The following is a 72,089-nucleotide window of genomic DNA, read 5'->3' on the forward strand; positions in this document are numbered from 1 at the left end:
TACTCCTGGATCGGTCAGCCGACCGATCCAGTACAACACAGTAGCGAGTCCCCGATTTCCAGGTTCCTGGATCGGTCAGCCGACCGATCCAGACATACCTGGATCGGTCGTGCCGACCGATCAGGACACTCCTGGATCGGTCGGTAGACCGATCCAGCTGGGGACAGAAGCGATGTAGCTTCGGGATCGGACAGCCGACCGATCCAGGGCCTTGTGACCGCACTAGTGTCAGCAGATCGGTCTGTGGATCGGTCCGGAGGGTGTTACCAGTTGTAAATACCTCCCCTAGCATGTGTACATAAGCAAAGAAGGTCTTTAGACCTTTCTTATCAGTTGTATCCGTCATTAGTAGACTAAAATTTTAATTAGCACAGCTTTCCGCACAGTATGGTTTAGAACGAATGTAGCAATTCGCCTTACAGCCTAGTAGTAGAAGGCGGGTCGTTACAGCCATACATCTGATTCCCAACTCTTCAACATGCTCATCAAAAGCTCTTGCCTTAAAGGCCTTAGTGAAAAGATCTATAGGTCATCATCTAATGTAATCTAGGCAGCAACAACTTCTCCTCGTTTATACGATTTCTCGTATTGGGTGGTACTTGCGCTCTATTGTGTTTACCTGCCTTATAGACTTATGGTTTCTTTGAGTTTGTTACTGCACCAATATCATTATAATAAATTGCAATAATCTTTGGACAAACCAGAAATCATATCTAAGTCTATCTTGAGGTTATTGAGTCATTCAGCTTTTATGGCTACCTCAGAGGCTTGCCATATACTAAACTTCTATGGTAGAGTCCAGAAAAACACCTATGCTTATCACTCTTCCATAGTTATGACTTTACCTCCTAAATTAAACACAAAACCCTTAGGTTGACTTACTATTGTCCCTTTCCGATTGGATGTTAAAATCCATGCAACCCACAGGGAATAAATTATCTGTCTTATAAGCTAGCATATAATCTCTAGTGCCTCTAAGGTACTTCAATATATACTTTACCGCAGATCAATGTACTTGTCCAGAGTTGCTTTGATATCTACTAACTATGCCCACGGCAAAATAGATATCCAGTCTCGTACACAGCATTGCATACATTAGGCTTCCCACAGCCGAAGCATAAAGAATTGCCTTCATGTCCTTTATCTCCTTTGATGTCTACGGAGACATTTCTTTAAATAAAGTTACTCCATGCTAAAAAGGTAAGAAACCTTTCATGGAGTTTTGCATGCTTAAAACGAGCAAGGATTTTTTTCGATATATGAAGCTTGGGATAATTAAAATATTCTTGTCTTGCGATCCCTTATATATTACTTTGATCCCAGGAATATATTCATTCTCCCAAGTCCTTCATATCGAATTGTTTGGACAACCATACCCTTACTTCTGACAACATTTTGATATTGTTTCCAACTACAAAAAATGTTATCTACGTATAGTACAAGAAATATCACCACGTTTCCATCACACCTTTTGTATACACAAGACTTATCCGGTTACTAAATAAATCTATAGGTCTGGATTCCTTTGATAAACCGGATGTTCCAAGACCTTGAAGCTTTGCCTCAGTCCATAGACTGATTGAGCTTGCACACAAAATGTTCTTTGCCCTTTGCAATGAACCCTTCTGGTTACTTTGTATGGATGCTTTTTTTCAAGACTTCCATTAAGGAATGTTGTCTTGACATCCACTTGCTAAATAGATAAAAGAATCCGGCTAGACTTAAGCATGACTACCAGTGAAAAAGTTTCCTTTTTCATCAAGCCTTGCTTTGAAAGTTTTCACCTTCCTGTCTATCCATCTTTTCCTATTGTAGACATATTTTCACCCAATGGCTTTTACACCATCTGGTGGTTCTACAAGCTTCCAGATTTGATTAGAATACATATATTCTAATTCTGTATTCATTGCTCTTTGCCAAGATGCTGCATCTTTATTTTGGAGTGTTTCATCATATTTCTGGGATCAGACTCATGTTCATTTGGGATCAAGTCCAAAAACTCTCCCAAAACATGAATCCTTTTGGTTTTTTTGACAACCCTCCCACTACGATGATGTACTGTCTATAATTGTGTATCAATTGTGATACGTGTTGCAGTTTCTTGTGATATTTAATCTTGTATAGTTGGTACCAGATTAGACATTTCTTTAAGAACAAATTTACTTATGGGCTTGTGGTTTATTACATAGTCCTTTTCTAAAAATCGATCATTGATGCTAACAATGACCTTCTGATTTTTAAGACTATAAACCTACTTTCATTTCTCTAGGATAACTTACAAACAAGTGAATTCCTGTCCAACTTATCATTGTCTCTCTTCAGCATATGTGCTGGACTATCTGAATCCGAATATGCTTCAAAATAGGCTTATGCCTATTTAGCAATTCTATATGAGTAGAGAGTTCTGACTTTGGAAGGTACTATGTTCACTTCTGTTTCCAGAGTATATCCTTAAAATGAATTTGGTAATTTTCCAAATAACTCATCATCAATCTACTTATTTCCATAAGAGTCCTATACCTTCCTTTTTTCTACACCATTCTGTAGGGGTGTACCAGGTGCAGTTAGTTGGGATTGAATCCCTACTTTTGATAAGTGACTCCTAAATTCTCCCAAGAGGTACTTCCCACTACGATCTCACCGTAGTATCTTGATACTTTTACTTTGACGTTTCTCTACATCAGCCTTGTACTCTTTGAATTAATCAAAGCACTTAGTCTTGCGGCACATTAAGTAAATGTATTTGTATCTTGAATAGTTGTCTATAAAATAGATGAAATATTCGATACTACCTCTTGTCTGGATAGTCATAGGATCACACAAATCAGAATGAAATAATTCCAACATATCTTTGGCTCCATACCCCTTAGACTTAAAAGCTTCTTGGTTATTTTTCTTTCCAAGTAAGACTCGCAGGTTGGAAAGATTTCCACTACCAATGAACCCAAAAGTTCATCAGCTACCAATGAATCCTACTCAAGTTAATATAACCTAGCCTTAGAGGCCAAAGATATAATTGGCTCATTTCCGAAGGTTGCTTTCTCTTAAAGTTAGAAGATGTGTTATAATTTTCACTTATTGCATCGTGGGAGTTATTGGATTATAAATTGTCAACCAACTTACCAGAATAGATAACTTCTCTATTTTTCTTGATAACAGCTTTGTTATCAAAATAGACACAATATCTATTCTATAATAGTTTATAAACTGAAATCAGGTTCTTTCTAAACTTAGTACGTAAAGATAATTTCGATTAATCCATATTTTATTCCTATTAAAGGATAAACATCTCCCACTACAACAGCTGCCACTTTTACAGCAGTGCCCATGTGGACGGTGTTTTTATTTTCATTTAGTTGTCGGGTTTCCTGGAACCCTGCAATGAATTGCAGACATGATTAATGACATCTGTATCTAAACTCCAGGTTCTGGTAGATAACACCACTAAACATGTTTCAACTAATGAATTAAATACACCTATATTGTTCTTTAGTTCTAAAAAGACAGACTACCTTAATGTCCAAGTCCTATTTCTAATTTTTACAATCGGGACTACTAAGTCTTTTCTATAGTATAACAACTAGGGAATTGACAAACATTTTAAATCCTAAGAATCACAAAAATATTTGGTCAAGATCAATTCCTTAAAATCCCCATGAATTTTGTATGCCACGATAGTGTGGACGTATACAAAATCAAAGAAGAGATTTTATCCATTAATTTTATTATCTCGTCAACTTTACTTTATGACGAATAAAATTAATAGTTGATCTTTCTTTGATAAAATATTTGGTCAAAACTTTTGAATTTAAAATAACATTGATTCCTCAAATAATATTATTTAAATTCACCAACACCTCAAACACCGTGAATTTTGCATGCCACGATAGTGTGGACGTATACAAAATTAAACATTTGTAAGAGGAGGGGTTTACCCATTAATTATCTTGTCAATAAATCTTTATGACAAATAAAATTACCTCAAACACCGTGAATTTTGTATGCCACGATAGTGTGGACGTATACAAAATCAAACATTTGTAAGAGGGGTTTTTAATTTTATTATCTTGTCAACTTATTTATTTGACAAATCAATAGTTGGTTTTCTTCGGTCACACAAATAATAGCAGTGACTCCGATGGGGAGGATACTATTAGACGTGCCTAAGTGTATACAATTACTTGACACTAAGTCCGTTAATAAGATTGTGTCCCTTCCGATGGGGAAGATCACACACTCTTAATTAACTTCCTATAGTCATCCAAAATGAAAGTTTAAGCTAGTGATCCGCAAACAAGCTCATCCGATATGGAGGAAGGCACTCAGAGCCAACGCGCAAGCTCGTTGCATCACTTATAAACTAGTAATGGAGACCGTGGAATTTATTTAAAAATAAATCCCTCTCCCACTTAGTTATTTAAAGTGAGGAATTTTGACTATGCTAGCCTACTTAGCATGCATACTGATCCTGTCCGAACCAGAAGTCAACGGACACTGGGCACGTGGCGCTCCCTGCTGGATCCTCGAGCGCTCCGGCGAACCTGCAGTAAAACCGAGCCGGGAGTGGTGTCCCGGCGACGGCCCTCCGACGCTCAAGTCAGGCGAGGAATAACGAATAGGTGGCCTCAAGATGAAGATTTGCATACCTCCGGTGAAGAAATGGAGGCCTTATATAGACCTCTCGAAGAAGCCTGGGCGCGCCAGTCAAAGCAACCACCCGCCTTTGACCATGCCTAGGTATGGGTCTGTTAGAAGGGCCATGCCCAGATATGGATCTGTCAGGAAGACGTCCATGAGGTCATACTGCTACTGCATCAACCTTCCCATGATGTGACGGCAAGATCCACCATCGTGTGATCTTGTGTACGGCCTAATCATCAGACATGCTTCTGCTGATATCCCATAACCCGAGCCGAGCGCATAGGCCGCTCGGCCCCCTTTGTACCTGGACCACCCGATCGGCCCTTCGGTCCCAGCCGAGCGGACTTCCGCTCGGCCCTTCGATCTTCCTGCCTTGGCGTCGGAAACCCAAGCCCATGGATGGGTTATCTCTAGCTCCGCTCGGACCATTACCCGCTTGGCCAGCCCTCCATCCGTCCTTAGGTTGGGACCCTTCAGAAGGTGGGCCCCCCATTCTTACCGTCGGATCACTTGCCTTCCCTTCAAGTCTAGTCGAAGGAGGAAGTGAGTCCAACTGACTGGACCATATGTGTCCGAGCGGGCGGTCGCCGTCTTTCTGTAGCTTATAATATCCATGGGGTCGTTCGGCCCTTCTGCCAAATTCAGCCGCTCGGCTCTTTATTTTGGTTGTCTTGTCGCTTAATGTTGATATTTGCTTGTCTAGATCTCCTCGAGAATCATGCAAATCCTCTCCATTAAGTCGGAGCATGCGCGGTATGGGCGCATTAATTACACTCGGTGACAGGGCGCCACGTGTCGACCCTTGTGTGGCGGCGGCGTCACTTACGATGGGACGCCCCAGTTTGAAATGGACGGCCCGATGGCGTCCTTCTTTCTCGTGACCTGGATCGGATGGCGGAGGCTGACCGGCCTCGGCCGTATAAAGCCTCCGTCCCTTTTTTGGCCGCATATTCGCTCGCGCGTTGCCTTCTGCTTCGTTCTGTTGCTGCGGCCTCCAGCGATCTAGTGTCTGGTTTTAGGCGGCGATCACCTCATCGGTGACTCTTTCCACCCGTTTCCTTCCCAGTGAGTCTCCTTCCTTCACTTACTAAGTCTTCCCTGCTCATTTCTCCCTTTTCGTTTCCCTTCCTTCGATTTCTTGCTATTCTTTCGCCTCTCCGAGATGGCAAGCTCCTCCGAACCCGCTGTTGGCGTTCAGGGCCCTTGGTACCTGACCATGGAGAGCCGATTTGATGAGGAGGGTGCTCGGCGCCTGGTTCGGACGTATGGGATTCCTGATGACCATGAAATAATTATAGCCGACCCGACCGACCGGCCACATGACCCGCCGATCGGCACAATTTGTTTCTTTTTAGATCAATTCCAGGGCGGCCTCAGATTTCCTACCCATCCCTTTATTTTGGAGGTTTGTAACTATTTTCGCATCCCGCTCGGCCAACTTGTGCCGAACTCCTTTAGGCTGCTGAGCGGGGTGGTCGTCCTCTTTAAGCTGCACAGTATCCCTCTTGACCCCAAAATATTCCACTTCTTCTTCTACCCCAAACAATCCGAGCCGGGCACTTTTATTTTCCAAAGTAGAATAGGCTTTAAATTTTTTGATAATATGCCGACCTCCAACAAACACTGGAAGGAGTTTTTCTTTTATATCCGACTTCCCGAGCGGCCAGCATTCCGAACCAGATGGCAGACCGCTGTGCCGACTCAGCCGGAGCTTGGCAAGTTCAGAAGCAACCCAGCCTATCTTCATGCGACGAACTGGTTGTCCGGTCAGCGATACAAGATCGACCAGTTGCTGCTCAAGGGGGTGTTGTATATTTTCGGATTGTCTCCCGTTCGGGCAAATCTCCCCTTCCGCATGAGTAAGGACCCTTTACTCCCTTGGTCTTTTTTTTGTCTAATTGATTTTAGTTTCTTTTATTGCAGCTGAAGTCATGTGGCGTTCCAAGGCTACCGCTAATATGAAATTGAAGTCCGTGGAGATTGAAGCGGCTACGAAAAAAGAGCTCGCCGAGCGGGGACTCATCCCCAGACGCCCGGCGGATGCAGGAGAGGGGGGGGGGGCGCAGTCCGCCCCTGAAACAGAAACTGCCCCATCCGCTTCAACGGAGGTTGAGGCGGATCCTGTTTCCTCGGCCCCCGCCGAGTTGGGCGTTCCCCAGGTTGGAGATCCACCATTGGAGGTTCGGCGGAAACGTCGAAGAGACCCCAGCCTTGCGCCGACCCAAGAGGGGGAACCACAGGCGCCAATCAGCGTAACTTCGCCTGACCGCACGCCCCCGTAGATCGGGACCCCTGTGGCCTCGCCTATCGCACAGCCCTCCGGCTCTCCTCCCCGAACTCGCCGCCGCTTACGTCGGTTGGGCGAAACTTCCACCATAGGGGAGTCCTCGTATCAGGCGGCCGCGACTGAAGAAGCGCCGTCCGGCCACCCTACCATCAAGACTACCCTCCGATTCCCGTCAGAGGAATATTTACTGTCTGCCGATCGACCATCGAGCCCCGTTCACGAAATAACCCTGACTGGTCCGCTCGCCAAGCTCTTCGAGGATGCCCAAATTCAGGTGGCCCTTATGACGCCCAAGCAGCTCGGCGATAACAATATGCAGCAGGCCACTCAGGTAAACCCATCTTCATTCCCGTGCCATGCTGTTGTTTGATTCCTGATATTATTATTTCCCTTACAGCGCTGGGCTGAGCAAATCGCCACGAGCCATCGGCTAGCCGAGTTGGAGGATCTCCTAGAAAAACTCCAAGTGTCGGGAGGTCCCACGGCCGAGCGGGAGAAACAAGCTCTTGAGGCCAAACAGAAGAAGGCTGCCGATCTGGCTGCAGAGGTGGCCCGACTCGAAGACTTGGTGAAGAAGCGGGACGGGGACATGAAGCGCGCCAATGGTCGGAAGAGGCGGGCGATTGCTGATCTAGATAAAATGAAAGTCGAAGTCCGGGCCCTAGATCAGTAGTCTAAGAAGCTAGGGGCCGAGCTGGATGCCGAGCGGGAGATCCGTTCGGCCGAACGCACCAAAGCTGAGATGGACTTGAAGGCAGTCCAAGATACCTTAACCGCTTCCCGAGCGGTACTCAAAAAATATAAGGAGGGCGAGCCAAGTCGGCTAGCAGCAGCACGCCAGGAATACATCCGCTCGGAGCGGTTTGGCGAAAAGTTTGGTGGCAACGTCTCCTCAACCTTCCTCGAGGCGGTCAAGGTCACCACGGCGTACTTCAAGAAGGGGGGGTATCTTCCTGCTGACCTGAGCATTCCCCCTCCCGAACTGGCGGCCATGATTGACGACATCCCGGACACCTGTTTTAATTTTGAGGATCCGGAGTGATGCGGGTTATTTCAAGCACCATTTGTACTTCATCCGCTTGGCGGATGTAAAATTTTTGTACGTGCCGTTCGGCAAAATTTTTCTTCTAATGAAACGATGCCCCTTTTCCTGTCTTCCTACTCATTGTCCATAATATTCTTCTGTTTGCTTAACATTGATGCTTGTAAAATCTCTGCCAGTCATGCTCTTAAGCTTTCTCCCTCATGCGTCTGATCGGCTTGGCTCATTGCATAAAGACTGAGCGAGAAGACCTACTCGCTCTGCACGTATCCTGCTTGCGTGAAGTCAACAAACGCCGAGTATCGAAGGACCAACCCCCAATCGGGCCTGAATGTTTTAATATTTGTAGTTTCCGCGGTTTCTTACTCTGATATTCGTTCTTCCGCTTGGTATATTTATAGCCGATCGGCGCGGCTCTCGATTTTTAACGACGGTGCTCGTCGGCGCGGCTCTCGATTTTTAACGACGGTGCTCGTCGGCGCGGATGTTTATAGCCGATCGGCGCGGCTCTCGATTTTTAACGACGGTGCTCGTCGGCGCGGATGTTTATAGCCGATCGGCGCGGCTCTCGATTTTTAACGACGGTGCTCGTCGGCACGGATGTTTATAGCCGATCGGCGCGGCTCTCGATTTTTAACGACGGTGCTCGTCGGTGCGGATGTTTATAGCCGATCGGCGCGGCTCTCGATTTTTAACGACGGTGCTCGTCGGCGCGGATGTTTATAGCCGATCGGCGCGGCTCTCGATTTTAACGACGGTGCTCGTCGGCGCGGATGTTTATAGCCGATCGGCGCGGCTCTCGATTTTTAACGACGGTGCTCGTCGGCGCGGATGTTTATAGCCGATCGGCGCGACTCTCGATTTTTAACGACGGTGCTCGTCGGCGCGGATGTTTATAGCCGATCGGCGCGGCTCTCGATCTTTAACGACGGTGCTCGTCGGCGCGGATGTTTATAGCCGATCGGCGCGGCTCTCGATTTTTAACGACGGTGCTCGTCGGCGCGGATGTTTATAGCCGATCGGCGCGGCTCTCGATTTTTAACGACGGTGCTCGTCGGCGCGGATGTTTATAGCCGATCGACGCGGCTCTCGATTTTTAACGACGGTGCTCGTCGGCGCGGATGTTTATAGCCGATCGGCGCGGCTCTCGATTTTTAACGACGGTGCTCGTCGGCGCGGATGTTTAAAGCCGATCGGCACGGCTCTCGATTTTTAACGACGGTGCTCGTCGGCGCGGATGTTTATAGCCGATCGGCGCAGCTCTCGATTTTTAACGACGGTGCTCGTCGGCTTTCCGCTCGGTTTTCATAGCCGGTCGGTGCGGCTCTACGATTTAACGTCTGGGCTAGACGACTCTAGCTAATTTTGACGCTTCCGTTCGGCGAAGCTTTTTGCCCTCCTTTTCATCACTTTTGGTTCCTTTCACCCAGCTCGGATAACGTACTCTTGGCCGAATGGCTCAGGGTCTGCTTCGTCGAGCATCTGGGCTAGGATAATATACCTCCGTCCGAATGGTACGGGGCCTTCAATTTTAGAGCGCTTGGCCCGATCCATTTACCTCCGGCCGAGCGGCTCGGGGCCTTCGTTTTTTTGCTCAACAAGTTTGGCGGCCCTCATCTCAACCAGAGCGTCGAGCTCTTCTGTTGAAAGCGCCACCGTGTGTTGTCGTCCAGCCTCATCCATTGTTCTTGTTCGAATGCAGGAGCGTTCCCACAGACGGCGCCAATTTGATCCTGTCCGAACCAGAAGTCAACGGACACTGGGCACGTGGCGCTCCCTGCTGGATCCTCGAGCGCTCCGGCGAACCTGCAGTATAACCAAGCCGGGAGGGGTGTCCCGGCGACGGCCCTCCGACGCTCAAGTCAGGCGAGGAATAACGAATAGGTGGCCTCAAGATGAAGATTTGCATACCTCCGGTGAAGAAATGGAGGCCTTATATAGACCTCTCGAAGAAGCCTGGGCGCGCCAGTCAAAGCAACCACCCGCCTTTGACCATGCCCAGGTATGGGTCTGTCAGAAGGGCCATGCCCAGATATGGATCTGTCAGGAAGACGTCTATGAGGCCATACTGCTACTGCATCAACCTTCCCATGATGTGACGGCAAGATCCTCCATCGTGTGATCTTGTGTACGGCCTAATCATCAGACATGCTTCTGCTGATATCCCATAACCCGAGCCGAGCGCATAGGCCGCTCGGCCACCTTTGTACCCTCGCCCCTATCCTGGCCGAATGGACCACCCGATCGGCCCTTCGGTCCCAGCCGAGCGGACTTCCGCTCGGCCCTTCGATCTTCCTGCCTTGGCGTCGGAAACCCAAGCCCATGGATGGGTTATCTCTAGCTCCGCTCGGACCATTACCCGCTTGGCCAGCCCTCCATCCGTCCTTAGGTTGGGACCCTTCAGAAGGTGGGCCCCCCATTCTTTCCGCCAGATCACATACTAACAAACACACACAACACAGCATAAAAAGCAATAAATAGAAAAACTAATTTTCAACTATTATGGCTTTTATCTATTGTTGTCCTCCGTGTGTCGCCAACCCTAGCTGCTGCCATCTTTGGCCACCGCCACCGGGTCTAGTTGTCGCATCCATCTTGCTCCTTGTTCCGCTACGCCTCTGATCCTCAAAAGGTTCCACGCCTTGCAAGATTCGATCCGCGACATAAATAAAATTTTACATTTTCCGATCCTATATTCCTCGAAGGAATGTACATGTAAACTAGATCAAACATAAAATAAAATTTACATCCATCGATCCTATATTCCATAAAAGAAATGTACATGTAACTAGATCAAAAAATAAAATCCTAATAAAAATAAATACAGATCTTGCTGTATTTTATAATACAATCATGCACACACAATAAAATGCCCTTGACATGTCCAAGGGTCCAATCACACACATAATAACTATAAGCCATAATAGTTGGATCCTGCATCCACAAAGTTAGCACATCCTACTATTAACCTGCCTAAATTATGTATGACATGTGCATAAGTAAACTAATACCAAATACACAGAGCTAAAACCCTAGCTCTGATACCAATTGTTGGTTGCTACTCGGAAAACCTAATGGTTCCACTGTACAAAAATTTTGTACAAAGGTCTGAACCTTTTTCCTAGCTACCATGTGTTCTTTTAAATTAAACTTGGATCGCCTGCGGAACTTAACACATTTGATCCAAAGTTTAATTTATTTGTTCTTTTAGGTTTAGACTTGGATCTCCTGCGGAACTTAACACTTTCGATCCAAATCACCTAGGTTATTAATTCTATTAAATATTAATTTCCAAAATTGGCTTCCAGTACTGACGTGGCGAGGCACATGGCCTTCTTAGATATGGGAGCAACCACCACCGACTAGACAAAGCCTTTTAAGAAAAACTAATATTTAATTTCCTTAAATAACTTTAGGTCAACCGCAAAGAACAATCAAATCACAAAGAAAAAGAAAAACAAAAGAATACAACATCGAAAATAAATTCGAAATACTAGAATCGCATGCCTCTTGTATTTGGTATTATTTCCAAAAATAACTAGTATGATGCGGAAAGGAAAAATTCTAGTTATACCTTTTAGAAAGACCTCTTGATCTTCTACCGTATTCCTCTTCTAACCTCGGACGTTGTGTGGGCAATGATCTTCCGAGATGAGAACCACCTTTCCACCTTCCTTCTTTCTTCTATATTTTGGCCACAATAAATTTCTTCAAGGATGAAGAATTTCGGCCACCACCAATGCTCCAAGGGATGCTAGAGACGAGGCTTGCTTTCTCTTCTTCTTCTCCTTCCTTGATCCGGCCACAAACAAGAGCTCCACCAAGAAGATAGGTTTCAGCCAACAAGAGGAGAGGAGAGAAATAGGGCTGGCCACCAAAACCAAGGAAGAAAGGGAGGAAAAGAATAGAGGTTGTTCACCCATGAAGGCTCCTCTACCTCCTCTTTTATAATCCTTGGTCATGGCAAATAAGGAAATTTTAATAAAAACTTCCCTAATTCCTTTACCATGAAAAGGAAAAATTTATTTAATTAAAAATAATTTTTCTTCTCATTATTATAATAACCGGCCACACCAAATCTCCAAGCAAATAAAAATTTTAAACACAAATTAAAACTTCCTTATTTCGTTCAGGAAATTTTATAAAAAAAATTTCTCCAATAATTTTTATCCCTTCATGATTGGTTAAAAAGAAATTTTATAAATTAAATCTTTCTTTAAACATGTGGATAATTTCCAGAAAGTTATCAAAAATTAAAATCTCCTTTCAATCTACAAATAAGGAAAGATATCAAATCTTTTCTTAATCTTTTGTAGAAACTAATAAAAGAGAATTATTAATTTTAAACTTTCTTTTAAATCATGAACATGGTTAAAAGGAAAATTTTTACCAAAATTAAAATCAACCTTTTAATCTACAAATAAGGAAAGAGATTTTGCTATTCTCTTAATCTTTTGTAGAATCTCAAAAAATGAAAGATTTAAATTTTTAAACTCTCTTTTAAATCATGTTATCCACGTAAGGAAAATTTAAAAAAATAAAAATCCTTTTATTTTAATTTGGGCCGGCCACACCAAGCTTGAACCCAAGCTAGGGTCGACCACCTTGAAGCACCCATGAACCAAACTTTGGCCGGCCCTAGCTTGGTCTCCAAGCTAGCATGGCCGCCCCCTATAGGATGGGTAAGAAGGTGGGTATAGGTGGGTATAGTCCTCTATAATTAAGAGGCTACGATAGTGACCGAGAGAAGGAATTGGTTTTGGTCTCCCGATAAAATTAAGCATCCCGTGTTCGCCCCGAACACACAACTTAATTTTATGAATAATAATTCGTTCCACTAGAGAACTATTATTGAACTACCGCACCAATCCCAAATTATATTTTGGGCTCCTTCTTATTATGAGTGTGTTAGTCTCTCTGTATTTAAGATAACAAATGTCCACTAATTAAGTAAGTTACTGACAACTCACTTAATTAATATCTAGCTCCAAGAGTAGTATCACTCAACTTCATCGTCATGTCGGACTAAGTCCACCTGCAGGGTTTAACATGACAATCCTTATGAGCTCCTCTTGGGGACATTCTCAACCTAGATCACTAGGACAAAGTTTCCTTCTATAATCAACAACACACACTATAAGTGATATCATTTCCAACTTATCGGGCTTATTGATTTATTGAACTAAATCTCACCCATTGATAAATTAAAGAAATAAATATCAAATATATGTGCTTGTTATTATATTAGGATTAAGAGCACACACTTCCATAATAACTGAGGTCTTTGTTCCTTTTTAAAGTCAGTATAAAAGAAATGACCTCAAATGGTCTTACTCAATACACTCTAAGTGTACTAGTGTAATTATATAGTTAAGATAAACTAAAACCTAATTACACTATGACCTTCCAATGGTTTGTTCCTTTCCATCTTGGTCATGAGCTACTGTTTATAATTTATAAGGAACCGATAACATGATCTTCTATGTGTGACACCACACACCATGTTATCTACAATATAAATTAATTGAACAATTACATTTATCATAAATGTAGACATTTGAACAATGTGATTCTTATTTCTAGATAAATGTTTATACCAAAAGCTAGGCTTTTAGTATACATCCTAACAGGCGCAACCTTATTAAGGTAAGCTAGAGATCAGTTTGTAGTTTGTTGATGAGGAAATTGGAATTTAAATGTAATGTGTTGAGTTAGGGAACATTCTATGTGGAGGGCAGCACCCTTTTACCTTGCTTCGGTCGGCACTATGCGTGGACAATCCATAGCTCCAACCACAGATTTTCCAGTAGCAAGATCTCTGGTAAATTAAGGTAAGTTGGCCTTGGATATCAAATTTACATAGCGTGGGTTCCATGTCTACGTTGGATGAATTGGGTGGATCCAATTTGGAAATTCTTAATTGGATTAGGATTTAGTTTAGCTAATTGATGCATGATAGAGTTAGCTAAATTGGACATTTTGATACAGGATTCGGATTCGGGACGAGCACATCGATATAGAGGTTGATTAGCTCGATCTACATTGGAGGAGTTTACCATGACCTATCTATTTTGATACGTCTTGTTGATATGTTTAGTAGATTTTAACAAGTAGTAATAATTATGATTATATCTGCATCGGCATCTCACTATTTATTTCTGATCATGTATTGTTTGTTACCTGTTTATTATTTATGTTATAGAGGTAGTGACATGCCATGCTCTATGATATACTGGACTGGTTAGATATCTTACTTGACATGTGTACCTAGATCATATTATTTGATCCACATATCTTGGTACACGTTATATGGAGAGGGATAGGATCAGGATATTTCTATACTTAGTGGCATGCACCATCTCGCATGATTACATGTTGTGGGATAGTCGGCTCCATTATTGTTGAGCGCACCGCCAGTTACATGGGTATGCACACTCAACCACTCATGGGTTAGTGGTTTTTATTCAGGCAGGGTGTGTTGCAGTAGGTTACTCTATTTGGCTCCGTTAGTCCGCTCATGGGTAGTGTGATGCAGCGTGGTAGCCGGTAGGGATCCCTCCCCATCATCGCGTACCGGGAGATGAGAGCATTGCGCTCCCTCACTATATTTGAGGTAGGAGAATAGGTGTACTCCGACAGCATCCCGTCTACTCGGTCGTTCAGGAGTAGTGATGACAGAGTGCACGATTGTCATAGCCCTACCCACTCGGTCTCACCATTCTGTGTGAGATGGTTGACTGGTGTCAGGGGTGAGAAGGACATGTTATTGGCATCATATTCATTATTTGTATTTATTGCTTGTGTTTGTTGCACTTTATATGCTGCATATTGGATGGATGCATTGTTTGACATGCATACATGATTTATGATAGTTTGGGTCTGACGACCTTGATATCCCTATACCCAGGTTCTGGTTAGTACAGTTACTCCTTATCTTACAGTTTTGCACTTTCTATATGTTATATCAGGAGACTGTACGCATAGTTATTGCTATTTGTTATAGTTTACTATGCATGTCGACTAGGTATTCGCTGAGTGTTGGACTCACACCCCGTTAATACCATTTTCAGGTTGAGGCTGTTCAGGAGATTCCAGTCGCTAGTCCCCCACCATTGCGGGTCGCAATGAGTTCGCACAGTTTGGGTTTTACTTATTGTGTTAGACTATGTTTTTTTTCCAGACTTATAGCTTGACATTTGGATCTTTCACGTTTTGTTATTTGATGATGGGTTTTCATTCGGATGTATGATGAAGTTTTATGTTTTATGGGTGTAGTTGAATAGGATATCGGATTTGTGTTTTATGAGTGTAGTTGAGTAGGATATCAGATTTGAATTTTATGGGTGTAGTTGAGTAGATTTTGTGATGATTTCCTTATCTCTACTTATGTTTAGTTGGTACTATTAAATTCCGTGGATGTTTGCTATATTTGTACTGTTATATATTATTATTGTTCCGGCCGTGTTGGCCGAGGTATATTTGGCCTTGAGGGCATTGTAGAAAATTTCATATTATCACCCGTACAAGGGGAGATGTTGCCGAAATTTTCTCTGGCAGGAACTACTTATGGCGTGACAATTTATTTAGTACAGGGGAGATGAGAGCCACTCACTTGGCTACCAGGATTCATAAACTCTAGTACTTAGTTTGGAGGTATAGAGTTTGAATCCTGGGGAAGGCAAAAATCCACTGCCCAGGAGTTGGAAGAGCTAGTGAGTAATGTCATAGCCGAGGGTCATCGGTCGACGACATAAGGGGTCGGTAAACGTATGCATTCCATTCTTAATTCGTAACACGAACTTTCTTGGTTGTAAACTTTTAGCTTTATTTGTTTTACAACAACATCAAATTGGTAAAAGGGAAAAAAGAAAATCCCAATATTCATACAAATTCATGCTTAACTAGCTAGATCAACCTTTTACTGGTATGGGGCAATATGTTATTGTCTATTATTCAACTTCAGTAGCAGCTCATAGGGATCTGAAGCTAGGAGATTAATGCCTAGTCAGTCTATCCACTGCTTAATGCCAACATCCATTGAGAGAAAAATATCCTGTAATTATTTCTAGAACTGTTGTTAAGGATAGGATTGCAAGTGCCTGAGACACTTGCTAAAGTTACATCTAGGAGCAGTAGATTCTATGCACGATGATGCATTAAAATTGAAAGGATTATACACAACAAAACAACAAATTTAGAAAAGATTCTCGAAGCCTATGTTGTTTTTTCTTTGCTTATCTTTCTTTTATTCATGACATTGTTTAATATACCTACACTGACTTTTCTACTTTTGCAGTATCTGGTTCCATTGGCTTGTAAACTGATGATTGGTTGTTCTTCGTTGTGAGTTATTGTTAAAATAAGTAAACAATGTTTTTTGTTAATGTGTAGCTCTTTTTCAATACAAATTGAGTGCCATCTGCCAATGGAGGACGTGGGTTTGTCAGTGGTCATATATTTAACTAGAAGCGGGAGGTAATTCTGTTTTAAGAAAAAGGAAAGTCACATTGTAAATTTTGTTATCATTCAGAAAACTAGTTCTAGGTGTTGACAAGCACTTCTTGTTTGATGTTGTTTTTGGCGGAGGAGAGTTGTTATAAACTTTTGGGGATTGAAGAAGGTTGTATAGTAATATTTTGGAATCAAATATGAATATTTTGTGTAAAATTGGTAATGTAATAAATTAATTTTATGAAGTGAAATGTGAATTGATTTGATATTGTATTTGGTTTTAAAAATTAGATAAATGTTCTGGTATAATATGAAATAGAATCATTGTTAAATCGGTTCAAATTCGATAATAAAGTAGTTTTAACTGATTCTAAAACTAATGATAAATTTATTTACAACCAGGTTTCTCAATTGGTTTTTAACTGCTCCTAAAACTAATGTTAAATTTGAAGAATCGGTTTCAAACATTTTTACAACCAAGCTTCTCAATCAATTAACAACTGCTGCAACAAACAACCATCAGAAGTGATGCTTCACTACTCTAAAAGCCTAACTTTCTGCATGGGTTATCGACTGCTTCTATCAATAAACACATTCATGAACAAACAATTACCTCTTCTGCAAGTTGGCTTTCTGAATCAGTTCAGGACAACTTCTAAAACTTATCTTTCTGAATCGGTAATTAACCATTGCTAAAGGTATATATCAAAATTGGTTAATGGTTTAAACCACCAATTAGTTTTACTGCTTTGGTTGCCAATAACACCACCAACATCTATAGTCGTTTTAACACCGGCGTAATAGGTTTAGCAATGATTGTTAAACATTGTTATAGGCCTTTTAAAAACTCTTCTAAAAACTTATTTTTTGTTGTATTTACTATATTCTTAAATTAACTAATAAAAATTTTCATAATTTTTTAAATGATAAATTTATTTTTAATTTCTATATTTTTCTAAAAATTATATTCATTCTTTTTGGCTCAACTTTTATAATATAAAATGTGAAGTATTATTATCTCAAATCATTTGAATATGACTCATGCACTTACCTCAATTATATAAGTTTAATAGTAGTTTATTTATGATATATTTATTTCTTATAGATATTACTAATCCCACCACCGACTGGGGGGATCAAAACAATACTTACAAGATATATTACGATTTCCAATTAATTGATTCTTTGGGAAAAATATACCTTGACTTTTTTCTGTAATTTCAGCAAGTTGGTTAACTTCATAATAATAAAAATAAATAAGTGTTCTTAGTATTTATAATTTGATAATTATACATACAAAAATAAATATGTTGTATAGAAAAAAGCTTTGAGATTTATGTTTAGGAACAATATGGATAAGTTGATTATCTAAATATACAATGTCACTCTAGTATCATAACTTCATTAATTCAAATGCCTTGAGAATTATGAATACAAATATTGTGTATGAATATAATAATAACTTACATAGTAATTCAAAAAAATCAATTCCAGTAGGAGCTGATGCTAGAGCAAGCTCTCTAGATGTCGTTGGAATAATAAAAATGGATAACATGAGGAAAGTCAAGCTAATTTTTCTTGTGTCCATCATTATATATTTAATATTAAGATGGATGTGAAACACAAAATTGATTAGCTTTTAAAGTGAATTGAATAATTCGTCCATTTGTATCTACTATTTATATGGACTCAAAATAGGTTACTTTTATAAGTTAAGGATAACTTATGCTATTATACTCTCAACGTAATAAGTTATTTAAAGTATGTAAAGTAATAAGTTATTTAAAGTATGTAAAGAAAATTTTATTTTGCAGAATAGATTGATAATTTCATTTTTTTTTAAGTTACAAAATTATTTAGGCCAACAAAAAAATATATATGCAAGACATATTTTAGTTTGTCATTTAATTTATTAAAAATTATCCTAACCATATTAATGATCCATTTTTTGAACCCAATAGAGTAAAATGGTTGAGCCAATCTAATATATGACCATAAGCACATGGTTGTTGTCAAATAATAAAATTTATAAGTCGATCTAACAAGGACTGAGGATTAAACGCTAATTGGTTTTGCACTTCAAATTTAGATGGACAACAATCGATAAATGTTATTTTGGATTTTTAACTAAGATGCGAAAATAAAAGTAAAGAAAGATAACTAAGGAAGTCCTTAGTTAAAAAAATATTCCAAGTTGAGAGTTTCATTGTAATGGTGGATGTTGTGCTATAAATTCACCCTTTTCTAGTCCTCCATTTGTATGTTTGTAGGATAGTCTAAACTACTACTAAATTACATCCAATGACGATGTATCGGAGTACTTCTCCTGCTAGTAACCAAGTATGTCATCAAGTAGAGAAGTAATTTAGAGAGCCTGGATTTTCAGTAGGGTAGCCTGTCAGAAGGTCTCTCCCGGGTGTATGTCTCTAGATTACATAGATCACTTACGTAGAATATGATTAGGGGAAGTGATAGTTGGTTTATTGTATATATTATTTTATTGGTTTTGGATGATTTTTTTAGAGTTATTGTATTGATGAATCGATTTGTGATGTGGTTTACAAAGCAATGATTGATTTAAGATAACCATATTTATTTTCTTTAATTCATAAATTTTTATCTAATAAATGAAATTTGGTTGTGTAGGTAGCTCATGGGGTTAGTGAGCAATGAATTAAAGATCATTTGAGTGGGAGTTGGGTTCATGCAACCAAGAAGAATGGCTAAAGCTATGAGAACCAACTAAACCCTATTAGAGTGTATACTAAAAGCCTAGATTTTTGTAAACATTTGTTTTGAAATAAAGAATCACATTGGTCAAATGTCTACATTAATATGCTAAGTGTAGTTGTTCAATTAATGTATATTGTAAATAACATGGTGTGTAATGTCACACACAGAAGATCATGTTATCAGTTTCTTATAAATTATAAATAGTAACTCACGACTAAGATGGATAGTACCAAATCATTGGAATAGTCGTAGTGTAATTTGGTATTAGTTTATCTTGACTATAAAATTACACTAATACACTTTGAGTGTATTAAGTAGGACCATTTGAGGTAGTCTCTTTTTATACTGACTATATAAAAGAACAATACCACTGTTATTATGGAAATGTGCACTCTTAATCATGATATAATAACAAGCACATATACTTAATAATTATTTATTTAATTTATCAAAGGGTGCGGTTTAGTTCATTAAATCAATAGGCCCGATAAATTGAGAAATGATATTATTTATATGATGTGTTGTTGATTATAGAATGAAACTGTGTCCTAGTAATCTAGGTTGATGATGTCCCCTTAAGGAGCTCATAAGGATTGTCATGTAAACCCTGCAAGTGGACTTAGTCCGACATGACGATAAGGTTAAATGGTACTACTCTTGGAGCTAAATATTAATTAAGTGAGTTGTCAGTAACTCATTTAATTAGTGGACATTCTATATCATAAACACAGGGAGATGAACACACTCATAATACGAAAGAACCCATATAGTAATATGGGATTGGTGCGGTAGTTCAATAATAACTCTTTAGTGGTATGAGTTATTATTGATAAACTCGAGTTGGGTGTTCGGGGCGAACACGGGATGTAACGACCACCCTTCTTACTACTACTACTCTCTAAGGATGACCGTTACTTAACTACTAACTCTACTTAACCGGTATGATTAAAAATCACATGGAAACCCTACCGAAAAACTTCGACAAAGTCTCCCCTATACCGATGACCTTAAACTGACATACATAACATAATATACACAGCCACAGGCGGCTGGAACACATATTAAACACACAAAAGGAATAACATCACCACGCAGTTTAATGAAATCAAATCATGCAAGTAATGAATAGCGGAAACAAAATAAACATACAATTAACTAACAGCGGAAGACTAAATGACTCATCTAATACATTCTTAATAAATGGCAATCTTAATAAATTCTTAAACTAAGTCCCAAGGCTTCCATAGTCCTGACATCACACACCATCCGCACCACCTTGTCGCCTTCCTTTCTATATCTTTTCCTTTCCTGTATCTGCAGTAAGAGGAAGTGTAGTGTATAAGCAAAATTTGCTTAGTAAGCGCTATCTAACTCACAAAATCACGAATGTGCATGTATACGAAAGGAACTAAAAACTATATGCTCTAAAAAGAAATAAAGCATAACATAACTGCTCATGTCAAACTAATAGCAAAGAAAAGCTAAGAAATCTACTCATGTAATTCTACTCGCTAATCATGCTACTCATCTAATAGGTAAACATGAAAACTACTCATCCACTAGATAAACATGGTAGAATAAAGAACTAAACTTACTGAATTCTAAACACCTTCTAAATCTTATTCCACTTGTTTAAAGACTTATTCTTTAATACTTTATACTTATGTAAAACTTTCAAAAACTTATACTTATAATACTTCAAAATAATAATCAACTTCTTCTTGGGCCCGACAACTGTGCTTTTACTTTTGTAACGACCCGACCCATTCGGCGGCCCATTTGGATGCCCATTTGGCGACCCTATGGTCGTCGACCGTCGACCGTCGGTAGAGCCGTTACTAATAGGTTATCTAAACCTAGGGACGACTATGGGAGCCCAGCCCAAGGACAGAGAGTCCAGTACAGTGCCACTGATAAAAGTAAAATACTTGTTATCTCTTAATCTTCTATATAATGCCTCGGCATTTTCTTAAGCACCTTGTGTGCCAAAATCCCTAAAGTCTTGACTTTGGGATCTACTTAAGGCCTCGGCCTTTTTCTTTCTTTTCTTTATCTTTCTTATACTTGTTAATACTTCTAAAAGAATGCTTCTTTAAAAAGAAACTGAAATGTTTAAACAAATTCTAACACTGCAATGCTTAAACAAAATCTGCATACAAGTTTAAACAGAAATCTGCATATTGAGCTTAATTAAAATCTGTATATTAAGCTTATCTAAAATCTGCATACTGAGCTTATCTAAAATCTATATACTAAGCTTAACAAAATCTGCATACTAACTCAATCGAAATTCTGCATACAAGCTTAATCAAAATCTGCATAGTAAGCTTATCTAAGATCTGCATACTATGCTACTAAAATTCTGCTTATTAATACTTTATAGAATCTACATTGATCAATATGTAAACCTCATAGTCTTCTTTTGTCTCCTGGATCCCCTCTGGAAATAACAATTTCTCTAAGTTATCTTTAGCTGGCCTAATGGGAAACCCTGTCTGTAACCAATAACATGATAGAAATTTGGGCTTCTTATAAAAATTGTACCTCCATCTGTGAGACTCACCTCTGTCCTGATCAACCACAATTTCTTCACTGAATCTTATCTATTTTGCTTTATCTAATATATGAAAAGTCCCTTTACTTAAATCAGTACCTTTACGTAACATGAATCACTTCCAACATAACCAAGCATAAGGAAAGAATTTGCTACTGCTAACTTTGATTTATTAAGAAATCTGTAACTAAAACACTATACTACGAGATCAATGAATCTAAAACCATATAACACTTATTTTCATTGTCTAGCAGTGAAAATCCGAAACCTTTAAACTCCATATGAACTGATCATGTCCTTTAAGATCACCATAGAAAAACCTAACTTAAAATCGGAATTACCAATTATAAGGCCTGAAGGAAGAAAACAACCCTATGCCTAACCTAAACAACTCATCTCCTTACTTTGAAGTTCACGGCAGCAAACGCACGAGCATCTTCACAGCACACTTCAAAAATCGGAAGGAACAAGGAAACATCAATCGAATTCCTCCAAAATCTGTCCCAATACATGCATAACGAATTTAAGAACATAACTCAAGAATACATCAAAACTCTCGGCAACAAACAGATCCAAAAGCTGAAACGCAAGAAAATTCAAGCAAAGCTTCGGAAACCAGGAGAGGAATACAAAATATGCTTCGGAGCTATCTTACTGCAGGTGAGTAGCGACTTACCTTGTTCTTGAGCTTACTACCGAAGGAGAAAGGCAACTCTAGGGTTTCAGAGGAGCTCACGATCTCGGCCTCTTCCCTTTGTGTCCGCGCGTCCTCCTTGACAAGGCGCTCACGGGCTTCTTCTTCACTGTCGCTCGAGAGGAGAAGGCGCACGGGAGGAGGAGATAGAGGTGAAGCCCTAGCCCTCTTCTTCGTTTCTGCCCGAGAGAAGCCGACGCCGTCGCCGCGTGCGAGAGGAGAAGAGGGATCGAGCAAAACTCCCCCTTCCTCTGTTCACTTAACCTCCTTTTTATAACCTAGGGTTATTTTTATTACCAACCATTGCTTAAGAATATTTCGCACCTAATCTTTTCACGAAATATTTGCGGAAGAGTTGGTTTTCCGTATTTTGACCAAGTTAAAGGTTGCAGGTTCAAATCTTCCGTCGTGCCCTTTTTATTTCAATTTATTTCCCAACTACTGCTTAAATATATATTGCTCCATATATAATTAACAAAACTTGCTTAGCTCAGTTGGTTGGCTGACTTTGGTTAGGGTCTAGTTCGGTCCGAGATCTTTGGTTCAAAACCCCACCTTAACACTTTTTTATTTTTTTTTATTTTTTTTATTTTTTTTTAACTTCTTTCTCTTGGTAAAAATATCAAACGAACTCTAAAAATTACGTAAAAATACTCTAAAAATTTCTAAAATTCTCTAGAATATTTTAAAGGTATTTATAAATATTTTTGAATTATTTTTGGGGCTCAAAATGAGGAAATTTGGGTCGTTACACGGGAAGCTCAAGTTCATCGGGAGACCAAAACCAATTCCTCCTCTCGGTCCTTGTCGTATCTGTTAGAGTGTATACTAAAAGTCTAACTTTTGGTATAAACATTTATCTAGAAATAAGAATCACATTAGTCAAATGTCTACATTTATGATAAATGTAGTTGTTCAATTAATTTATATTGTAGATAACATGGTGTGTGGTATCACACATAGAGGATCATGTTATCAGCACCTTATAAATTATAAACAGTAGCTCACGACCAAGATAGAATGGAACAAACCATTGGAAGTTCGTAGTGTAATTAGGTATTGTTTATCTTAACTATATAATTACACTAGTACACTTAGAGTGTATTGAGTAGGACCATTAGAGTCGTTTCTTTTTATACTGACTTTATAAAGGAACAAAGACCTCAGTTATTATGAAAGTATGTGCTCTTAATCCTAATATAATAACAAGCACATATATTTAATATTTATTTCTTTAATTTATCAATGGGTGAGATTTAGTTCGATAAATCAATAATCTCGATAAGTTGGGAAATGATATCACTTATTGTGTGTTGTTGATTATAGAAGGAAACTGTGTCCTAGTGATATAGGTTGATAATGTTCCCAAGAGGAGCTCATAAGGATTGTCATGTTAAACCCTGCAGGTGGACTTAGTCCGACATGACGATAAGATTGAGTGGTACTACTCTTGGACTAAGATATTAATTAAGTGAGTTGTCAGTAACTTACTTAATTAGTGGATATTTGTTATCTTAAACACGGGGAGACTAACACACTCATAATAAGAAGGAGCCCAAAATGTAATTTGGGATTGGTGCAGTAGTTCAATAATAGTTCTCTAGTGGAATGAATTATTATTGATAAAATTAAGTTGTGTGTTCGGGGCGAACACGGGATGCTTAATTTTATCGGGAGACCAAAACCAATTCCTTCTCTCGGTCCCTATCGTAGTCTCTTGTATATATAAATTTATATCCACCACATACCCACCTTCTTACCCAACCTATAGGGGTCGGCCAAGCCAAGCTTGAAGCTCAAGCTTAGGGCCGGCCAAGCCTAAAGGTTGAGCCTTAAGGTGGTCGGCCAATTGCTTGGAGCCCAAGCTTAGGTGGCTGACTACATCATATTAAAAAGGGTTTTTTATTAAAATTATTTCTTATGTGGATATCATGGTTTTAAAAGAGAGTTTGAAATTTAAATCTTTCTTTTTATAGCTTTCTACAAAAGATTAAAAAAAGATTTGAAATCTTTCCTTATTTGTAGATTGAAAGGTGGATTTTAATTTTGAGAAAACTTTCCTTTTTTAACCATGTTCATGATTTAAAAGAGAGTTTAAAAATTAAATATCTCTTTTATAAGTTTCTACAAAAGATTAAGAAAAGATTTGATATCTTTCCTTATTTGTAGATTGAAAGGAGATTTTAATTTTTAGAGATAACTTTCCTTTTTTAAAATTATCCACATGTTTAAAAGAATGATTTTAATTTATAAAATTTCCTTTTTATAATCCACCATGAAGGGAAAAATTATTGGAGAAATTTTTTATAAATTTCCGGAAACAAATTAGGAAGTTTTAATTTTTTTTTTAATTAAAACTCTCCTTGTTTTGGGGAAATAAGTGGCCGGCCATGTAATAATGAAAAGGAAAATTATTTTTAATTAAATAAAATTTTCATTTTCATGGTAAAAGAATTAAGAAAGTTTTTAACTAAATTTCCTTATTTGCCAAGACCAAGGATTATAAAATAAGGGGTAGAGGCGCCTTCATGGCTAACGACTCTATTATTTTACTTCCTCTCTTTTCTTCCTTGGTGGTGGCCGGCCCTATTATTTTTCCCTCTTCCTTTTCTTTCTTCTTCATTGGTCAGACCATGTAATCTCATGGAGCTTGAAGATGGCCGGATTTTAGCATGGAGAAGAAGGAGAGAAAGGAAATATCCCTTGGAGCTTGGTGGTGTTGACCGAACCACATCTATTAATGGAATATTTGTGGTGGCCGAATCATGCTTGGAGAAGAAGGTGGCTTAGGTGGATTTACATCTCGGTAGATCGTTGCCCACACAACTTCCGTGATAAGAAGAGGAATACGGTAGAAGATCAAGAGGTTATTTGCTTACAAAGAAAGGTATAACTAGTAATTATTTTCCGCATCATACTAGTTTTCTTTGTATAAGTTATTTTTGGAAATACCAAACACAAGAGGCATATGATTCTAGAGTTTTCAGATTTGTTTCAAATTTGTGTTTCTTTTGTTTTATTTTTTGAATTTGTGATTCGATTGTTCTTTTTGGTTAACCTAGAGGTATTTAAAGAAATTAAATATTAGCTTTCCTTAAAAAGCTTTGTTTAGGCGGTAGTGGTTGCTCCCATATCCAAGAAGGCCATGTGCCTCGCCATGTAGTCCTGGAAGCCAATTTTAGAAATTAATATTTAATGGAATTAATAACATAGGTGGATTTGAATCAATAGTGTTAAGTTCCGCTTGCGATTCAAATCTCAACCATTAAGAACAGATAAGTTAAATTTGGAATCAATGATGTTAAGTTCCGTCTGCGATTCTTAATTTAACTTCTAAAGAACACAATAGGTTATTCAAGGAAAGGTTCGACACTTATACAAAAAAGTTTTGTACAATGGAACTGGTACGATTTTCTTAGGACTAACCAACAGTATCCTCTTAATTATAAAGTGTTATACCCACCCATACCCACCTTCTTACCCACCTTAAGGTGGTCGGCCAAGCTTAGCTTGGAGCCTAAGCTAGGGCCGGCCAAGCCAAGGTTAGATGGGTCAAGTAGGTTGCCGACCCTAGTTTGAACCCAAGCATAGATGGTCGGCCACATAAAAAATTAAAGGAGCTTATTTTAAAATCTTTCCTTATGTGGAAGCCATGGTTTTAAAAGAGAGTTTAAAATTTAAATCTTTCCTTTTATAGCTTTCTACAGAAGATTAAGAGAAAGGTTTGATATCTTTCCTTATTTATAGTTAAAAGGAATATTTTAATTTTTGATAAACTTTCCTTTTTTTAACCATTCTCATGGTTTTAAAAGAGAGTTTAAAATTTAAATCTTTCCTTTTATATCTTTCTACAAAAGGTTAAGAGAAAAGTTTGATATCTTTCCTTATTTTTAGTTAAAAGGAAGATTTTAATTTTTGATAAAACTTCCTTTTTTGTAACTATCCTCATGATTTAAAAGAGAGTTTTAAAATTAAATCTTTCCTTTCATAGTTTCTTCAAAAGATTAAGAGAAATGTTTGATATCTTTCCTTATTTGTAGATTGAAAGGAAGATTTTAATTTTGGAGAAAACTTTCCTTATTGCAATCATCCACATGATTTAATAGAGAGATTTTAATTTATAAAAGTTTCCTTTTATAACCAACCATGAAAGAAATTTTAAAGAGAATTTTTTATTTTAAAAATTTTCGAAAATAAATTAGGAAGTTTAAATTTTGTGTTTAAAACTTTCCTTATTTGGAGTACTTGTAGGGGTCGGCTACATTAAGGGTTTATAAGGAAATTTTTAATTAAATTATCCTTCTTATACATTGGCAAGGAATATAAGAAAGTTTTATTTATAAAACTTTCCTTGTTTGCCAAGACCAAGGAATATAAAAGAGAGGGTAGCGGTGTCTTACCTAATAACATATCATCTATTATTCCTCTCCTCTCTTCCGTGGTGGTGGTCGGCCCTCATCCTTCCTCTCTTCCTCTTCTCTTCTTCTTTGGTTGCCGGATTTATCGGCTGGCACTACCACCATCCTTGGCAGGCGTTGACGATGTATTCCACGAGTCTATGCTGAGGAGATACGTACCTGACCCGACACATGTGCCGACAGATATCTCAGTTCCTATTCAGCTTGATGGCACCTATGAGGAGGTTCTGGTACGGATTCTGGACCTGAAAGAGCATCAGTTGCGGAACAAGACTATCCAGCTGGTTAAAATCGGATGGCAAAATCATTCGGACGAGGAGGCTACCTGGGAGCTCGAGGATACTATCCGAGCTCGATATCCCCATCTTTTTATTTGAGTTATGTGATAACTAGTCTGTCACATCCGCTAATCAAATTGTACAAATGTATATTCACTGAACCCCTTAACTAAATGATAATGTTGTAGTAACGATCCCAGGATCGAACCTCGAAGAACCAACAGTAGGATGTAATCTTAGGATCGTATTTTTTTATTCTTATTTTTGGGGTTTTAACATATAAATGGGGGTTTTAAAGCTTTAAATCCAAATTAAGCAAATGAAATGCAAGTAAATAAGAAACTACACTACTGCTGAAATTAAAGCTAATTAAACTACAGAATACTAAATTACTCACTAATACTTAACCCTAAGCTAAAGCAAGATTAATAACAACTTTAAAATCAATTGAAACTAAATTACTCCAAAAATTTGAATTAAAACAATTAAGCTAAAAGAAAACTATGATTGCTGAATCCAAATAAATCTACCAACAATAAAAAAAGAATGCATAAAAGAAACCCTAAACCATCTCAACACCAAACCAATCTTCTTGGCAACTTCTCCTTGCCGTCACACAAGGAAATAGCAGAGAACACTCCAACTGTAATCAGAGAAAGACAACCTCAGCAACTGAACTCAGCTCAGCCTTCACCAGCACCATCGGAGACCACTCCAAACGAATCTGATGAAGATCGATGCTGCCAACCTCAGGAAATCTGCAAATCTGCGACTGCAACCTCATATCTGAAATGGAGCTGATGGTGGATGGATTGTCGTCGGGAATGGTCCAGAAGCAGTGGAGGAACGCCGCCAATGCTCTCGGATGGAAAATGGAACCATCGATTGGAGGAACACCTCAAAATCGGCAGTGGCAGAAGCAGAGGTTTGCGGAGCAGAATTCCCGCCACAGGACCACCTTTGTGCGAGCTCAGATGGCCGGAAGCTGGTCGCAAGCACTGAGAATGTGGTCGTCGATGAAGTTGCCAGAAAATTGAACTAGAATTCGAGATGGGGTCAGAATCTCGGAGAACGCCACGGGACGCGAAGAACAGCGCTGTGGAGAATCGACGAAGGCACTATAGCACTGTAGCTGCTCTTTTGAATCAGATCTGGATCTAATCGGACGGCTGGGATTGATTTGGAGCTAAATCAACAGTGAAAGTTTGCCCAAAATCTGATCTGAAGGTACTGATCTTGCTCTAGGGTCTGGATCTACTCTCCCTTAAGTCGGATCGACCAGATCATCACTGGATGGCTCAGATCTGCCTATTCTTGATAAACGACTCATAATGCTTCAAAGCTTGATCTTCTCGTTTGAACTCCGATTCGAGCCCAATTTCGGTCCAAATAGATCCAAATCCAAGATCCTTTGATGCCTACAAAATAAGAATCAAATATTAGCATCAAATAACACCAAAAATAATATAATTTGCAATTAAGTAAAAAATCGATACAATGCACAAAATATGATGTAAACATGATTTAAACCTATAAAATCAACATCAAACCATGCATATATGAATCAAAATAATGCAATGAAATCATGGTTATCAAATCCTCCACACTTAGTCTTCAACGTCCCGTGAAAGTAAAGAAAACTCAAAATCATCTCCATAGAAAATTCCCTAGCAATATCTAAAAGATAGTAAAAAGAATTTAACTAAGATCATCTAAAGATCACAAAAAATCATGAATACAATCCAAACAATAATCAGTAGGTATGGTAGTTTTAATCCAATTGAAAAATTAAGCAAGCTACATCTCACAAGGAATTTACCTATTCTAGCTCTCACACTCAAGCATGTATATAAGTGGAGCTCACTCAATGCAACTCACAACATTTCACTACCATAAGCTTGCTTATTTTCTAATTCTCCGCCACTATAAGGCATAGCATACATGAATCAAAAGGATTTATTATCAAGAATAGAAATGGAAGCAAAAATAACAATGAAAATGAGTGAAATAGGCAAAAGAAAAGAATTCAATGAAATATATGAGAAGATGAGAGTATTTGAGAAATATACTTGATGAGTTGACCAATTTGATGTATAAAGAGATGAATACCATTTGTTATTACCAATTTAACATATCAAGCTAACCTCTCCTTCAATTTAACGACCAAGAAAAAATCTTGATACTCTATCTTCACCTTTGATACATTCTTTATGTGTCATTTTTCAATTTTTTCTTTTCACTATTTTTCCATTTTTCCACTTAAATCCCAGCATTTTGAAGCTTAACAATCTCATCATGTAATAGAGAAGAGCTACCTCCCCCACACTTAAAATCTTGGCCGTCTCGGACAATGAAATATATTGTGCCATTTAGTTATTTGATGCATCTCTACTCACTGTTTTTCTTGTTTCCTTCATGAATTACACAACTTGTAGAATGATCACCATAATGCCACAGTTCTGGATTACTAAACAGTCTTCAAGGTGGAGTCAAATTCTCTAATATCTGAAATCTGAAACAAATTCAGAATTAGCACTAGGTAGAAAGATCATTCTTAAAAGTCCTTTCTAAAGATTCCAATTCACTGATTTAAAACTGATACAAAAACTGAAGTGTAACTGAATAATTCCAGATTCTACATGTCACGCCCCAGATGAGTCCCTGTCCGAAGAAATTTCGGCAATATCTCCCCTGTACGGGTGACAATCTGAAGCATTTCTACATACAAGATATACATCAGCCACATTCGGCTGGAATATATACACTAAATATAAACAGCATAACACGTAGTTTAATATACTCAGCCTACCCGGCTGGACAAAAATGAAATAAACACAACCACGCAGTTTATATCATCAGCCCACTCGGCTGAAACAAAATACATACAACCACGCAGTTTAATAAGCCTACACGGCTGAACGTAAACACACAGCAGCGGAAGACATAAAATGATACGAACGTAAATCTAACAACGAAAACTATCCTCGAGTGTGACGTAGGACCCAGGACTGGCAGCCGACATCTCTCCAAGCATCCATGACTCATCTATCTGTTACCTGGCGAAAGAAAACCATTTTGTGGGGTGGTGAGTATTGGAACTCATCGGGTAAGGAAAGAGATAGTGCATGAACATAACATGTAAGTAGAGAGTGTCAACAGTATACAACCTCATAAGAAGAATAGCAGATACTATAATAGAACCAAAATAAATGCTCATACCTGAAACCATATCCTAGGCTAGGTATAGTAGGTCAGAACTGGTACTAATATGCTACAGTACTGCTCATAACTATAGAGGTAATAAGCAAGGTATATACAAATTTCCAATGACTAAACACTTACAATGAGAATATATCTCAACACAAGTAAGCATATCAGCATATGTGAACAACAGCAGTAAGTAAGCAATAACAACATATATAAATAGCAGCAGCCAAAATAAATATAATAACAACAGCGTATGCACGGATGGTCACTCCTGCCCACCTCTCTGCACCATGACCCCTGTATGGTCGAGAGGCCGGGTCAGTGACAGACTGTACACCACTCCAGCTACCACTCACACGAGTGGCCGAGGGGACAGTTGCATAGTAGCTAACTAGCTACATCTGCGACGGGGTCCCTGCTGCTCGTACTCCAGCTACCACTCACACGAGTGGCCGAGTGCGGCACGACAGGACAAGCGGCATCAACTCCAGCTACCACTCTCTCGAGTGGCTGAGGATGCGGCCCCTTTTTAACGACTCTCTCAACCGCAAGGGAGAATTGGTCGTTGACATGTATGCCATGACAGGATGCGAACAATGCAACAGTCATCATATATATATAAGCAGAAACAGGTATACTACATGAAGCCAGCATGCTCAATATCATACATAAATAAGCAACAATCAAAGCATACAAACATGGTATCTAGTATCTGCTACTGATCATGGACAACAACAAGAGACTGTATAGATATGGAACGAATTTCTCAAAGATTACGTGGAAGTATCAAGCGCAGGAAATTAAGAGTGGAGTCAAGGTAAACAGTCCTTATCCAAAATAATTCATGCACTAAGGTCAAAGTACTAAAAGAAAACAAAGCAAGAAGCACCCGCCTTTATATGCAGATCGTGTCAACCGTCTTCAACCAACATCCTGCAAATCACGTGATGTACAATTTAGCTAATTTCATAACAACACTAGCTAAACCGAAACCCATATGGTTACAACTCTGAAGTCACCCATCTTCCTAACAAACGCTAGCGGATGTTGGAAACTTTCAGCAATAAAACAACATATCAACTCCAGATTCTTCTACAACTATTCGAACACCTCAAAACAAAAGAATTCTGCTACAAACCAATCAAACACCATGTCATTTCCCTAAATTCTTCCACAGAAACCAGTGAAACCAACACCGAATGCATCCTATAACCCTCTAAACCTGTTTAGCAAATTAGCCAACATGAGGAAACAGATACAACGTTAGAATCAAACGAAAGCACACAAATCTATCGAAGCGATCAGCCAATAGCAGCGAGACTAGCACATATTGTAACGCCCGCCCTCCCTGCTAACCCTAAGGGACGGGGCTACGATACTCCATGTACAAATTTTTCTTTTTAAAACAGCGGAAGACTTAAAATAATTTTCTTAGTTTAATAAAAAAAAAACTTTTCTTTTGTTTTTCTTTTCCTCAATCCGAACTACACTATCATGGCATCAATAACATGATATCAAAATTAGTAGAAACATAACATCAAGTCACACATACGGTACTACAATTCATGATACTAAAGCATAGTTCTTTAAAAGTTTTTAAAGTAGGTTCTTATTTGGTTGCCTAGCCACTGCCACACACATCTCCATGCCTCTCCTGCTGCTCCTTTAGCTTATCGAGCTTTTTCCTTTATCTGTGGTACAAGGAAAGTAAGCTATGAGCACTCATGGCTCAGTAAGTTCCTTTCCTACTCACTAAAACCGAAAATCATCACATGATCAAAGAATGTCTCAACATAACATGATCTCAACTAGTCATGGCATAACATATCATACTCTTTAAGCATATCATGCAACATAACAAAATCATAACTAGTCATGGTATATCATCTCTTAAAGCATAGCATGAAACATAACATAATCATATCTAATCATGGCATATCATAGTATCATCATAAGGTGGCATGGCATATCAAGCTCTTAAAGCATAGCATGAAACATAACATAATCATATCTAATCATGGCATATCATAAATCATAGCATCATCACAACATGATCATAAGGTATATGCAATATGATTTTGAAAACATGTATCCGAAAAACATGTGTATGTCTCATGATCTTTAAAACCATTTTTTCTTACATATATATATTTGAACATAATATCAACATAATCAGGGCCCCGGCTTGTACCACACATAGATAAATCACGTAGATATGCACGCTTCCTAAGATATCCAAGGTAGCAAGTCTTGAATCATACTAGGAACTAGGTCCGGATCACACAGCCATAGACCTAGGGGCGTACTAAGGAGCCCATCCCTTTGTTTTTACTAGCCTGGATCACACATCCAAAGGCCTAGGGGCTGATTAGGAGCCCACCCTTGGTAAAAGCCTTACAAAGTAAAGTAGCATGTATAAAAATGCATCATTTAGTCACATAGCCTATCATAGAAGTAAGCATCACTTAGGCATACATTATGTCATAAAAGTATGCATCACTTAGGCATACATCATATCATAAATAGTATGCATCACTTAGGCATACATCATGTCATAAAAAAGTATGCATCACTTAGGCATACATCATGTCATAAAAAGTATGCATCACTTAGGCATACATCATGTCATAGTATGCATCACTTAGGCATATATCATGTCATAAAAGCATGCATATTTTCACCACATAGTATATCATGAGAGCATGCATATTTTAGGCACATAGCATATCATCAAAGCATGCATATTTCTATCCACATAGCATATCATGAAAGCATGCATATTTTTAGCACATAGCATGTCATCAAAGCATGCATATTTCTATCCACATAGCATATCATGAAAGCATGCATATTTTAAGCACATAGCATATCATCAAAGCATGCATATTTTATATCCACATAGCATATCATGAAAGCATGCATATTTTAAGCACATAGCATATCATCAAAGCATGCATATTTTATATCCACATAGCATATCATGAAAGCATGCATATTTTAAGCACATACCATATCTTCAAAGCATGCATATTTCTAAGCACATATCATATCATGGAAAGTATAAATCACAAGTATACATGTTTAAGCATAAGGGTGTATCATGTGATTATACTATCATAAGAAACATGGTAACATAGTTAGCTTGGGTTCTAAGCTTCCTAATCCCTTAGGTTCTTATCATGGCCGAACCACCCCCCCCCCCCCCCCCCCCCCCCTTTAGATCTCAATTTAGGTAAAAACAACCTCCAAGCATGTGGAACCCAAATTATCATCACATCAATTTCATAGGAAGCATTATAAGCATGATTAACTTGGTTTCTAAGTTCTCCAAGTCCCTAAACTTCATGTGGCTGTACCCTATCAGGTGTGAAACAAGGTCCCAAATGTCATGAAAGCATGGAAGCCTTAAACCATATTTATAGCATTTTTTTTCCAAGTAACATAGTAAGCATATTTGAGCTAGTTCCTAAGTTCTTCAAGCCCTTAACATATGTCATGGCCGAAATTTAACAAGTATTCATTAGGGCCAAAAGCAAGCATACAAGCATGTGAACTTGAACTAACATCATGTATAAATTCATAATAAGGCATCATACAATGGGTATGGCCGAAACTTACCCTAGCCTCATTTTAGGTCATTAAACAACATATAGCATGAGAACTTTGGCTTTCTACTTATCATATTTCATGTAGAGTGACATGAGCATATTTAATTTTTGTTCTAGGGTTTCTAGGGCATCTATCCCTTCATGGCCGAAACATACAATGGTCCATTTAGGTCATGGAAAAATTATACAAGCATGTGACACAATCAACATATTATCATATTTCCATAAGAAGCATTTTAACACAATTGGTTTCAATTCTAAGGCCTCTCGGTCATTTAAACCCTCCTTGGCCGAGACTCATCAGTGTTTAAATTTGCTTCAAATAGCCTAAAAGCATAGGAAGTCATACAAGTTTCATAGCATGTATAAAGACAAGCATAATAAACATACATGTGAATTGTGTCTTAGGCTTCCTAGGTTTCTTTCCTTTTTCTTTTATTTTTCCTCATGGCCGAAACCTACCAATCTCTAAACTAGGTTTTAAGTGGCCTAAACCATGGAAAACCTAAGTAAGTTTCATGGCAAAAATTTCTAAGAACATCATATACCAATTTGGTTCATAAACAAGCTAGGACCCTTGTGATCTTACATGTCATATATCATATAACTAAATTCTCTATACCCTAATTAAGCATGAGAGTATTAAACAACTTTCATATCTTAATATCACAGAGGTCTTGAGCATGTTAAAATTTTGTTTAAGCTTTTCTAAGCTATCCATCTTATCATGGCTGAAAATCTTAATGAAGAGTTCATGAATTTCTAGCAATATTCAACATGCAATTCTTTAAGAGAACTCTATATTCTATCATATAAACATGGTTACTTAAATTTAAAGGTCTTCCTAACCCTAAGCTCTTTTCTTGGCCGAAACATATGAGTGGATTTCTTTTGGTTCCAAGTAACTTTCAAGCAAGAAAAACCAATAAAAGACCCTTAGTAATTCATGGAGGGAATCTTGTACTAGTTTGGTTAAACAATGATTTCCCTAACATCTTTAAAATGTTTTTGGCCGAAATTCTAGGGTTAGGTACTCCTCTGACCAAGCATCATATAGGTATAAAAACCTGAAGGAAAACCTTCCTACATAGCATAGAAAAATATCATGAAATGAGGACTTGTTTAAACCTTCCTAGATTTGAAAACTCTTCTTTGGCCAATTTTTTCTTAAATTCTATTCTAGGTTTTCTAATCCTCATAAAATCTGAAAAACACATAAAACGCCTTGTACCACAGGTGAGGGGAAGCTTACATCCTTTTCGCTTGTGGATCTAAGGTGTGGTGATGGAAGAAGTAGCCTCTTCTTCTAGTTCCCTTCCCTTGATTCCCTTGCTAAGTCCTCCTTGTATCTTAGGCTTTCTTAGGAGAAAACCTTGGCTTGGGGCCGAAGATGGAGGAGAGGGGACTGAGGGTTCGGTGAGGGAGAGGGAGGATGAGGGAAAATGAGAGAAAAATAGAATTTTCCCTTTACATCATCTTTTTTTTTTTTATATTAAGGGGGAAGAGGTAGCAAAATTAGTTTTTGCTTTCCTTCTCCTTTAACCCATTTTCTATTTTCTTTTATTTATTTTATTTTCTAATTTATTCTCATCATTTATGATGAGAACAAGGGGGAATGAATCACTTCATGAGATTTTTCAGATTATTCTCATCTTGTACTAGGCATTCTTTTGCATATGGCACGGGATCTTCTAGGTTTGATTTTTCAGATTTTCGTACGTCTCTTGAATCACTTCATGAGAAGCAAGATGCCCAACGAAAAATGTTGGAGGGGCGCTTCTCTTTATCTGATGATCAGTTTAGGGAGGTACAAAATCATTTTCAGTTTACGAGGAATCTTCAAGGTCAAGTGGCTGAGTTTGTGCAGGATTATGATACTGATCAGGCTAGGATGAGAGATTTTATGCAGAGCATGATGCTTACTAGCCAACAAGTAGATGCTTTATATGAGTATCATAGATCCTTGGGTGAGATTCCAGGTTTTCCTAGTTTTCCTATTGGCCAACCACGTCGTAGACCTCCTTTCCCTCGTCCACCTCCTCCTCCTCCACTATATTGATTTCATCGGGACGATGAAAAGTTTAAGTCTGGGGGGTGTCATGTACTGTTTAGTTTGGTTTTCATTTTCAGTTTTTTGTTTTTGTTAGTTTTTCATGTTGGTTCTTATTTTCATTGCTTGTGTTGCTTTATTTTGCTTGTTTTTGAAATAATCATGAAAAAAAATTTGAGAACATCAATCTTCACTTATATGCTTTCTTGGATTCAAGTGAAATGTTAGCACGATTATTGTCTTGATTCATGATGTTCGAATGATGCCAGTAGTAAACTTTGTGTAGTTCCTTTTTCTATCTTGGGAAGCATTAATAAGCTAGAATCTTATGGTGATGAGTTTTAGTTTTGGTTCAACCTTAAGGATTTTATCTTCACTACACTTGTGCCTGATGCTTGAATAGTTGATGTCATTGAAATAGTCATGATTCATCTTGTTTGCTTAGTACTTGGTTTCCATGGTGATTTCTCAACTTTCATTTTGGTTACTGGATGAGGCTCAAAACATTAAAGCTCATTTGGAAAAATTAAAATATCCCAACATGTGTGCTAAAAGTACATTTGTGAATAAGTTTTGCACAATGCAAACGAAAAATAAAAAATAAAAAATAAGGGATATAAAAAACAGTTGTCATGAGTGGAATCTAGCAAGTCACCCCTTTGAGACCGAGTTAGGTTACTGGGGAAATGACTGTTTAGCTTCCCTTGAGATTGAGCACACCTTTGAGACCTTGGGTTAGTTGAGAAATATGAACCAAGTGAACGGTGAGTAAGTGCCTATCACTGGTTACTTGTCTTTCACTGGAAACATTAGGAATTCAAATTTGATGACGACTTGACTAGGACATGGATTGAAACTTGAAGGGTGTTGAGTTACTTTTACACTGTGCACAAGATTCTTATGCTTGAACCATACTTTACTTGTTTCTATGATCATGCTTGTTAATGAAACTTTTTGATAGAGTTAGGAAAGTGCACTAGGTTTTATGAATGTATTGTAGAACATATGAATTTAGACTGCGGCATTTTACTTGAGGACAAGCAAAGGTTTAAGTTTGGGGGTGTGATGTGCGTAGATTATATACTCTTTTATGCATGTTTTTACGCACATTTACATACTTTGAGCATGCTTGATCTATGCATTTTTTATACTTCCAGCTTTCCTTTTAGCGTATTTACTCTTTTGGTTCGGAGATCTATTTTTTGTGCATTTTCTGTACACAGGAGTTGATTTGGTGAAGAATTTACATCTTTGGGCAAGCCTTGGAGGAAACAAAGGGAGAAGGCACCAGGCCGTGTACCTCACACGGCCCTGCACTGGTATGGAGCTCGGGCCGTGTGGAGTTTGGCACAAACAGAAGAGGAAGATGACATGGCCGTGTGAACCTCACACGGCCGTGTCAAGATTTGAAGCCAACCAGAGCAGAAGCCTTACATGGCCGTGTGGATCTACACGGCCGTGTGAGGTTTCCAGAGACCAAGCGGTGTGGTAGTGTGCACCACTGCCGTGTAGCATTTCGAGCGAAGGTTCTGGCGTGTGAATCACTGCAGTAGTGCGGCTGGTAGAGGAGGCTGGACATGGCGTGTGAATCTCACACGGTCGTGTCACGGGGCGTGTGGCGCCCGATTCCCTCCTCTATTTAAACCCTCCTTCATGAATTGAAAGGGGATCTCTTCCCCTTGGGGAGAAGGCAAGATTTGGTGGTTTCCTCCCATTCTTGGGAGGATTTCTGGGCGATTCTAAGGGAGTTCTTGACGATTTCGACTCCGGAGCGAGGATTGGATCCGAAGACGAGGCTTCTTCGTAGATAAGTCTTCTCTTTTCCCCTTTTCTTGGTTTCTTGGATTGGGGATTTAAGAAATGCTTGTAATCTTTATTTCTTCGGGTATTCTTCCTCGATTCATGGAGTAGATCTTGTATTCTAGGATTAAGGGAGTATTTGTATGATGGATTGATGTAATCTCTTATGGATTTGCCATTTTCTTGTTTCAATGACATTGTCTTGCTTGTATCAATTAGATCTTGAATGATTAATGGTGATTTGTGCTTAATTCTCATTCTTGATTGATTGTTTGGATTTCTTGTGGACTTTGTAAAGATAAACTCTCACTCGATCATCCGAGGGATCCACGTGACAGGTGCAAGCCCGTGTAAGGACGTTTGAGAGATAATCTTGAAGAGGAAATAGGAACATTCAAGAGAGAAGGATGGATTTTGAGATTAGTTTCATGTATCTTGATAGATTAATAAGTTGTGGGCTTCTATGTTGATATCCGAGGAAGGCATAATAATAGGTGCGCTTCTGTGTAAGGATAACGTAGGTTCACGTCTAATTGATCATATTTAGATACATTTCTCAGTCCATAGCCGGTTACCTATTGCAAGAGAGAACCCACAACTTTCTACAAGTGTTGGGCAATTGAGGGATAAGAATTGGTGAACCATTTACATTCAAGAAATCTTACAAAGAAATCGAAACTCCTAGAATCTCCCTTATTCATAACCCAAAACTGTAAGATCTCGAAAAATTTAAATAAATAGGGTTATTTCAGAAATAGCCTTATAAAATTTTTCTGGAATTTTTAGAATTTTCTGGGAATTTTTTTGGAACTCGTACGGAGGGTTTTGAGGGGATCGTTCGGTAGGCGCGGAATAAGCCTGTTTGGGATACCCGTTTAAGTGAGGAAATGTTTAATATATATATCCATTTCCTTTATTTAATTCTTTTCCCAACCCTAAAACGCCGATTTTCCTTCCCCGATCTTCCCTCTTCTCACGCGCTCTCTCTCCCTGTCGCGGACAGATCTGCGGCGATTGTCATCTTCGCCGGAGCCTCGCCAGAGGTCGAACAAGGAGGCAGATCCTCCTGATATCTTGTCATCAGGTCTGCCGCGAACCTTCTTTCTGATTCGGTTGGCTCTTCCTTCTCCGATCGACACGAGATCCATTTGATCGCCGGCGTGAAGAGTTAATTAGGGTTTCAAGGGTATGTATCCGAACCTTATTCTTCTACTTCTCGGAATTGTGCCCTAGCTTTGAGTTTCTTCCTCGATTCTGCTCTCTCTCTAATGGTCGGCAATCCTAGGTCCGATCTTGGATCCAATCTTCGTTCGTGTTGATTTGAGGATAGAAGAATCCTTGGTACGTTGTTTCACGGATCGGATTGGGCGACGTTTTCTGGAGACAACCGATTGAAGGTAAGGTGTCATCGGATTTCGATTAATTGAGTTCTGTTTTGTGTTGAATTGTGATTTCCTCATCTTGATCCGATATAGGGAGGGGAGGTTCTGTGAAGGTGATCTTGGATTCCCTCTGTGTCGCTGCTGATTGAGGTCTCGGGTGAATTGGGAAAGAACTACAGCAGAGGTTGCTGTGGGTTTTCTGATCCAGCAAGGTGAGGATCTGTTTTGGTTCTTGCTGTGGTGTCTTTAGCTTCGGCAGACACCTCATCCAGCCAGCTCAGTTTGGTTCGGCAGTCATCCATACCTCAGTGTACCTTGATACAACACCTAGTTCAGCTGGGAATTGAGGTATGTGTAGGGATTTTGATACATGGGTAGTGTTGATTTAGGGTTAGGTTTGAAATGAATTTTGGTTGGAACATGTTATAGATTATGTGTTAGATGATTAGGTATGATCTTGATACCTATTGATAATTAATTATCATTAGGTTATATGAATTTAGGTTTGATTTGCTAATCTAGTGGTTGATTAGGGATTAGGAAACTATCCCTAGTTAACCGTTAGAAAGGTTGTGGGATATGGTTTGGGGTTTGTTCCTAAATTTCTATTTAAGATTTATTTAGCTATTTGTTAGTATTCTAGCTAAATAAAAGTAAATGTATTTACACAGGACTCTGATTCGAGACGAGCATCTCGATATTGGATTAGGACTGGATTGTACCTTCTATTCGAGGCGGGTACCCTCTGACTTATCTTTGATAATGTCTTATGATATGTGTAGCTTATATATACTTACTAGTGGTAGATAGTAGATTATTCTCTCTCTTGGTCTTAGCTAGTTGATACCTATCACATGCTTCATCTGCTAGTTGGTTTACTTCAGGATTGGATATTTTATCTCTTGCCATGTGTATATATGTTCATAGAGATGCATATCTATAGTGCTCTACTCTACTGGATTAGTTGCTTTACATGTGTGATACATGCTCTTAGATTCATGATACTTACATCATTGTTATATGTGATGTCTTTGGTTTTATGCTGTTTATATCATGGTTATATATATATGCGTTTACCTTTTGGGCACACACATATATGGAGGAGGCTATGTTCAGGTATGACATACTGTAGCATCATGCACCATCCTGCATGATTGCATGCTGGGCGATTGACGACTCCATTATTGTTGAGCTCGTCGGCCGGCTACATAGGCCTGCACACAACGTGTTTCACTACATGGGTAGTGGCACAGCACTCAGGGTGTGTATGGCAGGTTGCTCGGTGGTGCACCGCCGGGGTGCTCATGGGTAGCACGATACAGCGGGGTTGCAGCCGGGATCCCTCCCCGTCATCACGTACCGGGAGTTGAGAGCATTGCGCTCCCTCACTATGTTTGAGGTAGGAGGATAGGTGTACTCCGACAGCATCCCGTCCACTCGGTCACTCTTCAGGGGCAGTGATGGCAGAGTGCACGGTGTCACAGCCCTACCCACTCGGTCTCACCATTGTGTGTGAGATGGCTGACTGGTTGACAGGGGTGACCATGTCATATTGCATCATATGCACGGATTGCATTCGTTATGATTGATGCATTTTGGTGATTGCATATGATTGACATGCATACAGGATACATGCTTTTTCTCTGACTATTTTTATCTCTGTATGTTGACAGTCAGTTGCCCAAGCCTCGCAGGTGAGTACAGTTTATTTCAGTTATGCATTTTCTTATTATTCTTGCTATAGACTGTACTTTATGCCTATTGCTGGTTATTACAGTTTATTTCAGCTATGCATATCTGTTATACTGTCAGGAGAGATTCCAGTCGCTAGCCCCTTTGTCGCGAGGATTGCTAGATATCGTTTTCTGTATTCGCTTTTTTACGTATACTTGTGATGTGGGTTTGTATTGTGGACTTTATATCAAACATTCGGGTTTGTTACTTTGTTTTCCGCTGTGAATATTTCATTACTTCGTGGATTTCATTTCTTCGTTGTATTGGAGTAGGATGTGTATGTATATCTTCGTTGATTTCTATATCATCTTTTCGTTATATAACTGCGTGGATTGTTCATATTATATCTGTGTAGAAAACTTAAATATAACTGCGTGGATTGTTTACTATTTGTGTGTATTGTTCCGGCCGAGTGTGGCCGAGGTATAGATATATGTATACTGAGATTCATATTGTCCGCCATACAGGGGAGATGCTGCCGAAATTTCTTCGGACAGGGACTACCTGGGGCGTGACAAAAATACTAAACTCTTGTTAGTTGATCTATAATATTAGATTTGTTTACCTTCACTTTGCATTTAAGACGATTGGATAGTTGTTTAGCTAATTCGCATTGAGACATTTCTAGTGCTTATTCCAGTCCCTGTGGATACGATAATCTTTTATATTACTTGCGACATTTCCGTACACTTGCGGAGAGCGAACAACATTCTCCTATGGCTATGTATTCTGACTCAGTTGTAGATAGTGCAACACAATGTTGCTTTCTACTAAACCAGCTAACAAGTGAGGGGCCTAGTAGTTGGCATCCACCACTTGTGCTTTTGCGGTCTAATTTGCATCCAGCATAATCTGAATCAGAATATTCTATTAATTCAAAGTCATTGGTCCTAGGATACCAAATTCCTACGTTTGTTGTTCCCTTAAGATATCTAAAGATCCTTTTGACTTGAGTCAAATGAGATTCTTTAGCACAGGTTTGGTATCTAGCACACATACTAACTGCAAATAAGATATCAGGTTGGCTTGCAGTTAAGTAAAGTAGACTACCTATTGCACTTCTGTAATACTTTAGATCCACCGGTTTTCCATTTGGGTCATTGTCTAAAATTGTGTTTACTGCCATGGGTGTTTTTATTTCTTTTATATTTTCCATTCTAAATTTTTTAAGTAATTCTTTAGTGTATTTATGTTGATAAAAGTAATTTCCTTCATTTTTTTGTTTAATTTGTAATCCTAGAAAATATGTCAATTTTCCTACTGAACTCATTTCAAATTCTTGTTCCATTAGGTTGATAAATCCTTCTAAAAAGTTTGAGTTAGTTGAACCAAATATTATATCATCTACATATATTTATGCTATAAATATGTCATTCTTTAGTAATTTAACAAACAAGGTTGGGTCAATTTGACCTTGGTTGAATCCTTTGGATGCTAAGTAAGATGTTAGCCTTTCATACCATGCCCTGGGTGCTTGTTTAAGTCCATATAATGATTTCTTTATTTTAAAGACATAATCAGGATGTTCTAGATTTTCAAATCCAGGAGGCTGACCTACATAAAATTCTTCTTTTATCAGTCCATTGAGAAAGGCTGACTTAACATCCATTTGATATAGTTTGAATCCCTTATGGGCTACATAACTTAGTAACATTCTAATGGATTCTAATCTGGCTACTGGGGCATAAGTTTCATCGTAGTTAAGTCCTTCAATTTGACCGAACCCTTTGGCAACTAGCCTAGCTTTATTCCTAGTAATTTCCCCAGATTCACTTAATTTGTTTCTAAATACCCATTTTGTTTCTATTATTTTCTTATCTTTAGGTGGTGGTACTAGATCCCAAACTTCATTACGCTCAAATTGAGCTAGTTCCTCTTACATAGCGATGATCCAATCTGGATCAAGTAGGGATTTAGTTACAGTTTTGGGTTTAATTTTTGAGATCAGGGAAATTTGACTTAGGTTCCTAAAGGATGATCTGGTCTGAACCCTTAGGTCTGGATCACCAATTATTTGATCAGTTGGATTGTTAGGGTTGATTCTTATAGTTCTTGGAGGTTGATTTGCTTGAGTGTGTTCATCTTCTTCATGATCTAGGGATTGATTGGTTTCTTTAGAATTATTATTTTCAATAGGTTGAAGTTGATTTTGTCCTTGGGTTTCTTCAAATTTTACGTTTGTAGTTTCCTCGATTTTTAATGTAATTTTATTATATATTCTGTAACCCCTACTGTTTAGAGAATATCCTACAAAAATTCCATTTTCTATTTTAGAGGTAAATTTTCCTAAGTGTTCTCTAGTATTTAAGATGTAGGCTGGACACCCAAATACTTTAAAATATTTTATGTTGGGTTGTTTGTTATAAAATATTTCAAAGAAAGTTTTATTATGTCTTTTATTTAATGTTGTTCTGTTTTGTACATAGCAGGCTGTACTAACATCTTCTGCCCAAAAATATTTAGGTAAGTTATACTCATTTAACATAGTTCTAGAGGCTTCTAATAAAGTTCTATTTTTTCTTTCTACAATTCCATTTTGTTGGGGGGTTTTAGGACACGAGAATTCGTGATGGTAGCCATTCTCAAGACAGAATTTGTTGAAATTATGATTTTTAAATTCTCCCCCGTTGTCACTCCTAATTCTTTTAATTTTAATATCTTTTTCGTTTTCAATTTGTTTGCAAAAGTTTGCAAAGATTTCAAAAGTTTCGTCTTTATGTTTTAAGAATTTAACCCAAGTAAATCTAGAATAGTCATCTATTATTACTAAGCAGTATAAGTTTCCATTTATGGTTTGACTCCATGGGAGTCAAAAAGGTCTAAATGTAGAAGTTCTAATATCGAGTTGGTTTGTGGCTGATTGATTGGTTTGTGAGTGGATTTTGTTTGTTTACCTTGTTGACAAGCATTACATATGGTTGAATCTAGGTTAGGTAATTTCGGTAGGCCTCTCACTAGTCCATTTAATTTACTTATATTTCTAAAGTTGGTGTGAGACATTCTCCTATGCCATAACTAAGTTTCTTCTTTTTGTGTTAAATAACACTTAATTGAAGATGTGGTTAAGTTGATAGCATAGATGTTGTCTTTTCTAAAACCTTTTAGACTTATAGTAGGATTATCTAGATGTTTGATTAAACACTCTGTGGATAGAAATTTAACCTTATACCTAGTATCACACAATTGACTTATACTTAGGAGATTGTATGTGAAATTCTCGACAAGTAGAACATTTGTAATTATGAAATCTATTTTTAATTCAATATTACCTATTCCGATTACCTTGAGTTTGCCGTTGTTTCCAAAGGCAACTGTTCCTAAGCTTTTGTTAGTGAGTTGAGTGAACTTGGTATGATCTCCAGTCATGTCTTTGGAGCAACCACTGTCCAGAATCTACTTGGTTTCCTACAATGAGTAGGAATATAGTCTTTTATTTTTAAAGTTAATTTAATAATTTTAAAAGGGTTTTTAAAATTAATTTAATTTTTAAAGTTAATTTAATTATTTTTAAAATAGTTTTTAAAGTTAAATTAATTTTTAAAATAATTTTTAAAGTTAATTTAATTATTTTTAAAATAGTTTTTAAAGTTAAAAAAAAAATTAAAATTTAATTTAATTTTAAAATAATTTTTAAAGTTTAAGGAAATTTAGTTTTAATTCGAAATTTAATTTAAATTTGAAATTTTAATTTAATTTGAAATTTAATTTTAATTTAATTTGATTTGAAATTCACAATTTAATTTTGATTTAATTTGAAATTTGAGATTTAATTTGAAATTTGAAAATTAATTTTAATTTTGATCCTTAGTCATCTCACCCGATTTAAGTTTTCATTCAGGGAATCCTATAATTTTGTGAGATGGATTAGATTTTAATTATGGAGTTTGGTTTAACTTGTGTTAGATTCAGGTTTAGCTTTGGTCTCTACAAATAGGCATTCTTCGGATAAACTTCTAAGCTTGGTGAGTCACATGGACGTCATTAGAAGTAACCAACCTTTCGAGGTTTTCCGAATAGTCCTATCCACGGAGCTTAGTACTAAATCTTGGTCTAACTAGTTAGGATCCATTTAAAGGTAGCTTCGGTCAGTTCCACTTGGCCAAATGCACCAGATCGAAACCATATCTTTCTAGACATGTGATGCCCAAGCTTCCCTAACGTACTATAATCCAAAAACATCACCAGTACCAGGATTCAAGTTAAACTTGGTCTCTTTTTTAACTAATCCTAATTACCCTGCCGGGTTAGATTGTTTAGGTTACCCTGTCGGGTAAGTTAGTTTTGAAGGTGCCAGCTATTCTGGAGCCTCCCCCTGAATTATTGGCCTTTAATTTAAATTTTCGTTTTAGGTTTGTGTCGATTTCTTTTATAATTATAATTAACTTGGTGATTCTTTATATTTTGTTGAGTTTTTGATTTCTTTGACTTGTATTTTGTTTTTTGATTTGGTTTATTCGAGTTTATATAATATATTTTTTCTTTAGGTATGTAATATTGATTCATTCCTACTTGCGTGGTCAAACACGCTTTCGGAACCCAAGCTTGATTAGTTGATTTGTATTGGATTATTAATGACTTAAAGGTTTTATTTGAGTTCGACTTGTATCCAAGTCCGGTTTTATTATAACATGCTTTTTGATTGTTCAGGATTAAGTCTAGATTTTTTGATCTTGTAGTGAATTTCTCTAGTATTTCTTTTAAGTTATTAATTTCTGATTTTAATGATGAATTCTCTTCAAGTATTAGATCTTGAGTTGGATTTAAAATTTTTATTTCTTCCTTGAGGCCTTGATTTTCCTCAAGGAGTGATTTGTTTTCATTTTCTATTTTAATTAACTTACTATTTAAGCAGGAAATAATTTTAAAAAACTTTTTGTTTAAATTAAAATGTACCTCATCCGGGCCTTCGGAAACGAGTACGGACTCGTGGCTTGATTCGGGTTCAGACCCGTCTTCATCTTCCGACTCGTCTTCCGTTTCAGCTTCGCGGGCCATCAGCGCGAGATGGCTCTGGTGTTTCTGCTCTTCTGCCTCCGATTCGTCCGAGGAGTCATCCCACGTTGTTTTGAGGGCCTTCTTTTTGGTTGGCTTCGATTTGTCGAACTTCAGTCTTGGGCATTCGTTCTTGTAGTGCCCCTTTTTATTGCATCCGAAGCACGTTACGTTCTTTTGTTCCGAGGGAGAACTGATCTTTTGAAGGTCCTTCATGCTGAAGCTTCTTTTTCTCCTGGTGAACATTTTTCTTACCAGGTGTTCTTCGTCTTCAGTATCTTGATCAGAATCTTCTTCAGATTCAGGCTTGTTCTTCTTTTCTTTGGATGAGCCTGCAAATAAAGCAATACCTTTCTCGGCTCCAACATTAGTTTGTTCATGTAATTCTAACTCACAGAAAAGCTCGTCTAATTTTAATTTAAATAGATTTTTTGAAATTTTGTAGGCATCTACGATTGATGCCCACAAGCTATTACGAGGAAAGGCATTTAGTGCGTACCTTATTAAATCTCTGTTTTTCATCTGGTGGCCTATCGCGTGGAGTCCGTTGAGAACGTCCTTGATTCTTGCATGCAGTTGACTTGCCGTTTCCCCTTCTTGCATTTTTATATTAAATATTTTATTTAAAAGTAGGTCTCTTTTTGTTACCTTCGCGTCGCTCGTTCCATCGTGCAACTCAATCAGTTTGTCCCACAATTCTTTAGCATTCTGATGCGGTCCGACGCGATTCAGCTCTTCTCGTGTTAGCCCGCAATGTAGCGTGTTGATTGCCTTATTTTCTATTGATGCCTTTTTCCTCATGTCCAGAGTCCACTGTTCCGGGTCTAGTGGATTTCCGGAGTTGTCGACTGGAGTTCAGTATGCCTTTATAACGCTGAACCATTGATCGTAGTCTGTCTTTAGGTACACCTCCATTCTTTTCTTCCAATATGAGAAGTCATCCCCGTTGAATAGGGGAGGACGTACTGTGCTAAAGCCTTCTAGTTGAGACATCCTGCACATAAGTAAACAACGAAAAAATATTCCAAGACTTGGTCTTGGATTAGTAGTGCGGGAAAAAATAATAGCTGTATCTAAATTGGTGTTGCACCAATTTAGACTTAATTGCAACGAGAAAAATTCCTAAATTAATAATAATATCATCTTAGAATTAAGGGTAAAGCAAAAAAGAAAAAAAAAATATTTTCACCCCCTGTCTGATTGGTGGTTGCACCAAATCAGAGCGGTACCTGCTCTGATACCACTTGTTGGATCGTGAAACGTCGATAGAGGGGGGGTGAATATCGATTCAAAACACCCGCGTTAATAAGAGTTAAGCGCAGCGGAATAACAAAAACTGAGAAAACTGAACACGGTGTTTTTTACTTCGTTCGGAGCCTGTGACGACTCCTACTCGAAGGCCCGTACTCCGTGAGTACTTTCGTTGGGCAATCACTAGCAGTTCGAAAATGATTACAATTTAATAGTACAGAAATGCTAGAAAAATAAAGAAAAGTACCGATAAGAATTAAAGAAAAGGAAAGGAGCGTATTGTCGGATCTTTGTTAGCGTCGCTGGAGCGCAGAGCAGTAGAGCAAGCAGTAGAAGACTTTCTTTCTGATGATATATTGAAGCTCCCCTCTGACCCTTCTTTTATATGAAGCTCGGGGCGCCCCAGATCCCTTCCGAGCGCCCTGGTGGGACGTGGTAGGTCCAACCATCAAGCTCCACGTGGCGACGCGCGAATTTGGATAAAACTTACCTCCGGGCGCCCGGACCTCCTATTTCCAGGAACTCATTCTCCTGCAAAATAGAGTTAGTCCGAGGCAAATATATATCCTGTAAAACAGATTGTTAGCACAGTTAAAGTTCAACAAATTAATAAAAAGAGTATGACTTAGATTCCGTCTTTCCAAGACTGGAATCTAGTCACGATCTCGACTTAGATATCCGAAATGGATCTAAGCCGGATCGACGCCTAATGTTCCCTTCCCAGGAATGCGTCCTCGCAGTCACTCTGTAAAATACCGGAAAATAGGCGAATCTTAATAAAGGAATTTTTCAGACTTTTTGGAGATTTTTCGGGAATTTTTCGGAGCTCGTACGGACGAGTTGACGGGGATAAAAATGGGGTCCGGAAAAGCCTGTTTAGGCTACCCGATTTAAGCGAGGAAAAGATTATATTTATATATATCCTTCCCGCATCTTTTCATTTTCTTTATTTCTTTCATTTTCTTTTGTCGCCGAACCCGAGCCATTTCCCGCATCTCTTCCCTATTTCCCCGACGCCGCCGCACCCTCTCGAGCCCTAACCGACGCCGCACGGTTTCGCCGCCGCACACGATCCGCCGGCCGCCGTTGAGCCCTGCCGAAGCCGCTGTGCCCTCTTGCGCCGCTGCCCTCTCTGGATCGAAGCAACGCCGGCTTCCGCGACTCCCTCTTTTCTTCTTCCCGATACCTCGCCGGCCACTAGGTTTAACCTAGCGCCATCGCCCTCTCCGATTCTCTGTGTCGGCGACCGAGCCTTCCCTCTGTGCCCTAGCATCTCCGCCGACGCCGAGCAGTGCCGACCTTCTCTCCACTGCCTTCATCCCGAATTTCCCCAGCCGATTCCTTGCTTCTGCCCTAGCCTCCAGCCGCGTGCCTTATTGATCTTGGAGGTCACAGATTGGTGAGGTTTTTACGTTTTGTGGGGTGTTTCTGATTCTGGCAGCAACAACTCTAATTTGGGCAGCAATTTTGTGATTCCAGCAGTAGGAACTTGCTGTGGGGTTGTGCTGTGGTTGGAATCAGTGGCTATTGGTTCTTGTAACGACTGTGAATTGGAGGTAAGGGTTTAAGGTTTGGTTTTTGGTTTTGTGCTTTGATTCGTGTTGTGAGCAGCACTTGTGTTGGGTGGAAGATCATGCTCATAGAGTATAGTGATCTATAATTGTAGGATCATTGCGCTGGTAGAGGATCGGGGTTCCACAGCAGCGGTGATTGTTTTGGCCATAATTTCCAGTAACATTCTTGCTGTGAGAAGTGAGGTAAGGTTTTTGGGTTAGGTTTATGTGATTGTTGATTTGGGTTATTGCCCTAATCTAGTGTAGGAGGTTTTTATTTAGCTATTTATAGGAGTGTAGCTAAATAAAAAGATTTATTGTTTGTCACAGGACCTTGACGCGAGACGATATCTCGACGTCAGATTTGGACCGGACTGATCCTATTTTCCTATTGGAGGCGGGTACTTTGACTTATGTCTTTTGATATGCATGATAATATGTTTAACATATAACAGTAATTGTGTTACCTGTTTATTTCGGTTGGTCACTGCATGATTAGTACATGTTGTTTGTTTATTTATTCGCACTACATATTATCTACGATCACATATGCCTTTGGTAGTGACCTAACCACATGCTCTGTTATATTCTGGATCTAGGGTTTATTTGATACCCTCTTCGATTTGTGTGCCTTCTATTTGATACGTCTTCGTGTGGTACACACTTTGTATCTATTTATATGGATCATGCCATGTTATTCATGAGATTGCCATGTTCAGTATCATGCATCATGATTGCATGCTGTGCGATTATCGGCTCTACTTTGGTTGAGCTCATCGCCAGTTACATATCTTGCACACATCACCCATGGATTTGTATATCTGGCTGGTGTGGAGGTTTCTCTGTTTGGCTCCGTTGGTCGGTGACTCGGTGGTAGCCGTGATCGATTCCGCTTCTGTTTGCTCCGTTGCATTTAGGGTAGCGTGGTAGCCGGATGGTGGACTTTGTTTGGCTCCGTTGGTCGGGAGACTCGTGGTGGCCGAGATATCCTCCCGTCATCGTGTCTGGAGATGAGCATTGAGCTCCCATTTATGATTTGGGGTCACAGGACAGGAGTACTCCGACAGCATTTCTGTCATTGCACAGGAGCATTGATTTCAGAGTATGGGGTTGACATATGCATTTATTGCATTTTTATTTGCTTGTGATTGCTGCACTTATATGCTGCATTTGTTTGGATGCATTGATTGACATGCATACAGGATTATGACTCACTCGGTCTGACGACCTGTTACCTTTATACTTTGATCCGGTCAGTACAGTTATCTTCTGATTTCATTTCAGTTGCATTTACCCTCCTCATATTCAGGACACTGTACGCATGATTAGTGTTGTCTGTTATTTGTTTTATTATGCATATCAGTTGTACCTGCTGAGTGTTGGACTCACCCCGCCTCCATTGTTGATATATTTTCAGGTTGAGGCTGTCCGGAGGAGTTCCAGTCGCTGGCCCCCCATCTGCAAGTAGAGCTAGTTCCCTACTAGGTTGTTATTTGCTTTATTTTGGTTTTTCTTCCATCAGACTATGTTTTAGTTTGGTTTTGGATTTTATTTATGGATATTGTACGGATGGTTACCGTTTGATGGACTTTTGGATGGTTTGGTTTTTTATTCTACTATATGCTTGCCTGGACGGCAGAAGAGGTGAGTTCGTTGGATTTGAGCTTTACGAGTGTAGTGGAGTAGGGTGGATTTTGAGTCCGAGTCCTATGGTTATTGATTACTATTATAACTGCGTGGTTGTGACAGCCAGAGGCTGAATATCTTTATTAACTGCGTGGTGTTTGTTTTTATTTTTGTTATCATTCCAGCCGCCTGTGGCTGATGTATATGTGATATGTAGAAAGTTTCATATTGTCCGCCGTACAGGGGAGATGCTGCCGAAATTTCTTCGGACAGAGACTCCTCTGGGGCGTGACAATTTAGTGGTATCAGAGCGAGGTTTACGATACTTGCTATGTGTTTTGGATTTTTGAGAGCTTAAGTTTTACGATCTTTATTTTCGTATTTCGGATAGTTGATATAACCTGATACCAATTGATATGGTATCAGAGCGCCAAAGTTTGGCGATATTTGTTTGATTTCCGTGTGTTGGATTTTCGAGATTTATCTGATACCAATTCATTGGTATCAGAGCAGGGTGTGATACTTGCATTTGGTATTTTGGACATTTTTATACTAGCCCTAGTTGCGAGACAGATTAGTCTGGGCAGTTATTTTGGGTTGCACGGATTTTCCGTTTCGATTTTGTTATGGACTTCCGTTATTGATTCATATGGATATCCAGTGTTGTTTTTCTCGTACGGAATTCCGAGGTTATTTTGGGGACTGGACAGCGACGGAACATCTCCAGACGGTATATAGGTATGATGTTTAATTTTATAGTTTATGACAGGTATTAGCATTCTTTATTTAGTACCTGTCTGGTTGCTGTAGCACATATTTTTTTGTGATGAGTTAGCCATAGAGCATGGTTGACCTTAATAGAGATCAAGGATTATAATCTCTGGTGATTTTTCTTATCATACCACCAGTTATTTTAGCTTCTGTTACTACTAGTAGGAAATGGAGGCACATACCAGCCTCTGCTATTGATAACTGGGTAGTGGATGATACCTACATATTTATGTTGTTTTAGCCAGTGAAGGTTTTATACTCATATCTTTTGGATATTAGGATACCCGATATGATGAAAAATTGTACATTAGGGGAGTTACCATGTTTGATCATTGTTGAGAATGGTTTGAGGTTGAGGGATATTGTGAGATCAGATATTTTGATGTGTTGATTTCTAATGATTTAAGAGAGTAAATGTTATGTGGTTGTTGATGATCTTTTAGTGGATGACTATTTTGATGATCTTTTATTTGGGTTGTCATTGATGGTGATATAGTGAGTATCATGTATGGTGTTCACAGGTTGATGTTTATAGTTGGTGATCAGATTATAAATTGGAAGCTAGAGAGTTTATGTGCCTATGAGATTTTTGATTTTAATAAATCTGGTTAATTGTGGTTAGTTAACAGGATGATAAAATTGATATTTGTTTCATCTGATATTGAACTATGTGGATAAATAATGATTTGATGTTTTGAATGCTAACTTACCCTCATGGAGAGTAGAGACTTATTCATCTGATATTAGTGGGCTGATATTTTTGAGGAAAAAAAAAATGAGGGTGTCTTGATGATATTGAATTCTAGTTTTTTTTCTTTTGGGTCGTACACATTTATTCATATGATATTATGTGGATTGACATTCTCTAGTTTGAGATGATGTATTAGTGTTGAATTGACCCATGAACTGATTTAGTTATTTGATAATGTAGTATACCATTTGATCGTAGTTTGATATATCTTAGTTGCTTGTGGAGGATTAAGGTATTCTTGATTAGTTAGTAGATGAATGATTTAGTTTTGTTGGTTGATCAGTAGAGGATTGTCATACTCTATTTTTAGAGGTTTGAACCTTTAGGTTATTTGTGTTTAGTTATGTATCTAGAGCACCTTTGAGTACTTATTTTGTACTGACGTGGAAATGACTGATTTAGCCATATATCATTGTCGGCTTGGATAGGTGATAAAGGATCGATGTACCCTATTTCATGAAGACTTTGACCATGGATTGTATATACCTGGTGGGATAACTTAGAGGGTGCATTGGGATATGTGACCCCGCTGGTGTAAGGAAGTGTAGAGTTAATTGCTTAACACTTATGGGATACAATCGTTACTAGTGTTTACTGGGAGAGTACATTTGGATTTATGATGATAAAATTTTTCCCATTAGATATAGTCTTGGTAGTGTATGACATTGACTGGCAATGTTATACCACGGTGTGTATATCTTTCTTGTCCGATACCAGTTCCTTTGAACCTAGAGCAGGGTTGTTACTGGATGATTAGACTGCTTTATTTTGGGTTGCTTTTGATTGATGTATTCATGCTTGATACATATGCATGAATTTTGTTTAGATATACCTGTAACCCATGAGTATTGGTAGCATAAGGTTGGTCTCTTTGGTTGAGCTGGTATGCTGATTTTGCATGTCTATGTTGCATGTATATTATGATTGTTATGTGTTGTAGGAGTCCTATGGTAGACTGTCCATTTGCAAGTAGTATATATATCCATGTTCTGATATGGTTTGAAGGTTCCTGGTGGATCATAGATATGTAGTTCGGTGTATGTATCTGAAGGTATTATTGAGGATAGCTTGTTGATTAAATCCGAGATGTAGTATAAGTACATCGGTGGTGTTTTGATGGAAGCATTTTGTCGATTTAATCTGAGTTGTGATATGTACATATGTGGTTGGTGTGGTATCTGAGGTAACCTTTTTGATTATGTTTGATTTGTGAGTGCACCTGGGTTTAGTATGCTTTATTGGAAGTATATGTTGGTTATACTCTTGACATAGGTGAAGATATGTCATATGAGCGTTGTTTGAGGTGTATTGTTGATTTTACCTACATTGATTTTGGACACGTGTTCGGTATGTATTGTTGGAGGTATCATACTGATTATACCTGAGTTGTGAGTATGTTTGGTGTATAATAATTGGAGGATTTTGTTGATCATACATATGTTGTGTGAGCATGTGTGCTAGGTGTATACATTGGTAGCAGTAGGATGATTCTACTTATACTGAATGCAGAATGTGGAGTGACTGCATTATGTCATTTGTTGAATTAACTCATCAACTAATTTTCCTATCAGTGGATGACCCACTAGGATGCTGATAGAGTTGATGATGGATTTGATTAGTTACTAGGTTGTTATATCCTAGGCTAACCACAGCGAATTATGGTAGAGAGATCTTGTACAGTCTCTAGCTGGATAGTTAGGTGCCTTGGGGTACTTGGATATTGTTTTGTGGTGGAGCGTTGCTCCCACATATCACGGATTGCTGGTAGCGGAGCATTGCTCCTATATTTATTGCAGATACATATTTCAGATTATTTGTGGTGGAGCGTTGCTCCCACATGTTGAGGATTTCTTGTGATGGAGCGTTGCTCTCACTCTGGAGGATTTATTCTTTGGTGATATATGTTATTGATGATCAGATTTTTTCGATTTATTATTGGAGATCCTATGGATAGGAATGTCTGTGATACGTACATTATGTGTCTCAGTTTTTGCCATAGAGGCTTACAGTGCCTTAGATGTTTTCAGGGACTCGATGATCCTGGTATGTCGAGGATGTTTGGATGAGTTTCCATTATCTTTGTGGACGATGTTGTGATCTATTACGGATCCGAGGTGAGTCACGTACACTACCTTTGCATAGATCTAGAGATGTTTCGATGAGAACGTCTATATGTGATTATCAGTAGTGCTGATTTAGTTGTCTCCTACGAGATGTTTGAGACACACGGTCACCAGTAGTAGTATACCGTGGTTCCACAGGAGATAGAGGTTGTTACCGTTGGGATTAGACAGAATCTGTACAGGAAGCTCGCAACTTCCTCTGTTTGGTCGATATTTCTGGAGATACGTTGAGGGTTTCTCACAGATTGCTATGTTACTTACACGCTTGACCATGAAGGGCGTGAAGTTTACTTGGATTGAGGATTGCAAGACCAGTTTCTAGGAGCTGAAGCGGAGATTAGTATCGGCTCTGGTTTTGGTTTTACCCTTCGAAGAGGACAGATTTGTCCTCTACACCGACACGTTTTTACAGGATATGGGTGTTGTTCTGATGCAGCACGGTAGAGTATTCTCATATGTTTCTCGATAGTTGAAGGAGCATGAGAAGAAATAACCAGTTCATGATCTGGTGTTGGCCGCTATTATTTTTGCTATGAAGATTTAGCGGCATTACCTGTATGATATTACATTGAGGTTCTCACTGACCATCCGAATCTCAAATATATGTTTACTCGGAAGGAACTTAATCTTCGATAGAGGAGATGGTTGGAGTTCCTGAAAGATTATGATTTGTACCATTAGCTATCACTGGGGAAAAGCTAATGTGGTTGCCGATTCACTTAGCCAGAAGTCCATAGGGACTTTAGCTTGCCACCGAGTTGTGGTCACAGACTTGATTCAGGGTTTCTCCGAGTTAGACCTTGAGGAGCAGGGATAGACCGAGCAGGGTAGTCTTGTTACCATGATTGCTCAGTCGTCGATCAGGACGAGAATCCGAGAGGCCCAGATGTTGGGACCTCATAAAGCTCAGTGTGAGGCCGAGTGGTCCACACTAACAGACGGAGGATGTCAAAGGCATAAGACTGCCAGAAGAGTTATGCTGACCCGAGTCGGAGACTCTTACAGTTCTCCATTTGCGACCATATATTTCTACGAGTTTCACCCACGAAAGGGGTGAAGACATTTGACCTCAGAGGTATGCCAGCTTCGCGATACATTGGACTTTTCCAGATCTCGGAAAGGATTGGAGCAGTAGCTTACTAGTTGGCACTATCGCCGTCCCTGGCAGGCGTCCACGATGTATTCTACGTATCCATGCTGAGGAGATACGTACCCGATCCGACGCATGTGCTGACAGATATTCCAGTTCCCCTTCAGCCTGACATTACCTATGAGGAGGTTCCGGTACGGATTCTCGACCGGAAAGAGCGTCAGTTGCGGAATAAGACTATCCGGCTGGTTAAAGTCGGATGGCAGCATCACTCGGACGAGGAGGCTACTTGGGAGCTCGAGGATACTATCCGAGCTCGATATCCCCATCTTTTCACTTGAGGTATGTGATTTAATTTACCGTTCAGCATTTATACTTTATATCTGTTGTTAGTGCTTGCTGATGGTAGATAACGAAATTTGGGGACCAAATTTTTATTAGTGGGGGAGAATGTAAAATACCGGAAAATAGGCGAATCTTAATAAAGGAATTTTTCAGAATTTTTGGAGATTTTTCGGGAATTTTTCGGAGCTCGTACGGACGAGTTGACGGGGATAAAAATGGGGTCCGGAAAAGCCTGTTTAGGCTACCCGATTTAAGCGAGGAAAAGATTATATTTATATATATCCTTCCCGCATCTTTTCATTTTCTTTATTTCTTTCATTTTCTTTTGTCGCCGAACCCGAGCCATTTCCCGCATCTCTTCCCTATTTCCCCGACGCCGCCGCACCCTCTCGAGCCCTAACCGACGCCGCACACGATCCGCCGGCCGCCGTTGAGCCCTGCCGAAGCCGCTGTGCCCTCTTGCGCCGCTGCCCTCTCTGGATCGAAGCAACGCCGGCTTCCGCGACTCCCTCTTTTCTTCTTCCCGATACCTCGCCGGCCACTAGGTTTAACCTAGCGCCATCGCCCTCTCCGATTCTCTGTGTCGGCGACCGAGCCTTCCCTCTGTGCCCTAGCATCTCCGCCGACGCCGAGCAGTGCCGACCTTCTCTCCACTGCCTTCATCCCGAATTTCCCCAGCCGATTCCTTGCTTCTGCCCTAGCCTCCAGCCGCGTGCCTTATTGATCTTGGAGGTCACAGATTGGTGAGGTTTTTACGTTTTGTGGGGTGTTTCTGATTCCGGCAGCAACAACTCTAATTTGGGCAGCAATTTTGTGATTCCAGCAGTAGGAACTTGCTGTGGGGTTGTGCTGTGGTTGGAATCAGTGGCTATTGGTTCTTGTAACGACTGTGAATTGGAGGTAAGGGTTTAAGGTTTGGTTTTTGGTTTTGTGCTTTGATTCGTGTTGTGAGCAGCACTTGTGTTGGGTGGAAGATCATGCTCATAGAGTATAGTGATCTATAATTGTAGGATCATTGCGCTGGTAGAGGATCGGGGTTCCACAGCAGCGGTGATTGTTTTGGCCATAATTTCCAGTAACATTCTTGCTGTGAGAAGTGAGGTAAGGTTTTTGGGTTAGGTTTATGTGATTGTTGATTTGGGTTATTGCCCTAATCTAGTGTAGGAGGTTTTTATTTAGCTATTTATAGGAGTGTAGCTAAATAAAAAGATTTATTTGTTTGTCAAAGGACCTTGACGCGAGACGATATCTCGACTCGATTTCGGATAGATCCTTTTCTATTTGAGATGGGTACTTTGACTTATGTCTTTTGATATGCATGATAATATGTTTAACATATAACAGTAATTGTGTTACCTGTTTATTTCGGTTGGTCACTACATGATTAGTACATGTTGTTTGTTTATTTATTCTGCACTACATATTATCTACCTGATCACATATGCCTTAGGTAGTGACCTAACCACATGCTCTGTTATATTCTGGATCTAGGGTTTATTTGATACCCTCTTCGATTTGTGTGCCTTCTATTTGATACGTCTTCTTGTGGTACACACTTTGTATCTATTTATATGGATCATGCCATGTTATTCATGAGATTGCCATGTTCAATATCATGCATCATGATTGCATGCTTTGTGCGATTATCGGCTCTACTTTGGTTGAGCTCATCGCCAGTTACTACACACATCACCCATGGATTTGTATATCTGGTGGTGTGTGGCGGTTCTGTTTAGCTCCGTTGGTCGGTGACTCGGTGGTAGCCGTGATCGATTCCTCTGTTTGGCTCGTTGGCATTTAGGGTAGCGGTGGTAGCCGGAGATGGTGGACTTTGTTTGGCTCCGTTGGTCGAGGACTCAGCGTGGTAGCCGGCAGAGATATCCTCCCGTCATCGTACCGGAGATGAGAGCATTGAGCTCCCCCATTTATGATTTGGGGTCACAGGACAGGAGTACTCCGACAGCATCCCGTTTACTCTGTCATTGCACAGGAGCATTGATTTCAGAGTATGGGGTTGACATATGCATTTATTGCATTTTTATTTGCTTGTGATTGCTGCACTTATATGCTGCATTTGTATGTATGCATTTGATTGACATGCATACAGGATTATGATTTCTTCGATCTGACGACCTATTACCTTTGTACCTTGATTCCGGTTAGTACAGTTATCTCCTGATTTCGTTTCAGTTGCATTTATTCCTTCTCGTATTCAGGAGACTGTACGCATGATTAGTGTTGTCTGTTATTTGTTTTATTATGCATATCAGTTGTACCTGCTGAGTGTTGGACTCACCCAGTCTCCATTGTTGATATTTTCAGGTTGAGGCTGTCCGGAGCAGTTCCAGTCGCTGGCCCCCCATCTGCACGTAGAGCTAGTTCTCTACTAGGTTGTTATTTGCTTTATTTTGGTTTTTCTTCCATCAGACTATGTTTTAGTTTGGTTTTGGATTTTATTTATGGATATTGTACGGATGGTTACCGTTTGATGGACTTTTGGATGGTTTGGTTTTTTATTCTACTATATGCCTGCCTGGACGGCAGAAGAGGTGAGTTCGTTGGATTTGAGCTTTACGAGTGTAGTGGAGTAGGGTGGATTTTGAGTCCGAGTCCTATGGTTATTGATTACTATTATAACTGCGTGGTTGTGACAGCCAGAGGTTGAATATCTTTATTAACTGCGTGGTGTTTGTTTTTATTTTTGTTATCATTCCAGCCACCTGTGGCTGATGTATATGTGATATGTAGAAAGTTTCATATTGTCCGCCGTACAGGGGAGATGCTGCCGAAATTTCTTCGGACAGAGACTCCTCTGGGGCGTGACACACTCCCCTCAAGTGACTTGCCTCACTTATCTGCCAGACGTCCGGTCAGCCCGTCGACCCGTCTGGACTTCGTGCCAGCTATCCGGTCAGCCCGTCGACCTAGCTGGACTTCGTGCCTAAGCATCCGGTCAGCCCGTCGACCCGCTTGGACTTCGTGCCAGACATCCGGTCAGCCCGTCGACCTTTCTGGACTTCTCCTGCACACTTGATCAAAGTGTCAGACAACAACAAGCTAACTTAACCTGATTTGTCATTCATCAAAACCTGGGTTAAATCGTTAGTGCTAACCGCACCAACAAGTTCTGGCTCGATCGAGTATCATTTTTGGGTCATGTTATCTCTAAAGACGGATTGATAGTAGACCCAATCAAAATTGAAGCTGTGAGTAACTGGAACAGGCTAAAGAATGCCAGTGAGATCAGAAGTTTTCTCGGGCTAGCAGGCTATTACTGGAAGTTTGTATAGGGTTTTTCCAGAATTGCATCCCCTATGACAGCTCTCACCCGGAAGAATAAGAAGTACGAATGGACAGATGATTGCGAGAAGAGTTTCACAGAATTGAGAAGGAGACTGACCAGTGCTCCAATTCTCACTCTTCCGGAAGGTAACGAAGGGTTCGATATGTACAGCGACGCTTCCAGATTAGGACTCGGAGTTGTACTCATGCAGAATGGCAAGGTCATTGCCTATGCCTCTAGGCAACTCAAAGAACATGAAAGAAATTACCCCACTCATGATTTAGAGCTAGCAGCCGTGGTCTTTGCTCTCAAGATATGGAGGCATTATCTATATGGAGCACAGTGTAAGATTTATACAGATCACTAGAGTCCAAAATATTTCTTCACACAGAAGGACCTAAACATGAGACAACGTAGATGACTTGAGCTAGTCAAGGACTAAGACTGCGAGATCTTCTACCATCCGGGAAAGGCGAACAAAATGGCTGACGCACTCAGCAGGAAGTCCTAGGCCACCTTAGTTACCCAGAGCTATTTTAAGTTCGAGGATGAACTTTTATGAGGTATGGGGGACTGTAACACCCATAGGATCCCTAGAATTTTTACATGAATTTATGCATGGTTAAATAGGTTTCATGTGGACTCTTTTTTTTTTTAAAAAAAAAAGAATCAAAAAGAGGCATGACCAAGGATTGAACCTTGGACCTCTTAGTAAGTGGTTCCATGTTATAACCAGTGGCCCCAGCAGGGGTGTGCAATTATGAAAAGAGGGAAATTATGGTTAAAGGTAAGGAAAGTGAAGGCTCTCTTCACTAAGAAGGAGAAGTCCAAGTTTCCTTCTTCTTCTTCTTACAATGAAAAGAGAGTTTTGCTTTCTCCCTTCATTTAGGATGAGTAAAAGAAAAGGGAAGGAAAAGTTCATTTTTCCTTCTTCCTTTCATTTGGAATAAAAGGAGAAAAGGAAAGAGAAAATTTTCATTTTCTTCTCTCTTCCTCCTCCCTCCTCCTCTTCACCAAAACCAAGCTCCCTCTTCTCACCATTGCCGAGACCAAGCTAAAAGAATTCTTCTCTAGGAAAGCTTCACAAGCAAGGTTACTTCTCTTAGAGAATTAAGCGAGAGGAAGTAAGTATCCCCCCTCACCTGCAGTACAAGTAGCCTCCTACGTTTTCTATGCTTAAAATGTTTTGAAAAGAAACTTAGGGTTCAGCCATGATAAGTTTTGAAATGAAAACATGCTTGTTTATGCTCCTTCATGATACATGATCTCTTATATGTTGTTAGTTAAGAGTTTTATGCTTCATGTGGTATTAAAAGTTTAGAAACCCTACCTTGAAGTTTCGACCAAGTTGAGATACAAGGTCTAGGGCAATGTTTTGAAATGAAAACATGCTTATTTATGCTCCTTCATGATACATGATCTCTTATATGTTGTTAGTTAAGAGTTTTATGTTTCATGTGGTATTAAAAGTTTAGAAACCCTACCTTGAAGTTTCGGCCAAGTTGAGATACAAGGTCTAGGGCAAAGTTTTGAAATGAAAACTAATCCTGTCTGAGAAGCCGGACAAGATGGAGAGCCGGGAGAAGAAACCCACTGCTGATGGAGAATGGTGCTGCTAGCAAAGAATAATGCCTAGAGAATACCGATCCGAGAAACCCAAAGAAGATTGGGAAGAATAAAGTCGCCCAACGCTTCCTTCCTACAAAGATCCCATGCCGAGAAAGAAATCCAATCGAAGAACAACCCGCTCCCGAGCTTCCAAGACCTCCTGCGCACCAGAGATCAGCCAACACTATCGTCAGTGACCTAAGACCGGGGTGGGAATCCCTGGCTAGGCCCTCCAACGCTCAAGTCAGTGATCTCTCTTAGTGTAGAAGAAAGAGGAGGATGATGAACAGTAGCTGGCAATAAGGGTTATGAATGTGTGCAATGATATGAACTTGTGAACTTACCTTGCCAACGGAGAGGATTCCCCCTTTTATACCACTTCATATTGTTGGTGCAACCTTAGGTCAAGGTTGACCTGGTTGACCTGACTCGAGTTGACCTGACTCGAGTTGTATTTTGATGTTTGACTTAGGAAGATTGTTGGTGCAACCTTAGGTCAAGGTTGACTTAGTTGAGTTGTATTTTGATGTTTGACACTCGTGGAAGAGCTGTATTCTTGATAAGGGACAAGAATAAATGTTTAGGAGATTATTGGTGCAACCGTAGGTCAAGGTTGACCTGGTTGACCTGATTCGCGAAAAAGTCCAATTATGGAGACTTGGCACTGGAAAAGTCCAAGCAGGGAGCTTGGCACGGGAAAAGTCCAAGTATGGAGACTTGGCACTGGAAAAGTTCAAGTATGGAGACTTGGCACGGAAAAGTCCTAACTGGGATGTTAGGCAGTGTGGAAAGTCCTAACTGGGATGTTAGGCAGTGTGGAAAGTCCTGGTGAGTGAAGCCAGACAGTGGGAAAGTCCTAACTGGGATGTTAGGCAGTTGGAAAGTCCTGGTGAGTGAAGCCAGGCAGTAAGAAAGTCCTAACTGGGATGTTAGGCAGTGTGAAAACCCTAGTGAGTGAAGCTAGGTGAAAGTCCTGGTGAGTGAAGCCGGGCAAGGGAAAATCCAGATGGATCAAGGGTGATCGGACATCTGGTGATGGGAAGTCCAAGTAGGTCATAGGAGTGACCGGATACTTGGTACGGAGAGAAAAGTCTAAGTGGGTCAAAGGGATTGACCGGACACTTAGCGGGGAGTCCTAGCAGGTCAAGGGAGTGACCGGATGCTAGGCGCAATGTACCAACAGGTCAAGATTGACCGGATGTTGGTTTGGACTTGGTTTGGGCGAAAACCACGGTGGATCGATCGGTGATCGATCGGTGATCTGAAATATTCGATCGATCGGTGACCGATCGATGCTATCGATAGCATCTTGTGTGTTAACGATCGATCCGGTGATGATCGAGTCGATCGAAGCGAGCGAGGCGGCGCAAGAGGGCTGATCGGTCTAGGGACCGATCAGCAAAGGCCTGTCGGACCGATCAGGAGGTTCCTGATCGGTCCATGGACCGATCGAGGAAACAAGCGAAGGAGGAGGAATGGATCGGTGCGTGGACTGATCCACATGGGCCCGATCGGTCCACGGCCGATCCGAGGCACTGGCGACGCAGGCCAGATTTCTTCTGTGTTTCTTATTTGTCTTCTTCGCAGGTATAAAGGGGTCGAGAGCTGCTGCTGCATTACAACTTCTTCCTCTTCTCTTCTGCTACAGAGCTGCTGTTGTGCTCTTGAGCTTTGCTGAGCTCTCATCGCTGCTGAAGCTCTGCGTGAGTTTCCTGCTGGTGTTCTAGCTGCTGGTTCTGAGAAGCTGCTGCTTCATCAAGGTTCCAGTCGACAACAAGAGGCAAGCAAGTGTTTTACAATTTCTGTTGTTCTTGTTTGTTGTCTCTATTGTTGTACTCCTTTGTTTGCTGTTGCAAAAGACTGTGGTGAGGTTTCTCCACCCATAAGGAGTATTTATTAGCCGGGTTTCCGGGGATTCATCCACCGACGGATTGACAGGGCTCGTCCACCTTACGGACACGCCGAAGAGTAGGAGCCCTAATCTCCGAACCTCGTTACATCCTTGTGTTAAGGTTTGGTTTTCTTCTCTTTCGTTTCTTTGTTGTATTTTCCGCTGCGCTAACCCTAGTTTGTAGAAAGAAACGTGAGCGATTTGGGGTCGGCTATTCACACCCCCCTCTCTAGCCGTACGAAGGATCCTAACAAATGGTATCAGAGCAAGGTCGCTCTTCATCGGATCAACACCCGGGGGAGCACGGGCTAGAGATGGATCTCTATGGAGAAGATGTCACGGTTCAACCCTTCTACGAGTCTCACGACAACTTCACATATTGGAAGGTAAGGATGATGTATTTTCTTAGGACTAATATGTTAAATTGGTTTTGTGTACAAGAAGGGTTTTCCCCTCCGATGGATGAGGAAGGAAAACCTATCAAGAAGAAGGAGTGGACGAAGGAGCAAATCCACCAATCAACCATCAATGATGAGGTAACGAAAATCATTGAATTCTCTTTACCTAATGATGTGTTGTGTAGGATAGGTGAATACAATAATGCCAAGGAGTTGTGGAACAACTTGGCCAAACTCCATGAGGAGAGCCCCACTTCAAGCCATGAAGAGGAGCCTAGTGAGCCAAGTAGCTCACATCGTGGAGGTGAGGAATTAGAAGTTGAGGGCTACTCAACATCTAAAGAAGAAGAGGAGGCGAGTTCTTCTTCAAGATCGGAGCACGAAGAAGAAGCTTCTACCTCCGGGAGGGATGAAGAAGAGAGCATCCATCCATCCTCGACCCTAGGTAACTCAAACACTTTAAGTTCAAGTAAATTGCATATAATGTGTTTTGAGTGTAGGGAATTTGGACATTACAAGAGTAAATGTCCAAAGAAGACTAAGAAGACTCCACCGGCGCCAAAGATCAAGGAAGTCGGAGTCCCAAAACGCAAGGGCAAGGAGCACGTGGTGTGCTTCCAATGCAAGCAACGGGGACAATATAGGAGTCAATGTCCAAGGGGGAGGCAATCTCACAAGGACAAAAGACCAAGCACGTGTAAAGGGGGAGCGAAGGCAAACCCTAAGGTATCCTTTAAGGCTCATTCGTGTAATTCTAGTAGGATACATGCTAGTAATTTTATTGCATTAGTCAATAATGATAAGCATGTTAACACTAGAAATCAATACATGTGCTTAGGTGCTAAACATGTCAACCTAGATAGGGATACTACTAGGAATGCTAACCCTAGGATTAACACTTCTAAGGTTAAGGAAAACCTAGGTAGAAACCCTAAATCAACTAGACACATGCCTAGGAACACCTCAAGAAAGAATGACAAATTAAAACTTGAGGTATTAGAGAGGGAAAATCAAGTCTTGAGGTCAAGACTTGATAATTTAGAAAAGGCTCTTAAAAACATGGAGAAGTCATCTCTAGGGTTTAAGGGTCAAAAACCAATGTCCAAGGACAAGAAAGGTTTGGGTCACAAACCTAAGTCCCAAATGGTCAAGCCCACCTATCATAATGTTCCATTCGATTATGGAACAAGACCTAGGGCTAGGGAGACCAACACCAAGGTCACAAGGGGAGTCACCCCTAGAGTTGATCTTGATGAGACCCAAATGACCAAGGCTTCAAAGCCTAAGAGGGTCATTAGGAGGGTTGCTAGGGAAGTCATCCCTAGTGAATATTTAGTGAACCCAATGAGGTCACATAGGTATTGGGTTCCTAGGAGCATCTTCTCTACCCCATAAATGGGTTAGAGAGTGTCAACTCCAATAAGAAGGATAGTTAACCCAACTTTGAGGAATTGACACTCAAGGAGCATTTTCAAGGTTTTGTGAACCTTTGAAAATGAAATGGAATTATCATTTACTCCTTGGAAGAGTAAAATGTGTCATTATGGAAATGAATGATTTTAATTGGCACAATTTGGGAAAATCTAGAGAACTCTCGAGGAAAAATGAAACATGCCAAGTTTTGAGGATAAATTTGATCTTTAAGTGGCATGAATTAATCTAGAGTTCAAGAAGTGTCAAAATTAGGATTTTGGCATTTTAGGGCAATCAAGGGTTAAATTCTATGTTAGCAAAGTGGTTAAGGATACTTAGATAGGTAATCTAGGTATATTTATTTATGCTAAATCTTGCCATAATTGTTTGCCCTCACATGTCATGACATCATGTTTAGTTTTATTATCATTTGAAATGTCATGATAATGCTTAGGCTAGTTTATATGTCATGTTTATTTAAGTTTCAAACTTTATGCCATGACATCATGACATTGGCACATATTTTCATTTATGATACCATTTTATGCCATGTCATCATCTCTTGCATTAATGATAAATGAAATTGATTTAAGGATGAAAAACACATTTTGATATTGAGATCAAATTTGTGTTTAGAAAATGCATGAGAACTTAGCCTAAGTTGACCTTAACCCATATCTCACATCAAATTGACTTGAATGTGGTTTGATACACCTTAGATGTGTGTGAGATATTAGGATCATGAGTTAGGATCAAGGTGCATTGTCCTTGTACCTAGATGACTCTAATTCAAGAAATTAAGGATCATAGGGAAAGCTTGTATACAAGTCATGTACATCTAGCCCTAAGATTATGGTCCCAAATTCAAATGGTTTTAAAAGCATTTTAAAATTGATTTGAAAAACCTTGATGAAGCTTTCCTAGTGATAGCATTCATCATTGAACATTGTGATACAAAGTTGAGTTAAACTCGAACTATTTCAAAGTTTTAGAACTTTGTATCAAGATTGAAAAATGGAAGTTATTTTCATAGAAAACTATTTTTCCATGATAGTATATGTTATGAGGAATGTATCCTCAAAATTTCACAATTTTTCGAATTTTCTGGAATTTTCTAGGAGTTTCTGAATTTCGGGAAGGAAATTTCAGAAATCTGCCTATCAGAGTCTGGATCGGTCTGGGGACCGATCCAAGTAAGTCCTGATCGGTCTGTGGACCGATCCAGTGAAGCATGGATCGGTCTGCAGACCGATCCAGTAAGAACCAGAGAGCTTGGTGCGATCTGGTGAAGGCCTGATCGGTCTGGGGACCGATCCATGGGGTTTCGGTGACCGATCAGGGCGTGCCGAATTTCTGATTTTTCAGCTGTTGTCTGAAATTTCAGTTATGGAAATGGTGTTTTTGGATTTCTAAAGGTTTGGAACTCACAAAGACATTGTTGGTGCAATGGTCAAGGGGGAGTTGACTTTTAGGGGGAGTTTTTACTCCTTAAGACTTTTGAGGATTAGTGATATGGGATTATCGCTAAGTTGATTGTTGAGTTTAGTATCAAGGGGGAAATTAAGAGTTTCAATGAAAGGTATGGGACTTTCATTAGGAAGAAACTTTTGACCTTGATACCCTCTTTTTCTTTTTGATGTGTGTCAAAAAGGGGAGAGTGTTCATTGGAGAATTATTGGAGAACCCAAGTTAGGTTATCGGATTAACCTAAGTTAGGGGAAGAATGTCAAGGAATGTTCAAGGAAGAACATTGGAATTCTTTTTGATGTGTGTCAAAAAGGGGGAGAATTATAATTATTGGAGAACCCAAGTTAGGTTATCGGGTTAACCTAAGGGGAGAATGTCCAGAGAATGTTCAAGGAAAGAACATTGGACATTGGAAGATGGTTGGAAAACCTAAGTTAGGTTGTCAGGTTAACCTAACTTGATTATGGGTTTTGTCAAACATCAAAAAGGGGGAGATTGTTGGTGCAACCTTAGGTCAAGGTTGACCTGGTTGACCTGACTCGAGTTGTATTTTGATGTTTGACTTAGGAAGATTGTTGGTGCAACCTTAGGTCAAGGTTGACTTAGTTGAGTTGTATTTTGATGTTTGACACTCGTGGAAGAGCTGTATTCTTGATAAGGGACAAGAATAAATGTTTGGGAGATTATTGGTGCAACCGTAGGTCAAGGTTGACCTGGTTGACCTGATTCGCGAAAAAGTCCAAGTATGGAGACTTGGCACTGGAAAAGTCCAAGCAGGGAGCTTGGCACGGGAAAAGTCCAAGTATGGAGACTTGGCACTGGAAAAGTCCAAGTATGGAGACTTGGCACGGAAAAGTCCTAACTGGGATGTTAGGCAGTGTGGAAAGTCCTAACTGGGATGTTAGGCAGTGTGGAAAGTCCTGGTGAGTGAAGCCAGGCAGTGGGAAAGTCCTAACTGGGATGTTAGGCAGTTGGAAAGTCCCGTGAGTGAAGCCGGGCAGAAGAAAGTCCTAGTGATGTTAGGCGGGTGAAAACCCTAGTGAGTGAAGCTAGGTGAAAGTCCTAGTGAGTGAAGCCGGGCAAGGGAAAATCCGGATGGATCAAGGGTGATCGGACATCCGGTGATGGGAAGTCCAAGTAGGTCATAGGAGTGACCGGATACTTGGTACGGAGAGAAAAGTCTAAGTGGGTCAAAGGTTGACCGGACACTTGGCAGGAGTCCTAGCAGGTCAAGGGTGGCCGGATGCTGGCGCAATGTACCAACAGTCAAGATTGACGGATGTTGGTTTGGACTTGGTTTGGGCGAAAACCACGTGGATCGATCCGTGATCGATCCGGTGATCTAAAATATTCTGATCGGTGCGGTGACCGATCGATATATCGAGCATATTGTGTGTTAACCGATCGGTCGGTGACCGTCGAGTCGATCGAAGCCGAACAGGCGGGCGCAGAGGGCTGATCGGTGCGGGACCGATCAGCACTGATCGGTCCTGGACCGATCAGAGAGGTTCTGATCGGTCCATGGACCGATCGAGGGCGAAAGCGAAGAAGGAGGAATGGATCGGTGCGTGGACCGATCCACATAGCCTGATCGGTCCACGCCGATCCGGCACTAAGCTGATATGACGCAGCGGCTAGATTTCTTCTGTGTTCTTATTTGTCTTCTTCGCAGTATAAAGGGGTGGGCTGCTGCTGCATTACAACTTCTTCCTCTTCTCTTCAGCTACAGAGCTGCTGTTGAGCTCTGTTGAGCTCATCGAAGCTCTGCGTGAGTTTCTATGGTGTTCTAGTCTGCTGGATCGAGAAGCTTTGCTTCATCAAGGTTCGATCGACAACAAGAGGCAAGTGTTTTACAATTTCGTTGTTCTTGTTTGTTGTCTCTATTGTTGTACTCCTTTGTTTGTTGTTGCAAGGCGAGGTTTCTCCACCCATAAGGTGTATTTATTAGCCGGGTTTCCGGGGATTCATCCACCGACGGATTGACAGGGCTCGTCCATCTTACGGACACGCCGAGGAGTAGGAGCCCTAATCTCTGAACCTCATTACATCCTTGTGTTAAGGTTTGGTTTTCTTCTCTTTCGTTTCTTTGTTGTATTTTCCGCTGCGCTAACCCTAGTTTGTAGAAAGAAACGTGAGCGATTTGGGGTCGGCTATTCACACCCCCCTCTCTAGCCGTACGAAGGATCCTAACACATATAACCTCCGTAGTCATGAAGCGGACCCCGGTTTGCTAGAGTTGGTTATGAGATGACGTCATCTCTGTACTTGTGGTGAATTACTTGTTAAGGAATCTTTTTTGTACCCCAGATGTACCTTCTTTGTCGTTTAGCACCTGCAAAATAATATAAAAACACATTTCCCGCCAAAATATATTTTCTGTTATATATTTATAAATATCTCTATCATTTCACCCCTTCTGTTGTAATTAACCCCATATACCAATATTTAATGTATTCTCTCAAGTGTTTTTCTCAGTCGTGGGTTGGTGTTAGCCATTTTCATGTCACGTGGCACATCAAATTAATTAAAATTGAAACTCATTAAAATTAATACAAGCGTTGTAGCAACGAGTCCCAAGTCGTATTTTTTTCCAAGGCAACTAGTAAGTGTGTGTAAATCCTAGAATTAATTCCAATTGATTAATGCCATCATCAAAGTTAATTAAACTTTTCCATTTCATTCCCATTGCTAATTGAATCCTACTACAATCAAAAGGAAGATTAAGATCGGTTCATTCTCATCAAGCTATTATCAATTATGAATCATTGAACTTAATCACAATAAACCCAATGAACTGAACAAAAATGTTTGAGTTTATAAATCCTTAAATTAAACTTAAGCACTAGCTTATAACAACCAAAGGTCCATTCAATTCACTCTAACATCCAAATGCAACATGATGATGAACAGAAATAGCAACTTAACCATCAAATTAAGCATCTCACAATTAAACAAGATTATAGAAACAAAGACTAAATTGCTAACTAAATTACAAAACCCTACAACTGTTAGTATCAGTGTTGCAAAACTAATCAGAAAGTAGATCTAAGATTGGGGTTTGTAAGCAAGAAATCACAAACAAAATTGCATAAGGAAACATGAAACAAAATAGAAATTGCAAAGAAATGTAATCAGATCACGAGATCTGAGCATGTTCGTGGACAATTCAAAGACATAGAATAAAGGAAACTAAAACCCTAAACATTCCACAATCCCAAAACCGAAACCAAACTTCATCAATCTGCTGTTAAACAGATTTGTTCTCGGAAACCTCCCCTCGAACATCCAACGAACTACCAAGCTTCCAACTATCACCAGATGATGCTCATGGCCATTGGAAACCTCCCCTCAAGCTCGCATCTGACTGGTATCACCATCAACCGAAGAAAACAGAGTTTGCTCTGTGATTTGCCAAGCTAATCCGATTGATCAGAACAAACCAGCTTCGCTGCGGAATGGAATGCGGAAAAGGTACAGAAACTCCAAGAAACCTCCCTCGAAGCCCTGGTGGATGCGAAGATCACTGATCGGAAACCTCCCCGATCGGCAATGTGGCGGTGGAACAGAACAAGGCACGGCTGAGAAACCTCCCTCGGCTGCTCTCTGATCGCCGGAAGATGAACGCCGAAGCTTGGTTATCGTCGTCGGAGAAGAAAATCTGCTCTCAGATCTGAATTGTGGAAGGGAAGCTTCGGCGACGAAGAAGATGAACAGTGGTGGAAATCGCGAAGCCGAGCTCGGGAAAGCACTGTAGCTTCTCAACGTTTTTAAACCTCTCCTCATCTGATCCAACGGTCCAAATCGATCCAACGGTCCAAATCGATCCGGGCTTAATCAATGGTTGAATGAGCTCAGATCTGGATCAAAATCTCTGGATCTTCATCAACGGATAAGATCTGCTCTACATTAGGTCAGATGGTCCAGATCTTCAATGGATGGTGTAGATCTACTTCAAACTTCAATGGACGATCCAAATCAATCCAGAGCTTGATCGCCTCGTTTAACCCTAAATCTGAGCCCAAATGCAGCCTAATCTGATCGGGTCCATGACCCTTTTGATACCTACAAGATAATGAACAAATATCAGCATCAAAATACCATGAAAATAGACTAATTTGCAATTAAGTCCAAAATTAACACAAAGTATAAAAATGTAGTGTAAATATGAGTTCTATATATGAAACTATATCAAACCATGATTGTATGAATGAAAATAATAAAGTAAAATCATGGTTATCAAATTCCCCCACACTTACTCTTGAGCGTCCCGTGAAAGTCAAGAAAACTAAAACCCTACTTAAATGGCACCCCCTAAACAAATTCCTAAACATGATTAGAGAATAAAGAAAGTAAACCATCTAAGATTATCACATTCCAAAATCTCAAGCATTCATGGACTTAAAACTTACTCTTGGTTAACAACATAATAATTTCCATCCATCATGAGAAGATTGAAATTGATTTAACACTAAAAACTTCACAAGATTGAATTTTAGTGGCCCTCATCCTATCTCTCATGTAATCACAAAAGTGGAGAGCACTCATGCTACTTGTGCTTCTTGAACTACCATATGCTTGCTTATCTTCTACTCTCCACCATGATCATGGATACAAATCACAATATAAAGGTTAATCATGAAGAAATAGAAAATATGAATTAAGTGCGCATCAAAGCATTAGTTGCAAGAAAAGAAAAGAAAAGAAAAGAAAGAATTAGGGATGAAGTTCTTTTGCTTTGAAAGAGAATATTATTAGGGGGTTCTTTTGCCAGCTTTTGGGGGTTCTTTTGCCAGCTTTTGGGATGAAGTTCGTCCCCTTTTTGAAGAGCTTTCTTTTCCTGAGGCAATTGATCGCTTCTCTCACAAGGAGAATCAGGTATGCTTATGAACACCTATTTTCTATTTCTCAACTATTATCTTATGACTTTTTATTATATTTCCAGCGATGGATAGAAAATATGGTTTTCTCTCGACTACTAAACAACTTATACACTGAGAACAAGAGGTTGAGATTGGAGAATGATAAGCTAAAGCAAGAGGTTGTTTGATTATCTTCTACTGCATTTTCTGCTGCCGCCAAGGAACAATTCGAAGTACAAATTGAAAGTCTTCAGGCAAAATTTAAATCGGTTATGGACCTCAACCGAGAATTGACTTCCAAACTTGGTGAGCTGAAGGATAATTATGAAGTGAAAATGACTGAAAAGCTCAAAGCCTTGCAACTGAAAGAGGATGAGGTAGTCTCTCTGACCACTTCCCTTGATTCGGCTAAACCCGAGGCTTCTGCCAAAGAAGATGAATTAAAGACCTCTCAGATGGCATTGGTAGTCTACAAAGGGAACGAGGATGTTCGTTACAGGGAACGAGCCACGGCCATGATTGAATCTCCTGAGTTCAACAGACCGATCGTGAGATCCATTCTATCTGCTTTTACTGCAGGAGCTCAAGGGGCAATTCAACAATTAAGAGAAGAGAGTTACTTATCTCGTGATCCTCCTCCTAATTTCTTAAATAAGCGCAAACTAATTGAAAACAAACCTCCTGATCTGTACCCTAGGTTGACCCTAACTTAGATTCAAGTTATTGGGATTCTGTAATGATAAGTTCGTGTGACTCTGATTATCCCCTTTGGGTTGTGAATCTTACTCTTTTCTCAGGATAACTATCTATTTTTTGTAAATGCATCCAATGTTATTTGGTTTACCATAACGCGACATTTCCCTACGGGTCTTTTCTTAATGATCGATCGGTATATATTAAGATTGATAAATACCGGCCGATATTTTATAGCCTAGTTATGTCTCGCCCGATTGGACATATTTCTATTATGGTATTCCTAATATTGGTCGATCTTTTTTGATTGATCGACCTACCCTCACTAGCTACCTATTCTGTATGAATGTGTTCAAGGTTTTTTGGTTTGACATCATACCCCTTTTTCCTGACAACTCGTCTCTTAATGACTGGTCGATATATATATATGAGGATCGATAAATATCGCCCAATATTTCATATTTTAGTCATATTTCGCCTGATTTAACACAGCTTTATTATGCTATTCTTAATATTGGTCAATTTTATTTTACTTGACCGATTTACCCTTGTGTCTTCATATGTCTTTTTCCACATAGTAATTGGTTCTCACGGGGTTTTATTATAGTGTATATTATTTGCCTTATTATAATAAGCCTTTGGTCAATATATTTTGAGTGATCTTTATCTCGGCCGATTTATCAAAACCATCCGATTTTTGTCTATGGATCTCGCCTATTAGCTACTATCTGACGTTCAACTTCCATCTTATTATACCAACGCCTTAAACTTATAGTTATTATACTAATTTCTATCTGTCCTTGTCATGGTTTCCTAAGAGTATTTCTAAGGAAACTCACACCTTTTCCGAGGTAGCTTTTTTAACTTTACTTCCTTCTCTTGATTTTATTCTTTAATATTATTACCTATTTATGACGATTGATACTCCAAGCATTTTTTACTCTCCTTTTTCCCTTTTGTCGTTTCAGCTTAGGGGTTTTAGCACAAGGCAAAAGAGAGATAAGGGTTTACGAAGTTTTCTCTTGTTTTTCTTCATCTTTCGTCTTCTTTCTTGATTCCTTTTTCTGTGATTGCTTCTCCCTATGGCGGTTTCTTT

Source organism: Zingiber officinale, chromosome 3B (assembly GCF_018446385.1).
Source record: "Zingiber officinale cultivar Zhangliang chromosome 3B, Zo_v1.1, whole genome shotgun sequence".
NCBI lineage: Eukaryota > Viridiplantae > Streptophyta > Magnoliopsida > Zingiberales > Zingiberaceae > Zingiber > Zingiber officinale.